Source organism: Ambystoma mexicanum, chromosome 6p (genome assembly GCF_040938575.1).
Source record: "Ambystoma mexicanum isolate Mex_15411 chromosome 6p, UKY_AmexF1_1, whole genome shotgun sequence".
Lineage (NCBI taxonomy): Eukaryota > Metazoa > Chordata > Amphibia > Caudata > Ambystomatidae > Ambystoma > Ambystoma mexicanum.
In genome coordinates, this window is record NC_090935.1 from 418472502 (window position 1) to 418544590 (window position 72089).

The window sequence follows — 72089 nt, forward strand, 5'->3', positions numbered from 1 at the left end:
ACCGGGTGAGGATGATGAGGATGGAGGAGACGGAGGTGAAGTAGCCCCCCTGCCAGTACGTGATGCACGGGATGGCCATGCAGTACACCAAGCACTGATTCACGAATACTTCTGAACCACAGGGACTATGATAGACATGTGTCACTGACACACTGGGCCCATGTGGACATGCACACTGGGATTGTTGGGAGTTGGCCACTGAACACCGTCACACATAATATGGATATACACAAAATGAACAATGTCCAGCCATGGAATTTTTTGCACACAACGGGTGTATTTGTTCTAACAGAGAAAAATGTGACCACTCTCCCCACAAACCCCAGTGAACTCCCAAACCCACCCAACAAACCCCAAAAAACCCCAGTGCACTCCCAAACCCACCCGACTAACCCCCAAAAAAACCAGTGCACTCCCAAACCCACCCAACAAACCCCAAAAGTCCCCAAATGTACTCTATGAAATGTCCCCCTTCACCCACAACCATGTGTCCCACTCCCATTGTCTGGGCACTCTACTTCCGGGACTTTTTGTTCTCCGGGTGGCATCTCTGAGTGCCGTGCACTCCTCCGGGTCGGCCGCACAGGGCTTGCGGGGACAGAGGATGCTGGTGTCGGAGACAGGTTCCACGCCCGCTCCAAGGCGTGGATGCTGCATATGGAGTAGGATGGAGGTGAGGACTTGGGTTACTGCACCCAGACAGTCCCTCATGAGCACAGCCAAGGCATACACGGTGGCTGTGTATGCTGCGATGGCCGCTGTGGTCCCCGCAATGGCAGTTGCTATATCCCTCCTTGTGTCCTCACCATCAGCAATATACTGCCGCAGGAGATCCAGCATGGCCTCCTGTCGGGCCTCCACCCTCGACAGGCGTGACTCCAGGGTGTTGGTGGGAGCTGGAGTGGTGGGAGCTGGAGTGGTGGATGGTGTATGCACGGGGCCTACATCCTGGATGCTGTCCTCCTCGAAGGGGCACCGGTCCGAATCCCTGAGGTCTGAGTCATGGAGCCAGGGATCATCACTGCTGTAGGTGGTTGAGGGCTCGATATGGGGGGGTGGGCAGGGGGCTTGGGGTGGGTGTAGAAGTCACTACTGTGACTCCCTCGGGGTCCACATTGGCATCCAAAACGTCTGCGGTGGTGGGTGGCGCAGGAAGGGACACCCCTCTGACTGTTTTGGGTGTGTGCTGCTGGTCCTGATGTGTGTCCGGCACACTGACAGCAGGTGTTGTTGGCTGGCTTTCCACCCGGTCAGGCACACTGCCTGTGGGTCTGACCTGTTTGTCTGGCTGGGGGGTGGTGGTGGCGGTGGCCCTTGTCTTATGGTGTGATGTGGCTGCCCTTGCGGTCCTCTCCTGACTGGCATCCTCCTCATCAGTGCCTGGGGGTTAGAAGAGATGCAGGTCATCAGTGATGGTGTCACATGCCAGCGGCATACAATTGTGCTGTTCAATATTCATACGTTCATTCATCCATGTCTTACAGGTGTGTGGCACTTGGTGTTCTGAGGGGGCATAATGGCAATCACTGCATGGCAGGTGGCATGCCGTTGATATGGGGTTTGTGTGATGGGTTACATGGGCACGGTCCTGGTGTGTTGCCTGTGTGTTGGTCATGGGATTGGCACTCAGCATGCATTTCTGTGTGGCAGGGTTTGGACCACAATCTGGACTTGGATATGTTGATGTGGGTGTAGGGACATGCATTGCCTTGCCTAGTCTCTCTTCCACACCACTTGTGCTACATCATGGTTTCCCCTACAGGGCTGTGCAGGGTCACTCACCTCCTTCTGGGGATGATGCTGCACACTTCTCCATCTCTCCATCTCTCCAAATCCCTCAATCCCTCAATCGACTCAGGATCGATGAATGTGCTAGCAGTCTCCTCCCAGGGCACCAGCTTTGCAGGTGAGTGGGGACCCCCGCCTGTCGCCATGGCCGCCCCCCTGTTACTTGACAGGATGTTTCTCACCCTCAAGGGGAGGTCGTCCCACCTCTTGCGGCAGTCACGCACAGTACGTGGGGTGGTCCCCACGGCCGACACCTTCCGGGCAACCTCCTGCCAGATTTCCTTTTTCCTCATCTGGGCATCACGCTTCATGTCCTTAGCTTTCATTATGTCTGCATGTGCAGCGAGAGTGTCCGCCAGCATATTTAGCTCTGCGTTGGAGAAACGCTGTTTCCGCTGCCGGGGGGTCATCTTCCGGGTGGCCTTGGACATCCTCAGGGTTTTTCAACACAGCACAACACGAATAGACTGGTGGTTTTGGAGGATTGCAATGGATTGTGTTTTTAAAGATGGCCGCCGGCCAATTTCCCGTTCCGACGCAATGACGTTATTTCCGGGTCCGGTTTTACGAGCCCGGTATTAGCATGATGGTATTACCAGGTCGGTATTTAGGGGTTCCTCCTAGGTGGTGCCAGTATCGGCGGGTCCCGTGATGCCGCTATCTAGGGCTTGGAGGGCCTTTTGCGGCATGCCGGTATGGCCATTACCGGCATGGGGGTTCGCGCGCGCTCGCGCACTCATAATCAGCCGCTATTAGTGGCATCATATGAGCATGGATCCGCTTGTTCCGCCATGCCGGTAATGACCATGGTTTTACCGCGCTACTCGTATGAGGCCCAATAAGTCTAAACATCTACCTAGACACAGTCGATGCAAGTATCAACAAAGGAAACTGTGCTCTAGCAGCTTGATGCGTCGATTCTGCTAGATGGAATTACCAATAAAGATCTCAGACCAAATAACCTGATAGACTCAGGAAATAGACTGATGCTCGCACTCACACACAAACTTGATTACACAGAAGTTATATACCCACTATGCGTCACCTATGATGTTATCCTACATGGCAAACTACAAAACCTATTGAAGGGAAGGCTTGGTTAAGGGAACATAGGCACATGTGGCATACATAGGGCTTAGTGCATCATTGGCTGGCCCTTATCTGTAGGGCATGGCTCGATCTACCTCTAAATGCTTATAATACTGATTATAGAAGAGTAAATGGCAGCGGATTGGTCTATGCAACATTGTATAACACATTGCCCAATAGACCCTCTGATTCGTTGGCATGCTCACCCAACCATGGACTTTCAGCTTACTAGTAGCACGTAACCAAAGGAAACCCAGTTGCTCGAGTCACATCAGATTACTGCCCATTTTCCCAATTAGTCCATCATCTCTCATCAGTCCAACCATAAGCCAAAGTTTCCCATCTGTAGTTGACCTTGTAGTTGCTCTCTGTTCTTGGACATTCGAGGGAGTGTAAGCACATCACTATCTTCATCCAAAGTGTAAAGAATAGCCCTTGTTTTTGACTTCTGAATCATAAGTGAAGTGAACGCAAATTTGTCAATTTCCACCTATTATTTACTGCTCTTTGATTTAATTATACAGGGTGTTCGTGCTCCTCTGGTCTTCTAGAAACGTGCTCAATTCATCTTATATAGACCTTATTCACTGTTAATTGTCCAATATTTGGCTCTTGCAAATGTTTTCTTCTTTAATCTAAGTCAAATATGTTTTACGTACATGGCTTATCCGTCTGCCTCCCTTTGTGCCTTGCAATTATTCCTTAGAAATAGCACCCTTGATCCCAGGCCAACAAAGACTTCTCTTTATTCTGCACACAGCACTGTTTATCCAATGTCTCCTGACTCTAGATTCCTGGTCTGTTTCTAAGGTAGCTGGGTTGAGTCTTAACACGAGCCGATGTCCATCTTCCTATCATGGCCGTCCTAGCCATGTTACATCCTACATAGAAAGCTTCTTTACTTCTCATCTACATTGCGTTACTGGGTATTTACACTTATTGGTCAGCAAGTTAATTTATCTTCTTTGTATATATGATTACTTTATCATTTTGTACATGTTTCTCTTGTCACTTCAGTTACATCGTCGTTCTTATGTATTTTCATATTGTTTCTGTATGTCCTTGTATATCTTTTTCATGACATCAATCTGCCCTCGTCGGATTTCACTCAGCACTACATGATGTCCAATGGTGCGTGCTGTCATCTCCCACTCTTTCAGTACGAGGGTACATTCGGTATGATTGCCTGAGTGCATATCGTCTCTCATACACTCGATGCGGTATAGGGACAACACATGGGGTTCCACACATAGCTCCAGTATGACGGTGATGAGTGGGCCGTAGCTAGGAAAAATGCATCCACCTGCTGCTCTACAAAACAATGATGGTGTATTTTCCTAGATAGCCTCTTCACGCATGAATTTACAATGAATCAATACCAATTTATACACATTTCAGAATTTTGATCTTGTACAAAAGAAAATGTACTTTTCCTTTTTGATTTTGCGAAATCGTGTGAATTGGTTTCAACAGGAAGAACATGTTGAAAATGTAACGTGTCTGATCAAGGAAAGGCTTATTTTGCCAAAATGTGTGACTGGTGAATCAATGAATGTGTGTCAGTCTAAGCTCTAAAAATGTTCCCTTGCTAAACGGTTACTGAAACGACGAACTCAGAAACCCAGATGCGATTAAGAAGTAGTCGCAAATTGCTGACAGGCTCAGCAACTACAAATGTATCAACACAGCCGTGCCCAGAGCCCAAAACAATTATGCTAATCGAGGAAACGAAACCGACCATCAAAATGCCAAACTTCGTACAATCCACAAAACTGCCAACACGCCTAAAGTCTGCCTTTCAAATGCAACAAACACCCAACATGTCAAGACAAGCACACACGTCATTATATGAACCCAGCAAATGGTGAGTAAAATTAACAAATGAACTTAATGAAACCACAAACCTTTTCCTGTATCTTCTGTTACTTCTGTCTTTTGTAAAAATCTATTTGGATTAAAATACAAATAATAAAAAAGAAAAATGATTTATTAAAAAACAGATAAATGCCAGCACTGAAGCAGGAATACATGTAAATACACCGACATGTGGAAAGAAAAAGTGGCATAATAGAACTGTGCATTCTGTATGTAGACAAAACAAAATATACATCCCCAAATATTCATTAGCATCAACATTTGTTTTCCATCAGCTTTGCTTTATAAACAAAGAAAAAATAATACATCAGATGTATGAGAAAAGTAGCAAAAAAAATGATAAAATGGCCATTTGCACATTATACGTCTAATACAATATAACTCAAGAAGCATTAGAAACCCTTTCAGTTAAAAAGAATTTAAAATCAGAACGACATTCATAGGATAGCTCAAAGTCTAGATAAAATTAAAAAATCCTTTTAAAAAGGGGTTGTAATTTCATTCAAGAATTCAGCTCCAAGCCCCTTATTGAATTCTTCCTCCCCATGCCCACCCGAGGCACTGAATATCTATCGCATTTGTAGACTGTATAAGCCAACATTTCTATTTGTCCTAAACGATATGCTATGTCAAATTAATTAAGGTAGAAAGTAGAAACAGCATACATATTGCAGCTCTAAGGTGCATCATGATAAATAGGGGGGTAGAAGAAAAGGGCGGAATGGTCGCTACAAGGAAGAGGTTCCTGTGTACTGCAGCCATTTGTAGCTCTTTAAGAGGGGAGCGGAATCGAGAACCGAAATGGAATGGACTGGCATTATTCCCGACCGAGATGGGACACCAAACCCCGACCTACCGACCCCAGACAGACCCACAGACAGAATGATGGGGCAATAAAAACAGAGTGAGAAAAGACTATACAGGAGTAGGGGAGACACAGAAATTGTGCCCAAATCGAATTGGAAACAACACTAACCAGCACATGGAGAAATGCACAAGAAAAATGAGCAGCCTGCGCAACTGGCTGCTACCATGGCAATGGAGATTGATAAGGAGGCAGAGCTAAGAGGGTTTGTTTAAAGCTTTGTACCTGTGTAACCCCGCCCCCAGGGGAAATATTATGTAGAGCCAGCACAGAGGAGATTGGACAGTGATGGGTTAAGGGCAGGAACAGGAGAGGAAGAAAACGAGACCAGAGAGAGACCAGAGAGGAGTGTGTTCCAGGTGGAGAAGAAGGTGTTGGAGGCTGTCGAAGTATAGGGAGATTAAATGTGAGGTATTGGTTGTGAGAGAGAGTGATGAGTTGTATGTATTGTAGTGTGAGGAGGGGGTGTTAAAGCTGAGTGAGAGAGAAAGAAAGATGGAGAGTATTATATTGTAGGTCTTGTCTTGTCACTGGCCAGAAGTGCTTGCTATTAGAATGTTGATGCATGAATGCATGAATGCAGCTCAGGAGAATGTTGAGTGGATCTGTGAGTGAATGTTCAGAGAGTGTCAGTTGGGGGCCTGAGTTGGGATGATAGGATGGCCGGTGGGTCTACTCCTCTGTATATTACGGTTATTACCCATCCGTATCCTATCCTGTTCCATATGTGACTGGATTACATACTGTACATACTGTATAATAAAGCCTTACCTGGACCAATCTGAGACGCCAAAGCAGATCTTTGTATGAGTGCTTGGCTGAGTGATTACAGAGAGGCTTTACAAAAATTGGCGACGAGGTTAACTGGAAATGAAGAAATATACAGGAAAAGGGCAGAGGAGAGTGGAGCTGCAGCTACAGTAAAGGACAGTAAGGAGAGCTGTGGGTGGGGAAGCAGCATTTAGAGTGACCCACCATTCCCCGTGCCCTAGAGTAAATCATCCTACCCAGCTAATGGGCTTAAACTATCAAGAAGTGCCACTGGACTCTGGGAGGAAGGCCCCCATCAACGTGTAATTCCCCAGAGATCCCCATTAATTGTATGCAAAGGGCCTGGCTGTGGGGAAAATAATGTCCATAGGTTAACATCACTGCTTATTTAAAAGGAAAAAAATGGATACTAAATGCTGGTGTGCCGCAGGAACAATGGACGATTTAAGCTGCCAGCAAGTGAAATATGACCGGCGTGCCGTTTAGCTGACCCTGGAGCAATGTGGAGAAGCTCCTTTTGGGAAGCGCTGGGCTGAAATGGCAGTTAATATGGGAGGCCCGACATGACTCTACCTCCTTGATACCTGTTAGAGGAATGATGACGTTGTAGAATGTTCAGGAGGAGTAGGCGAGGCTGAGAACGCTGTGAGTTAGGTGCTCACGGAGCGCAATCATTTTCTCTCTGTATGTGGAGACTTGAATGTTTAAAGTAAAGCACCCTGTGCGTGACCATGTTGCATCGGATTCAGAACCGAATGTGGAACTGTTCAAAACAAAATGCTCGTACTGAGCTTATTATGAGGAGAAAAAAAAATGTATCAATCGATCGAATGCTTGGTGTTGTTTCTTTAGTTTTCAGGATGCGTTTAAAGAAAACAAGAATAATAACTACGGTGAGGAAATCGGTACCTTTGCTGTTGAATAGCTAACATGTTCGTTATAAATAATGGTGGCCAGCAGCCATTAGCAAGAAGTGAAACTAAGGTAGACCGTCACCGAAGGTCCGTATGGATTATCATACAGATGATTGGTGAAGATTCATTGCAGGACCTGGTGATTGTATCAAAATGAAGCTCAGCAATGTCGAAATGGATGTTACAGCGATTATCTGCTATTTTAAAGTGTTTGCAGTGTTGAAGTTTCCAATATGGGAATTTAAAATTGGGTTAGAGAAATGCCCATTTGGGGTATTTTGGGAAATGCTAAAGCTCAGTTATGGGTCAATGGGACACACACGTGTTGAAATGTTTGTGCATATTGTAATGTACGGGTTACCCTGGAGTGTGTATGGGCCGTTGTCTTGTGGTTGTGTATATGTTGTGGCCCATAGGGTACATTATGGTGCAGTTTATATTTAATGAGTTAAAATATGTGTAGTCAAAATGGTGACTGCAAAATGTGTCAACTGTATAGTTGATGGGTTTAAGAAAGACATGGGAAATACGGTTGACTTAAGAAGTTGACTAATGCAAAAGGTAAAGTGGTGACTACCCAGCTCAGGCCCCAACTGACACTCTTAGAACATTCACTCACAGATCCACCCACCATTCTCCTGAGCTGCATTCATGCATCAACAATCTAATAGTAAGCACTCCTGGTCAGTGACAAGACAAGACCTACAATATAACATCTCCCTTTCATACTTGATCCAACCACAACATATAGCATCTCCCTTTCATACCAGATCCAACCACAACAGAGAGAGAGGGGAGACATTTCGGGGAAATCAGAGAGAGAGAGAGAGAGAGTTATAGAGAGAGAGAGAGTGTGGTAGGAGGATCTGGCGAGAGTGCAAGGCACTAGTGAAAGTAGTGGTGAGGGCAGAGTGAGGCAAGAGGAGGGAGGAAGACATAGCCAAAGAAAGTGTGATATGATTAGGGCACAGAGGCATACATAAGATATTTCTCTGTAAGATAGAGGTGAGGAGGTGGGTGAGGAAAAGAGTGTCTGGACATCAGAGGGACAGAAGGGGATAGGAAGAAGACTGGATGGTATGAAAGAATGAAAGAAGGAGGAGGAGGAGAGGGGCTAGTGAGAGTCGAGTAGAGGGTGCAGTGAAAGGAGTAATGGGGAGGAGGGCAATAAGAGCGAGAAAGGGCACAAGAGATCAGTCCAGACTGTCAGTTAAATGCACAAGAAAATTGTTGTTCCTATTGGGGAGTGTTATGTTAGGAACCCCTTAGAAGAACCCAGAGGGGAGCAAGATAAAAAAAAAAGGCTTTTTGCCTTTAGGTAGGTGTTTACCAATCACTAGGGATTAGAATACCCTGCCCACACCCTGCCCAGAATAAAAAGAGTGATTTTAACCGTGTTAAAATTAAAAACAATTAAATCATCCTTCATAGAGTTATTGAAGCCATCCATGACACTGGGTTCTTTGCGTATGGAAAAGGGAGACTGGTGTACAGCATTGCACAAACAGGCTGATGAATCCTCTCTGTCCTGAAGCAGCAACATTGATACCAAGGACACCAATGCATACGCTGGCATAAACGCCATTCCATCAACTATGGAGGAGCCAGTAAGAGCAGGAAAGAGCCAGTGAAAGCCGAGTGCTTCCTCGTCTGCATTGAGTAGCTGAGGGAACACTCCAGAGGCAGTGTTGTGTGCCCAAGCAGGTACCTTTGAATGAAATACCTCAGCCCAGTGAATTTACCAAAAGATACAAAATGACAATAAAATGTGAAGTATGTCAAGACATTCTCAACCTATTACTGATAGTATTCGATTCCAGAAGAAGCTAGCAGGAGTAACCCTAACTTACTCCAAACCTACTCATGGAAAGAGAAGAGTCAGTCAGAATGCTCTCTGTGAATGGATCCAGTACTCTCCTGCCGAGTGGACAGAAGTTGCGAGTGCAGGAACAGCTTGCGCTTCCCTCTGCAGATTGTGTTCAGGTCCGCCAGTCTTCATTCTTTTTCCTTCTTTTTTTTCTTCGATTTTATCCTTTTCTTTCGGCCTCTTTTCGAAGTTACAGTTTTGATTTTTCCAGCATTCCTGCAATTCTTTTTCAGCCACTTCTTCATATGTTTGTCTTCTGGATTTGCACACACTTTTCTGTGTTTTGTGTGGAGCCTGGTCAAAACAAATGATATTTAATCGTAACCTTGGCGTTTTAATCAAACAAGTTTGAGTAATTTGTTTTAGTGCTAAAATAACTGTAGCTCTTAGTTTAATTAGTTAATAGCTTGTTAGAATTCGTGCTATTTAAAAATGTTCAATCTATTTTACGCAAACTTTTGCACAAATTCAATCTCTCATATTATTTTAAAAGTACAATACATTAGTGTTTTCGTAGTATTTTATAACATATTCTGATCTATCATGAAAGTGAATGAGAAGGCACAGATTTCTACATACTCAACCCCGCTACTTGCAGCGTATAATTAAACAAAACTTTGGGTTGTGCTTTCTTGCCGTTAACTATTGTATGGGAAGCTGTTCAGGTCAAAATTACACTTTTGGAAATGTGACATATTGAAATGAATACAACATGCAATGAAATTAGTAAAGCATACATTGAGATTACTATAATTTCAATGTGCGTCATATTCATTTTAATGGGTGTCCTATTCATTTCAATGGGCCTCATTACACGGTAGGCGGTAGCCATGGCGCTTTTAGCGCCGTGGCTGCCTCCAAAACCTTACCGACTCCGCCCTGGTGAATGGAGCAATTACCGGTCCATTCCAAGGTCGGCGGGACCGGTAATTCCCCATTCACCAGGGCCCTTCCCCGTTTGAGCCCCCATAGGGCTCAATGGGAATGGGGAAGGCGCTAATAACGGTACTGCAAATCGCGGTACCGTTATTAGCTCTAAAGTCCCTTTGCGGGTCCTTTCCTTAACGCCTGGAAAAACCAGGCGTTAAGGAAGGACCCGCAAAGGGAACTCGTAGTAGGGCGGTAAGGGATTACCGGCACCGGTGCCCTTACCGGTGCCGGTAATCCCTTACCGCCTACCGTGTAATGAGGCCCAATGCATATCTTATTCGTTGAATTTCAATATATGTCATACTCATTTCAATACGTCATACTAATTTCATTACATGTTATAGTCATCTCAATACATGTTTCAGTCATCTCAATGCATGCCTTACTCATTTCAATGTGTGTTATTCATTTCAATATGTCACATTCATAAAGGTGTAATTTTGACCTGGAAGGCTTCCCATACTATTGATGTTCAAGGCTCCGCAACACTCATGCAAATGCTGTTGGCTGCTGCGCCACTGCAAATAATGGGCAAACTAGTTTTACGATAATATCCTTCATTCCTTAAGGCACACACTAGTGTGAAATTCTGGCGCCATGCTTTGCCCCAATGCACACACTTCATGCAGGGCGGCTGAACAGCAACACCTGTTCCTCGCAGTTCCTCCTTAGAGGAGCAGGAACATTGGTGAACATGGATTTTTTCCATTGAAGCACCCGTGCCAGCATAACAATATATGGGTCATGTTTTTCAGACAAGAGCACAGAAGAAATAATCATTTTGAACCACGTGACCACATTGGCTTGGCATGTGTCTGGATAATTAGTAGCTATAATAGCACTATAAATCAATGGTACAATGTCTTACTACAATAAACATAGCAAACGTTACTATTACCAAGACAAATAGTATTGAATGTGATAACTGCAGTGGGTGGACCACTGAGTGTGTCCAGCTATTGCTTAATTACACACGCATGGATCCAGCAGGCTAGAGGCATTGCTAGGGGAGGGGTTGAGGGGGCTATAGCCCCTGGTCTTTTGGTTTTAGCCCCAGATAGAATCTTAGGGGCTATAACCAAAAGGCTAGCTAGCCCCAAGTCCGACAGTCCCGACATTAGCCTAGCCCCGGATCTTTTCCAGACCTAGCAACACCCCTGCGGGAGGCACACTAACCTACTATGTTAGTGCACGCTTCCTCTACGTACGTCTCCTTGCCTAGCCTACAGGAATTAGCTGCTTTTCATACCAATTTTTGATATGTTGACTTTTGACTTTATTTGTGGTTTCGGGCATTGTCACAACAAATAGAGAAAATGATGAAATGTTTTGTAATAAGTAAATTGTTACTCACACGACTGCTGGGATGACGCATAAACCATCGTCTCTCTGAATCTCACACCACAGTACTCTTTTCAACATCTTCTTTGAAGGGCGACTGTTCACCTCAGTACAGCAGCTGACGGCCCTGGGGGGCAGGGCTACAATAAAAAATAAGCTGAAATATTACTAACACTGCCTGCCTATAACTGTGCCTTGGGGGGAAAAAAACAAGCCATCTTGGTGCGGGGCTCTTCCTACTCGCCCTAGGTACTTCCAGGGGTACGATGGCAACGTCTTGAACGTTAATGAATGAAAAAACTGCTATTACATTTTAAGTACAATACAATAAAAAACGTAATATTGAATAGTTTAAAATATCTAAAATAAAGCGGCATGTCATTTTACTTTTTAAACACATAGTGGTTCTCAGAAGCTATACGCCATTTACTTCTATCCTTTCAAATCTTTTTTAAAATTGTTTTTTTTTCTCAAAACAGGGAGAGGCATTTGCTTGCCCTTTAAACTCAACCACTAAGAATACTGCTCCCGATTGCCTTACCTCTACACCCACTTCACCCCACTTCTGAATGTTGATTTCATAATTTGTTTACTCTGCCTTTTAAAATTCAGAAGTTTGTGCTTTCTAGATTTTTCAATTGACTTTTTAATCATTCTATGGATTGCATTCTATATTTTGAGCTGATACCACCTCAAAATGCTGGACACACAGTTTTGGAGAAACGTTCACTTCTCAAGTAGGAAAGCAATGGACTGACAGTAAATCTTTATGATCCGATATGATGTGAAGTCAAGAACAAAGGTTCCATGCACTGAAACTAAAGTAAAATGCAAATGTCCAAAACGTTTTTTAAGAAAGTTGCGTACAATTCTATTTTTTTTTTGGTTTGTTTTAGTGTTCCGGTTGTTTCCAACCGCTACGCGGCACTGCAACATTCTACAGTGCCTTAAAATAGGAAGATTTAGAGAGTTGCAGTGAACAGACCAATCATCAGGTCCCTACTTGGTCTGTGCTGGGCCCCAGGATCTAGACCCAGTGACAAATCCAGGATATTTGTCCACTCTCCCCAAGGGGGAGGCACCCCCATTGAGGCTAGGTTGGTGAGCTGGGTCCGCAAGACCCTCCCTACGGTTTGGGCAAACAGGACCACACTGGGAGTGACTCCCCCTTTCGGGACAGGACTCCCGGATTAGGGCAAGAAACCTTATAAAATCAGTACGCCTATACTGGAACCACAAAAGTCATAAAGCTTTTGAATTTGACTTACACTACTATTGAACTCGCCTCTGACTAAACCTCTTTTTATCAGAAGCCTGCTACCTCTCATTACCGAGGTGACTATAAAAACACTGGGATCCTCACCTGGAGGAAACGACTCCCTGATGCGCAGCTAGCGGCAGGGGAGGAGACAAGCAGAGTGGACACTGCCTGTATAGCGCGGAACAGACTGCCTGGAGGCTGGACCACGCAAAGGACATGGTGAGCCCAGAGCCCTCGAAACGCCACAGAATTTAGGGACTCCGGGAGTGGAAGCTCACCACACTCTGCACCGAGACCAAAGGAGAGAGAGAGAGATAGAGAGGGAGAGCGCTGTGCATCGACCAGGCCACGGGAGAGCCACCACAACCAGAATTAACCAAACGGCAGGCAGAGAGGAACGCTGCCGATACAGGCATTACCTACTATCCCAGGCGGAAGCACTGCGAGAAACCAGGTACCGAAGCTGCCCAGGAAGGAGGGAATGGGGCAGTTGATTGGTATGAGAGGAATCCTCCAAACTCCAAACCTTTTTACTGGCTAAGGAGTCCGGAAATAGTATGAATCTGGAACGGAGAGTCCCGAGTGGTGCAAAATCAGGTAAGAGTGTAGAAAGTACAGAGAAGCAGATTGACAAATCTCAAGAGGAGTAAGGTATGTAATCCCTGGCAAAAACCGATGAGAGAAGACCAGGGGCTAGAGAGCCCATGCATTGCTTACCACAGAACCGATGGGTCCTGAGGGACACAAGAACTGATAATACTGAGAATCAAGAAAATAAGAATATTGAGTTGCATAGTGCAATGTCCTCGCTAACACAGAGTGGGAAATCTTGAGAGCGCAAAGTGGGCTTCAACATAATACATTGTTGCAGAGGGTTTAGTAGAATACCCCACTGTATAAAAGAAATCTAGCTTTCGGGAATGGAAGGATCAAATACTAAATGACTGTGTTTTTTTAATACAAGGAACAGAGAAAGATCTATCTGGACTTTCCTTGTTAGAACTGATGCAGTCCTTGGAGGAAAAGATTTTTTTTAAGGTTGCCTGGAGCAGAGGGGGTCAGTTAGCAGGTGTTGACAAAGCCCCAGCGTGCACGACTGTTTCTTTGCTTTGTTAGTTTGTAGGGCGGAGCACTGGGCAGTCATGTAGGAGAAAGACTTGTGGACTAGGAAGGGATCTACAGTATCTCCAACAGATGCCCTATGGTGACAAAATAACACAGGGAAGGTGGTGATGCTGCTAGCATTATTGCACACTGTGTGAATCTGCATTTATTTATCTATGATAGTTTAGCATGAGCTAATCAATTTATTTCATCCATGCATCCATTTAGCATAGGCCATGTTTAAGCACTATCGTTTTGTTCTTAGCTATCATGGTTCAAAATTTGCTGAGAGCCATGAAGAATTATGCACACTTGTTATTTTGTATAGCACATTGTAGTGTGTTTCGAGGTGCTAGAGGGCTGCTTTGTGTTTTGTCCATATGAATTAGGCTTTTGCTGAGCACGGAAAGAGAAGCCGTACACAGTGTAAATGTTTTGATAACAAATACAGTCTTGGCAGACTGTCAAATCCTTTAGCACAGAGATATAGCCTTGGTTGGCTGACTGCAGAGAAATGTTTTCGTTCCTGCAAGTTAGACTGTCTCGATGCGAGAGAGAATGTTAGCGATAGGCTTGCTGTTTTTGTTCTTAGAATAAAGAACATGTCATTATGTTCCAGTATATGATTATGCCGGCTGAAATGATGTATGCATGCACATAATATAGAATGCATACAGTTTGAAATGGAATGCTTTCTACGCACACAATTGCACAATGAATGCGTCATTGCACTGTATAACAGTGGCTGTTCTGTTCTGTTCACTATGTTTAGCTGGCTGAGGGTTGAGTTAGGTTAGGTTAGGTTAGGTTTAGCATAGGCCATGTTTAAGCACTGATGTATGCATGCAAATAATATAGAATGCATACAGTTTGAAATGGAATGCTTTCTACGCACACAATTGCACAATGAATGCGTCATTGCACTGTATAACAGTGGCTGTTCTGTTCTGTTCAGTATGTTCAGCTGGCTGAGGGTTGAGTTAGGTTAGGTTAGGTTAGGTTTAGCATAGGCCATGTTTAAGCACTATCGTTTTGTTCTTAGCTATCATGGTTCAAAATTTGCTGAGAGCCATGAAGAATTATGCACACTTGTTATTTTGTATAGCACATTGTAGTGTGTTTCGAGGTGCTAGAGGGCTGCTTTGTGTTTTGTCTATATGAATTAGGCTTTTGCTGAGCACGGAAAGAGAAGCCGTACACAGTGTAAATGTTTTGATAACAAATACAGTCTTGGCAGACTGTCAAATCCTTTAGCACAGAGATATAGCCTTGGTTGGCTGACTGCAGAGACATTTTTTCGTTCCTGCAAGTTAGACTGTCTCGATGCGAGAGAGAATGTTAGCGATAGGCTTGCTGTTTTTGTTCTTAGAATAAAGAACATGTCATTATGTTCCAGTATATGATTATGCCGGCTGAAATGATGTATGCATGCACATAATATAGAATGCATACAGTTTGAAATGGAATGCTTTCTACGCACACAATTGCACAATGAATGCGTCATTGCACTGTATAACAGTGGCTGTTCTGTTCTGTTCAGTATGTTCAGCTGGGTGAGGGTTGAGTTAGGTTAGGTTAGGTTCAGCGAGATAGAGGGGGCTGTCTCACAGCTGGTTGAGAGAGAAAGGAGACAGTTGGGTTGGGATTACTGAAACTCTCATTGCTAGATAGTGATTGCTTTTGCTGCATGTTAGAGATCAGTGACATTCTGTCCTGCACAAAATAAAGATTTTTTTTGTTTTTTTAAATAATCTGATTCCTGTGTCTCTGTGATTCTTTTCTTTTTTGTTTACATAGCATAGCACACTTTTTAGATTTACAACTGCATTGACACAGTTACACTATCCTACACACACAGGAAAATAGGTCATTGCTGCCCGCATTGGAGAAACATGATTCTGTCCTAACTTGGTAGAACATGTGGCTGAATTTGTAAGTAACTGTTTGACATGCAAGCAATATATAGCAGGGGATACATTGAGAGTTGTGAGAGGAGCCATAACTCGGCCAGTATGCCCATTCCAGCAGGGATGTCTTCTGTGTGAAAACTGCTGTCATTACTTGGCAGTTAGAATGTGAGAACAGAAGAAATTGTTTAGCATATTCTGGTAAAAACTGGGCATTTCTGATCGCATTTTTGAGTTACTGAATGCATTTGATAATTTATTTCTGTTCCAGTAATTGTTCCCTTAGCTTTCTGTGCTTATTTTAATCCTTGCAACAGAGGCTTGGTGTAACTAAAATAATGGAAAATCCATGACCTACAATAATTACATAATCCTAAAAACTGTTGCATCTCCTTGACTGTGGTCGGCTGTGGTGTCTGCTGTACTGCTGTTGCTTTTTCTGGTGTTACTCTCCTTCCTGCTGATATTATTTGGCCTAGGTATAATACCTTTTTCTGGCAATACTGCATTTGGGTTTTGTCTACCTTGTGCCCTTTTTCTGCAAGTAATGTTAAAAGTGTCATTGAATCTGTCCTACGCTGTTCTTCTGTGGAACTACACACTAAAAGGTAATCTACACATTGAATGATTGTGCTCGGTACCTGTATGTTACCTAGATACATGTGTAGTATTCTGTTGAAAATACTGGGGGACTCAGAGTAACCCTGAGGTAATCTTGTGTGCTGGAATCTCTGCCCTCGGTAAGTAAATGCAGCGAGAAATTGGGAATCTGGGTGGAGTAGATGGAAAAAGCATGCATACTTTAGATCAATGACAGTAAAGTGTGTCGCTTCAGTGGGTATGTTGCAAAGAATCATGATGGGATTGGGGACCACTGTGAATTCTTTCTCTACAATGTTATTCAATGGGCAGAGGTCCTGTATCAACCTCCAACTTGAACCTTTCGCTTTTTTCACAGGGTATATGACCATGTTGCATGGGCATTCTGATAGCTGTATTTCGCCTTGTTGCCATAATGCTACAATGGTGTTATAAATCCCTTCATCAGCCTCTCACAACAATGTATACTGTCATACTCTTGGTAACACTGTACTTCCAGACAGTGAATCCTGATAAAGCCTGGGTGTAGGAGCTGTTGTGAATCCTGATAAAGCCAAGGTTCAGAAGGGTCATACTGTGAATCCTGTTAGAAACCATGATAAAGTTAGCACCCTGAAGTTTGGTAACAACACCTGTTATTACGCACTTAGAAGCGGGAACAATCTGGCATGAAGCACTTTATAATATGTAATTATTGAGATTATGTAGTTAGTCATATATTTTTATGTTTTTCTTGGAAGGACACCAGATCCTCCAAGGGAACAGCATCATTACTGTCTTCCTCATCTTCAATTGCTCTGAGGTTAGAAGTGTGTTATCCAGTAAGATAGCTCACTGCATGAACATATGTCCCAAAGTGGTGTGTGTAATCAGAAGCTCAAAATGTCAAAAGGCTAGTTCATCCTTTCATTCTTCTGACAGTGATAAACCGAAGGCCAGAGAGTTGGCAACATACGTGTTATAATTTAAAGAATCATGGGATCATTTGGTTTGTGGAGAATGCTGAATACACAAATAAATCATGTCTGTTATTTGCCAGCCAGAGGGAGTTGGACAGAGAAACGTTAAGAACAACAGTTAGTTATTACAGGCTGTATCATGCCCGATATGCGAGAACCAGGAAGGATAGCTCAGTGGCAACGTGCTCGCCTTGGAAGCAAGACGACACAAAGCAACATAGGTTCCATCCCTGGGTCCGCGCTTAGAAACCTCTGGGTATTTAAGCGCATTATAAATATGCAACTAAGACAACAACAACAAAATTCTGTAGCAGCACCTCGATGCCCCCGGGCTGTGTTAGCGCTTTAAAAATAAAAAAAACAAGCATTCTACTTTTTGCAGCACATTGGTACTTGTAGTGTTCTTTTCCAATTGAGCATGGAGCACTACAATTACCATGATGCAACACTAAATTACTGTGAAGATTTGAGACTGTCACTCAATCTAGACACGTTTTTCTGCAGAAAAAGAGACATTGTTTATTACTTAGGGTGTGTATTAAGGGACTGCTGCTTCCAAGAGACAGAGAAGAATGGTAAAGAGTGGGACATGTATCATTCAAAATTCATTTTCACCATCAGTAGTGTGCAGTTCATTTCTGAAAATTGCAATTTAATTCAATCGCTTTATTTTGGAAAACAAAAAGAGTTTGTTTTAAATAGCACAATTAAAAGCCAGCTAATCACATATCATGCTGTTCATTAATACTAATGACGCAGTTCACATTAGTAAATCATCATACAGACTAGAAAATCCGAATATAAAACAATTCTCTAAAGAATTCATATCACTTTGGATCGTGACTGAAAAAAAGCCCTATCCACAGTTTTTGGTACTTTGCAGAAGTTTAATGCTTACATGATAGTTCTAACCATACGAGTTTGCAGCCCTGGGAGCATCCATCCGGGCACGCGTGTAAACTAAGGATGCTTGGAGGAATTCCCCATTACATCCATATTGCCTCATTTTACGCCGATCCACATTATTAATGCGCTGGTTTCTATTTCTACTTCATTAGCTGCAATGAATAATTTAGCATTATAGTGAAAAATGCGTAATGAATTAATTAATTACTCCTGCTGACGCCGAAGTCAACATTTCGAGGGTGAAAGCATTCCTGTATTGCGGGTGTTGAAGTCGCTATGCAGGACAACTGCTGTTTACCAACTCCAGGTCAAAGTGCCAAAATCGGGGCAAGTTTGCTAAGAGCCCCGGAAATGCAATTTACATTCTGTATTTTACACAGCAAGCTTTTCTCATATTTGAAAGTATTGCACATTTCAGGAGACTTTGAACAGGGACGTAATTTCACCAAAGTGCCTGGGGTTTCAGAAGTGACATCAGATAACCCTTGACCTCTGATGACATCACAGGAAGTGGTCGTTTGACCCCTGCCCCAAGTGACATCATGGGAAGTGATGGCACACACCCTTCAGATGTGTCCAACACCTGTGTTTCCAGGTGCGCATGTTGCAGCCATCATCTCAGCCATCTTCACTCATTCATAAACCTCTCACGCCCACTTGCACTGCATGCTCCGCACAGTAACGCACCCACCCACCAAGAACATTCAAACATACACTATAACATTTCTACTCATTCACCCACCACTAACTGACCCATACACCTTCTCTGGTATTACCCAAATTGTTCGAAAAAATGTTAATGCAGGGTAGATTTTACCGAATTTGGTCACTGCCATTCGTTCAAATTTTTTCTAACAATTTGGGTCAGAAAATACTGAACATGAAGAGCAGGGGTGGTGTCCCCCCACCCCTCATGTTCAGTATCTTTGGCCTTTGGTATTGCAGGGGTGTCTGCCGCATCCTTAACATTGGAGGGCGGGGGACAAAAATTCCTCTTGCCCCTTTTTAATGACTGGTCAAAAGAAGGGCCTGAGCAGTTCAAATGTGGGCAGTCCGCCCGCAAACAAAATGATTGCGGGCAGACAACTCATATCCCCTTCTCTCGCATCCACTTACACTGCATTCTCCACACAGACAGGTACCCATCCAGAACATTGAAACACACTATTGCATTCATACTTATTCACCCACCAGCCACTCACTCATGCACCTACTCTTACATCCATTCTCACTGCATTTTTTACACAGGCACACACCCACTCAGAACATTCAAACACACAAACAATCGCATTTCTTATCATTAACCCACCACGCAATGACCCATAGAACTATCCATCCATTCTGCTCCTTGTTCATCCATCCTCCCACCCTCCTGTCGACATATCGATCCGTCCACCCAACCACCCTCATATCTTCAACCCACCTATCTATCCATCAACCCACCCCCCTGTCCATCATCCATCCATACAGCCTCTCATTCCTCCATCAAATCTCCCATCATCCTCCCTCTGATCCATCCATCCATGCTCCTTCACATTCATCCACCCATCGAGTCTATCTACTCACTCCATCTCCACTCCTATCCATCCACCAACATTTCTCTATCCTCCCTCATGTCCATCCATCCAGTCATTTGTCCATCCATCCAACCTATTGCCTACCCTGCCATCAAAACACTCATCCATCTACCATCCTGTCCATCTGTCCTTGCATCCACCCTCCTGTCCACTGTCCCATCCGGATGTACGCTAATATAACGAAAACCAAAATCTTGAACTACGAAATAACGAACACAATAGGTTTGCATTTTGTAATTCGAAATTTTCTTTTTCTTTTTTGTTTCCCGCAACGCATGTTGTGTATGCGGGGGACACCCCCCTCGATCCCCGCAGACCAAAATACCAAATTAGGGGAACGGGGGACACCCCTGAAACCCCCTAAAGCGGTATTTTGCAATACAAGATTTTTGTAGTCCACAAATGCCAGACTTTGGGTGAGGCATGATTTTAAATACAGTATTTACGTTGAATACCGTCCCATCCACCCTCCTGTTCACCCATCAGCATTCCTGATACTCATCCACCCTCCTGTCTACCCATCCATCGAGTGTCATGTTGTGTTATGTGGATTTATAACGCACACCGATACTAGCCAAGGACAGTCTCCAGGCACGCTGGGGAAACATGAAAAGGGAATTGTAATAATGTGGATTACAATTGTAATCAGTGGCATCATTAATTCCATTCACCAATGCAAAATAAAGCAGACTGGACAATTCACAGTTAAAAAGCATTTCAAATGATGGAAGATAAAAAGAACAACAGTTTTTTTTATACATGCCGCAATCGATTTGGGGTAAGCTAAATAGGCGTGTCTGAACACTGGTTTTCAAAAGAAAATAACCAAAACATTCAGAAGATCAAATGAAGAAATAAATAAAACCTCCAAAACAGGCTCCATAGAATACCAGATTCATTTTTAGTTTGGAGTATTAGGTGCCACAACACCTATAAGCCGATACTATTGCATTCAAGTACAGATATGGAGAATTGGCATAGGAGGAGGCGTACAAAGCTTGAAGGTGTTGTTTGGTTATTAGCCCACCCACTGCCCATAGCCATGCTAATCCTCACGGCCATTACCACCCAGATCCAGTCCCTATTTGCCCAACACACTTCCTTGTGGATACTCTTTGAGATCGCTTTAATCAAACCGTACTATCACTGGTGTAATAAAAATGTCTTAACCAGGTCTGCCTTCAGCTCGATTTATAAGCACTATGTGTCCTTCACTGAAGTCCTGTTAAAAACGACCAGTGGCAAAGCCAACCATTTTGGCTTGTGTTATCGGTATTAGACATTTGCAAGACAGTGCTATTAAATGCCCAGGTACTCATACCATTTTGCACCTTTTACCTTCAATGGGCAGTCACTACCACTACGAATTTGCCTGGCACGTGCCTTTCCCACGCCTAGACAAAAGCCCAAACTATTGGTATTGCCAATGCTTGTTTTACTCATTCGTAAATATTAAGTTGGTAACAGTATAGATTGTTCATATTAAAGTGTCATCACTTAATGTGGCGTTGGCCCTTTAAGGGCACGCACACGACGGGGTGACGTTCACTCCGTCACGTGCGCAGATAAATAAACTGGGCGTGCCCGGTGACATCACAAACACCGGGAAGCCCACACTAGCAAGATCGCTGTCTCCGTGTCTCTGTGTCACGGGGGTGGGAGGCTCACGGACGGCGGAATCCGGACACCGCCAACAGTGGCGACGAGTGCGGGATCACTTCCTGGGACAGGCGGAGACATTCGCTTGTAGCGTAGATGATCCTACGTGAGCGCTTCAGCGAATTCTGACCGCGGAGAGGGGAAAGACGCACGCGGCCGGCGGCCATTTTGATGAATAGGCCTCGGATACTCACGGCTTCATAACGAAGCTCCGGTGAGCCATCCGGACATAATTTTTGGACATTCCAGCGGCGGACAGCCACTGGATACAGCACGTGTCGATTTCAAAATGAATCATTGACATTTTCACTGTTTTTCACCGAGTAGATGGGTGAGACTCCATTGGAAGCCTGCTGAATGCACTCGGGGTCTTTCCCCCCCCTGCTCAATTTTTGGACGCTTCATTGTCCTCCATGCTGGCAGCTGGCTGGAGCGGTACATCCACGAGGGGCGCATCTGGAGAGAGGCAGAACTTAGACCGTATCAGGAAGTTGCTTGCTGGTGGTGAGTTGCGGCCCCATTTATCATATCATCTGGGGTGCCTGTGCGCTATCCACCATGAGTCAAGCTGCTGCTGCTGCTGCTGCTGCTGCTGCTGCTCCTGTTGCTCAGCCTCCGCCCGCCCTCCTGCTGAAACCACCTGGGTCCCTACAGCCAATGCCTGAGTTTGATACCTCGGGCGCTCCATCTAGCCTGGGTCAGAGGTGGAAGATGTGGATGGATAGACTCGATGGAGACGAGCGACGACAGCAAGCTGGCCACTCTCCTGTACTCTGCTGGCCCGACAGTGCATGAGATCTTTCTGTCCCTGCAGCCAGCGGATGGGTCGTTTGCGGCGGCCAAGGATGCACTCCATAATCATTTTCTGCCAATGGCCAATGCAGATTATGAACGCTTTCTCATGGGGACGGCTCGACAGAAGGATGACGAGACTCTAGATGTATTCTACGGGCGGCTGCGGAGGCTGGCGGCGCCGTGTGCGTGGAATGACCCTGAAGTAATGATTCGCAATCAACTCATTCAGGGGTGCGCCTCTGGGAAACTGCGGCGCCAGATATTGCGCGAGTCGGGTATCACCCTTCCCCGCATCTTAGAACTGGGAAGATGCCACGAAGTGTCTGAACTGCGGGCGACCAGAATGGAAGCTAGTGCCCGCCCAGGCAAGGTGGAGGAGGTCTGCGCGGTCGGAAGATGCTGTGGAGCGAGGCGCCCCATGAACACCCAGGGCCCGTCCCCGCCTGGGACTACCTCCTCGTGCCCAAAGTGTGGGTACGATCTCCCGCACCTGGCGGAATGCCCTGCGACTGGGTTGAAGTGCGGTAGGTGCGGAGGCGCGGACCATTTCGCCAGGATGTGCCGATCTGAAGCTCCCAAGGTAGTGCCTAGGGGGCCTGTTCGAGCCGGTTTCTTCCGACCCCAAAGGGCGTCCAACGTTGCTCAAGTGGACCAGGGTGACGAAGGGGCCCCTCAGGAGGGGGAGGAGGAGGAGGAAGAGGATGATGAAAACATTTTCTTTGTGTCCAGTGTGAGCATGCTGAAGTCCCGCTCTAAGAGACAGCCTAGGTGCAATGTCCTGGTCAATGGAGACTCTATACTAATGCTAGTGGACACCGGTGCGTCCGTGAATGTGATGGCCAGACAGCACTATGATACCATGCAGGACCCACCCATGCTGACCGCGCCGAGAGCACGCATTTTCGCTTTCGGCAGCGATCAGCCCCTTCCTTTGGACGGCGTGTTCGTGGCTGACGTCCAATATGGCGACTCGCATGTCCGGGCCAGGTTCTATGTCACGCCGGTGAGCGACAACACACTGCTGTGCTGTGCTGCGGCCGAAGCTCTGGGAATTGTAACATTCGCATATTCAGTATACCTGGACGACATTCAGGTGCTCCTGGCCAAACACAGCTCCCTGTTCGAAGGCATTGGACAGTTGGTGGGTGAGCCGGTCCGGCTCCACATCGATGAGTCGATCCAACCAGTGGCACTGAAGCATCGGCGAGTTCCTTTTCATCTCAGTGATCTGGTGGATCGAGAGCTGGACAATCTGGTAGGGCTGGACATTATTGAAATGGTTGAGGGCCCCACCCCATGGGTGTCTCCCATTGTCATCGCGCGCAAGCCCAAACAGCCCGACGCGGTGAGGATCTGCGTGGACATGCGACTCCCCAATAAGGCCATAAAGAGGGAACGGCACTTGACCCCTACCATCGATGATATTATAGCGGAATTGCAAGGGGCGAGGTTCTTTTCCAAACTGGATCTGAGAGCAGGCTATCACCAGGTGGTCCTGCACCCCGAGTCCAGCTACATCACAACATTTACCAATCATCGAGGTCTTTACCGATATAAGAGGTTGAGTTTTGGGGTGTCTTCCGTGGCGGAGGTGTTCCAAAACATCATAAGAGGAGCACTGGCTGATCTGGATGGAGTCCTTAACATCAGCAACGACATCCTGGTGTATGCCAGGTCGGAGACGGAGCATCTGGCACGCCTGACCAAGACCTTTGAGCGCCTTCGCTCGCTGGGACTCACCCTGCACAAGGACAAGTGCGAATTCCTGAAAACAACGATCGAGTTTTTTGAATTCGTATTTAGGGCGGATGGGGTGTCGCCGGATCCCCGCAAAGTGAGGGACATAAAGGAGGCGCGTCCGCCAGAGAATATTGCGGAGGTGAGGAGCTTTTTGGTCATGGTCACTTACTGTGGCCGGTTCATCAGGAATCTGGCGTCCCGCTCAGAGCCGCTGAGATCTCTCACAAAGAAGGATACCGTCTGGCAGTGGGGCCCCCTTGAGCAGGCGGCGTTCGATGATATCAGAAGTGCTTTGGCAGCAGATGACACCATGGCGTTCTTCGATCCGAGCCTGCAGACAGAGATCGTAGTGGATGCCAGCCCCTATGGCCTGGGGGCAGTGCTTACACAAGTGGGGAGTGACCAGGAGATTCGACCGATAGCATACGCCAGCAAGGCGCTCTCCGACACCGAGCAGAGATACTCCCAGATTGAGAGGGAAGCCCTGGCGGTGCTGTGGGGTTGCAGACATTTTCGCCTCTACATTCTGGGGCACCCCGTGACTGTGGTCACGGATCACAAACCGCTGTTGCCAATCATGGCGGGCTCATCATCCCGTCCACCAGTGAGAATAGAGCGCTGGATGCTCGCCCTGCTCGAGTATGGAGTGTCGTTAACATATCGTCCAGGGGCTAGCAACGCGGCGGACTATCTCTCTCGACACCCAAGGGGGGACTTGCAGGAGTCTACGTCGGCGGAAGAGGCCGACGAACATGTCCGCCTGGTCGTGGAAACGGCCACCCCAAACTCCATGCAGGCGGAGGAACTGGAGCTCGCGTCAAAGAGCGACGAGTGTTTCGCCATCCTGAGGGAAGCAATGCAGCGGGGCGCCTGGAAGACGGTGCTGGAGGCAGTGGAACGCAGGACATGTGAAGCCAGAGTGGCTCCCAAGCAGTTATGGAGAGTGAGAGAAGAATTGACATTCTCGGAGTCGGAGCTGCTACTAAAGGGTGAGAGGATCGTGGTGCCCCAGGCCAAAGTTGCACAGATCATCGCTTTGGCGCACCAGGGCCACCAAGGGGCGCCCAAAACAAAAGCTTGCCTCCGCCAGAAGGTGTGGTTCCCGGAGCTCGAGCGGAAGGTGGAAGCATTTGTGGCGTCTTGCGTATGGTGCCAGGCTGCGGCACCGGCCCAGCGGGAACCGTCCATTGAAACAATGCCAAGAGGGACCAGGCCATGGGAAGTAGTGCACGCAGACTCCGGGTCCACGTCGAGAGGCACTCAATTCCTAGTGGTGGTGGACGAGTGGTCTTGATATCCGGAGGTCGAGTTCATAGAGTCCGTCGCATTTGAGAACGTGGTGGTGGCGCTGGAGAAGATCTTCGCCACCCATGGCCTGCCCTCCGTGCTGTGCTCCGATAATGGGGCACCATTCCAAGGCGAAAGTTTTGCTGAGCTCATGAGGGAGTATGGCATTCAACACCGGCGGGTAACCCCACTGTGGCCCCGGGCTAACGGTGAAGCTGAGCGCATGATGCGCACCCTTAACAAAGTCTTCAGGATTGCCCACGGAAAAGGCGAGTGCTTGCAGAGGGCCCTGTATGTATTCCTGCGGGGATATCGAACCACACCTCACTCCTCAACGGGTGTAGCACCGGCGGAAGCTCTCTTCCAAAGATGCCGAGAGACGTCATACCGGAGGTGGGGGACAGGGACCCCGCCGTCATTGACAATGAACAGGTCGAGGAGGACAGACGAACAAGGACGCAGATGGAAAACATCAGGAGAGGCCTGAGACCCCCACACATCGCGCTGGGAGATGAGGTGCTGGTGAGGAATCGCCACCCACAAGGCAAGTTATCCCTCACGTATGAAACCGCCCCCCTGGATGTCGTGGCGGTGAAGGGCTCTATGGTGACAGCCTCTGATGGGACGTCGTCCGTGACTAGGAATGCCTCCTTCTTCGGGAGAATCGGCGACCCGAGAGTGGACAACCCGGACAACCGAGAGGGTGAGGATGCCCTGGATGAAGGTGGGGGTGAAAGCCCCGCCGTGGACTCTCCTGCTCGAGGCAGACTAGGTCAAGAGACACCGGCCAGAGACGTTGGCAGGAGGTACCCCCTGAGAACAGGGCGTGGGAAACCTGCCCGTCTCACAGACTATGTAACGGACTGAGCTGGGGAGGCTGGCCTGGGGACAATGGTCAGGCCGTGACAGGCACCCTCGGGGGATCCAGGGTGGCTGTTAATAAATGGGGGTTTTTGGTATGTACATAGTTGCGTGCTTTATAAATGTGTGATAGTTAGTCCCTCCTGTTTCCAATTTGTTGTTATGGAAAAGGAGGAGTGTGGCGTTGGCCCTTTAAGGGCACGCACGCGACAGGGTGACGTTCACTCCGTCGCGTGCGCAGATAAATAAACGGGGCGTGCCCGGTGACATCACAATCACCGGGGAGCCCACACTAGCAAGATCGCTGTCTCCGTGTCTCTGTGTCACGGGGGGTGGGAGGCTCACGGACGGCGGAATCCGGACACCGCCAACACTTAATATTTTCAAATATAGATAAACATGTTCTCTTGTCTCCCCCGCGCGTTCTGTTCCTCATACTTTCAAATGATCGGAAACGTGAACTTTTCACTAACGCCCATTGCAACAACAGATGCCTGAACCTGAAAGCATCGCGATAAGTTATCACTCGACTTACCCTCCTCTGAGACCTGGAAACAGCACGTCATTAACACTCCGCCGAGGATTGCCAGCACGTTTGCGTCCATCGCGCGCCGTACTTCCCGGTGTCACAACAAGGCAGATATCCCCTGTGGGCGCGAAGCTCGAGAACCCCGCCTGCAGTGCCTGAGATTGAGATGGCTCTCCGCCCAGGAATCTGCTGACACCTGGTCGCGGCCCGCGCTAGGCCTCACCTCACGTGGGAGGATAATTACTTGCATATCCACTTTTTCCAGTGCCATCAGATAATGTTCTATTTTTAAAAGAACAATTGTTGCTACATATACACGCAAGCTGTGAGATTTTCAGCATGCTTAGGGTTCTTTTTAACTTCATATCGAGATCAACGCCTCTTCTGGTGCACATAATCACTTTTGGCGCCTGAAGCCCTATGTCTCTCCATCCACACTTCTCTAAACTGCTGGAAAAGGTTGGGTTGAACCGTCACACTGCCAAGACCCCATGCAAGAAGGTTTTCCGCTTCTGTCCCTCAACGGAAGCTGCTCTTAGGAATATTTCCATCTTCCTCACCTCTACTAAGCACCGCAATCTAGCCTCCATCCTCATTCTCCTTGACCTGTTTGCGGCTTTTGACACTGTTGACCCCTCTGGCCTCTTTAATACTCACTCTCTCCTTGGGATTCACATCAATCCTACCTGGCACAGCACCAATTCTGTTTTCAGAAAGATCTAGTGCATATAATCCAATATCCAAAACACCATATGTTGCAACTGTACATATATATGAAATTGTTTACCAATGGCCAATGGAATATGGTTTTTGAAGTGAATGTCGAAGATATAACTATGATGAAAGGATGTTTTGACGAGCATGCAGCTGATGATGAAAGGCTGTTTTAGGGAGCATGCAGCTGTTTGCTGAGCACTGTGGGTAGCAATGCGTCGTTCAACGCAGCTCGCACATCTTTGATTTCCTGAGATGCTTATTTTGCAGCGTGTTGATAGGGTTCTTCGGATGCAGGGATTCTCTGTGGATAGAAATGTAGACAAATCGCTTAAAAAACGTGAGAATAAAATATGTTCCAGCAATGCACTCAACGGGGCTGCATCTTATTCTTTTTCCTGTCCCATGAGCAATGTCATTTTACACTTGCTCTTGCGGCTCTGGACAGACTTTGCCACCCTCCTCAAATCCTTTCTCCAAGCACACTTCTTTAGACACCCAATTCTTACCACTGGGGCATTGAGCCAGCTGGTTCTGCAAGCTTTCCCTTCCATTTCTGTAGGAATGCTCTCTTATAAACCATAGGTTGAAAGCCCCTAGGCTACAAGGGCCCGCTTGAGCACATCTCAAACCCATCATGCAACCACACACTTCTTACTTCTAAGACTATGCACCGCCAGGCCGAGATACTGCTATGCAACTTATTACTAGGTAGTCACTACGCATTCATTTATCTGGCCCTCATGCCGTTTCTGTAAACAAGCACAGATTAAGGGCACGGTGTCTGGTCAAATGTTCGAATCAAAAGGATCGAATGACCTTTTGATCGACAGTAAAAAGGACCGAAAAAAGGATCGATTTTTTTTAAATGTATTTTTTTATATATTTTTTAGTTTAGCATGTATAAAAAACTTTTTTATAAAAGGAAAATGAAGGACTGGAGGGGGAACCCCCCATAAAAAAAATCAATCCTTTTTGTTCGGTCCTTTTACTGTCGAAAAAAAGGCATTCAAGCCTTTTGTTTTCGAACATTTAATCTATAACCTAAGGACACTCATCCATACTGACACATTCTCCCTTACCATACTTCCCACTATACTTGTTTGTGTCATTTAACTAATCCACTCTCTTCTAGTTCTGTTACTTTTATTTCTATCACTTATTTTAATACCTTTAGCCCCCCTTATCTATTTCTTCTGGCCAACACTAGAGTCACCCAGGCAGTGTCACAACATGTCCCTAGTGAGACAAGGAAAATTGTCGTAAAACCACTACCATGGTGAAGGACTCAGTAGAAGTACACATTACCATAACATAGATTGCAAGGTGCCTTTTCTTGGTCTGTCAGGGTGAGCTTTGCTCACAGCCAGAGACAGCTTATGAAGATACATTCAAGAAAGGGGCTCTGATGTCAGTCATCTGCGCAGACCTGCTTATCCAGAGCATCCTGCTCAAAGCTCTACAGCAGCAGCCATTTTGCAAGGGACAGTGGAGCTTTTTAAACTGGTAAGAGTTGTGTTGAATGTTGCTTCAAACGGCTTCTTTTGTTTCCCTGGTCTGCTTGGGAAAATGATGTTTCTCCCATCTTTGTTCTGCAATACATGGCGTTTATTCTTTTTTGTTGCCTTCATTACAATCTCAGTGTGTGTGTTTTCTCAAATAGAACAGTGCTCTTAGACATAGTAAACAGACTTCAACTCTGGTGGATGGAAATCGGTTTATTATGTTGATTAGTATTGTTCTTTGTTTACAAACATGAGCTTGCCATAAGCCGGTCAAGTGGCACATCGAGTAGAGCGCTCGCTTTGACATCCGTGCAGAGCCTGCTAACCGGCGGGGCCAAACTCAGCCTTTCATCCTTCCGAGGTCGATAAATGAGCACCACACACCGTCGGTAATAATAAGCAGCGCTCAGCTACCCGAGGGTTTGTAGCACTATATAAATGCCAAATTATTATTATTATTGCATACATTACTGTAGCAGTACAAGTAATGACCAAATATGCATGGCACGTATAGGGAATTATGGTGACCTCACAACAACCTTTGCAATGTTAATAACTGCTTCAGATCCTGCAGCAGGAAGTGGCCATGAAAGGGCTTCATTTGATTAGACTTGGCCCAGCCCATCACCTAGAGACGGTCCTCCTCCCTTCTTCCCTTTGCAAGGGCATCTGTGAAATGCACTGCTATTATAGTAAATCGACGAGAAGCCCGAATACACATGAGCGGGGTGATAAAAGGACTCTGGCCAGGCAGAAGCCAAGGAGACCTGCTCTGGCCCTCAGTCTTCTCTCCTCCACCCCTCTATGCTAAAAAGAAGCATAAGCTATTCCAAGAGTGCCTTTAAAGCCTTTAAAGTATGTGCATGCAAGTTCTATTTGAGAATTTATAGTAAATGGACACTAACCTTGTACATGAGACTGCCTTTTCGTTCAACAATTGTTAGCAAGTTGGGTTATAGTTCTCATATGTCACACAGCCATTATCTATAGGTGATTAGTGAATTAATTAATAATTTGTGATGGCTTTGCATTAAGCATTGCGGCATGTTATCTTGTGTTGTGTCCCGGCCCAGGAATGTATGCCACATTTTGTTCAATGCAACTGGACCACTGGATGGATGCCAGATCACCAAATGTACTATCCAGGATCATTGTACAACATATTAATGATCGCTGTGCCCACAATATATGTCAGCATTGTCTCTGTAAAACACTATCATGACGGGCCACTTATCCCCTGCGAAACGTGTTCGCATAATGGTTGTGCCCACATACATGTCCGTATTGCCATTGTAAAACACTTGTATGATGGTGCTCAAAATACGTCAACATGACCCTGTAAAACACTTGTTCATTCTGCCTGAATGGCAGTGTTTTCACTGTAAAACACTTTAATGATGGTGCTCACAATGCAGTATATGCTAGCATTCCAGTGCAAACAACTTTTGCATGGTGAGTTTTACCAAATACATCCCTTTATTGCCACCATAAAACACTTTCTTTATTGTGCCTCAAGGATTCAAATACTTGACTGAATGAACACATTATTGAATCAGTGCAGAGCAGGATTTCCTAATGGCCAGTTATGAAATGGTTCTGGCATACCACAACAAGCACATAGTTACTATTGCTGCCCACTTGCCATCTTCTGGGCACTTGAAAGCACAGCACCAGATGAGTCTCTGCTTTAGGCAGACCAAGGGAGGTAGCATTTCTGGTTCATCTTTGAAAGCTTCCCTGTGGGACTGCTGTCCCAATTGAAGGAAACTATATCTCACCCTAGGGCACTGGTCTTTAAACCTGAGGGGCCTGGTCTGATGCCGAGAGAGGGGGTGCATCCTCATAGCCTGGAATTAATAGAAAATGCCCAGAGAGGCGTTGCGTAGCCCCACAGCCTGAAATTAATAGGAAAAAAGATGGTGCAGAATGGGATGCACTATTGTGCATATCCCATCCCAACATGGCCCCCACTGCACATGCTCAGTGTGAAGGGGGCCAGGCCTAGGGTCAGTGGGCATGGCTGATCCAGGAAATAGACACCCTGGAAGCGCACTCTGTCTCATTCCAGAGAACACGCTTCCAGGTGTGTCTGTTTCGAATCGAGTCAGAGCGCCGGAGCGGGCCAGGCATCTGGACTGACTGTGGTATGAGGTAATGAGGTAAGGGGGGAGGGGGGGCTTTCTCCTGTGCAAGAGTGGGGTGGGGGGACCCAATTATGTGTGGGTTTGGGGTAGCATAGGGAATGTTGTTGGAGTGGCACGATAGCCCTGCAACTGTGCAGGGAGGTGCCCTGTGACTGTACATGGAATGGGCCAGCGGGGCCTGAAGTCACTGGCAGTGGGTTTGTGCAGGGAGCAGGCTTGAGAGTTATCCCTGGGACTGTGTGGGGAAGAGGGGCAGGTAGAGCTCTAGAACTGCACAAGGAGAAGGGTGGGGGGGGAGCCAGAGCTCCCTAACCTTTGGCAAATGTAAAGAAGTTCTGGCCATGGTATGCGGAACGAGGGAGGCTTAAATGGAAAGCTGTGTAATCACATGGACATCTATCAGAAAGCAGTTATGCTCTTTTGGGTAAGTCAAGGCGTGTATAGGGGTTTATATTTTGTCAAGCTGATTTATTATGGCGTGTGTGCTTGTCATATAATCTCTTTAAAACAGAGGATTCTTGATATTCACCTCATGTGCACATTTCGACCAACTAAACGTGAGAAAATATGGGGTCAAGTTGCAGACTAGTGTTAAATCCCTCTTAAGTGTGTGATGCTGGACAAATCGGTTTATCCTTCTGTGCGTTATTCACAGGAGTTCTAACGTAACTACATACGCCCTGTTTGTGCAGGGAACAGGTTTGGGGGTGAGCCCTGGGACTGTGTGTGGAAAAGGGGCAGGTAGAGCTCTAGAACTGCACGGGGAGCAGGGTGGGTGGAGCCAGCGCTCCCTAACCTTTGGGAAATGTACAGAAGTTCTGGCCATGGTGCGGAACGAGGGAGGCTTAAGTGGAAAGCTGAGTAATCATATGGACATCCATTATCAGAATGCACTTATGCTCTTTTTGGGTAAATCGAAACACGTGTCGGCTGACAACATCAATAATAATTATATTAAAACATAACTAACCAATGCAAATCGCAATATCAAGCCTCATTACTGGTCAAAAGCGCAAGTTAACCGGACCAAAACACAGTCAGACTATACTACGAGGTGTGGCCAACACCTCAACTACCGGCCCACTCGCAGCTCAACTAAACCCTCAGCACCCAAGTAAATCTCAAGTGCAGCGCAGGTCGAGTCAAAGACTAGTGCCTAATCCACCCCTACTCGAAAAAATAGATACAATCTCTTAAAAAGGCTCCAGAAAATAGCAGAATCATTTTTAGTTTGGGCTATTATTTGTTGTACCACCTATAAACCGAAACTATTGAATTTAAGTACAGATAGCGAAAAATTGCATATGAGGAGGGACACACAGCTTGAAGGTGTTGTATGGTTATTTTCTTGCCCGTAGCCATGCTATTCCCTATATACTGGTATAATACAAATGTCTTAACCAGGTCTGCCTTCAGCTCGATTTATAAGCACTATGTGTGTCCTTCACTGAAGTCCTATTAAAAACAAGCATTGGCAAACGCAAACCGTTTGGCTTGTGTTATAGGTATTAGAGTCTGCATCATGAATAGGAATCAGGAAGCAAGAGTGTCCTGGTTCCTGCATATGGGTGCTGAAACACCCCCCTCCAGCCTGCTCTGTCTGTATGTGCGAGGAGGCGCAGGAACACCCCCTCGCACATACAGACATGCAGTTCCACAGCCAGCAATTCCAATGTGCTATGCAAAGGTGGCAAAGCAAAAGCTGCCAGCCGTGCATAGCTCATTGAGCATGTGCGGCTGGGGAACTGAAGTGTCAAAGGGAAACACTGTTTCCCTTTGACAATTCAGCCAGCCCAGGACCGCTCCCTCACCTGGAAAAAGCAGCTGAGGAAGCGCTCAGTGTTTCACTGGGGTGGCTCCTCAGCTGCTCCATAATGGGTGAAGGGCCCACTTGGTTGACACCCCCTCGCCACTCCCCAAGGCTCCCCCTGCACCGTTTGTTCTTTGCTCCATTTAAAAAAAAATGTTTACAAAAAAATATAGATATTTGTTTTTTTACAATTCAGGATGGGGTCTAGCCCATTCCCCACCCCCTGCGCACTCCACAGTTTGAATACCTCTACACATTTGCAAGGCAGTGCTATTAGATGAAGAACATGAACAGTAGGGAACCTAAACAAGAGTGCGCTTACACTTATGTTATTGGGTTGACATTGGAAAGAGAGATAAGTGCATTAGGATTGATATGCTGCAGTAGCAGGGGAATTGGTGATTTCCCTAAAACACCTTTTGGAACAATATAACTGAAAGAGGTAGTTTCCTCTGCTTGCTGTGCTCTCCAACTGAGGTTTGTTCTGAGCTGAAAAAAGGGGGACGATACAGATATAGATTTGCTGCCTGCGTGGCTCTGTTTATTGTATGATGGACTTGGAACAGATATATTTCCAGGCTTGCTGGATGAACCATAAATGTAACCAGATTAATTGGACGAGCAGAAACCTATTTTCGAAGGGATTGTGTCCTCCGACGTATTCCTTATCTTAGATATCTTAGATATAAATCCTTCAGCTTTGCTGGCCTCGGAAAATTTTTTCGCCAGAGGGCGCTGCGCGTCGATGATCGCCGAGTCGATGACCCTCGACGGCCTCCGTGCCGACGTCGACGTCATCCTGCCTATAAAGGCCGCGCGCAGCGTCCGTTGCTCAGTTCCGTTTTTCCGCGCTTCGTTGTGCCTCGGAACACCGTTGCTCAGTTCTCGTCAAGATAACGTATATAATAACTACTATTTACCTCGATATCGATGGCATCCTCCTCCGACCCGACGACCCCTCGGTCCGGTTTCAAAAAGTGCCGAGACTGCGGGAAGAAAATGTCGTTGACGGACCCTCACAGGGTCTGTTTGTGGTGTCTGGGAATCACGCACCAGAGTTCGGAGTGTGAGGAATGCCTTTCCATGACGGCGAAAGCCTTGAAGGAGCGTAGGGGGAAGCTCGAGAGAGGTAGGTCAACTTTAACTTCCTCGAAAGCTTCTTCGGTAGAGTCGAGACGTTCGTCTCCTCACCATAAAAAACACTCTCGATCTAGATCACGAAGTGGCTCCCACCACTCGTCGACATCGAGACACTCGAAGAAGAGACGTAGGAGATCCCCTTCGTCATCTTCGTCGAGTTCTCCTGAGAGAGTTCATTGCCCCACAAAACGCAGCTCGCAAGCTGAGTGGGAGGAATTCAGGAAAAAGATGCTAAGCGTCTTCGAGAAAGCGGCCTCGTCCCCCTCGAAGACAGCTGAGGGTGATACCCCGGGTAAAAAACCCAAAAAATCTAAACGCCGCGAGTCGCAGTACCCGGCGGAAAAGTCAACCCGAAAGCGCCTCGAGCCATCGGGAGATAAAGCATCATCGACGCCATCGTCGAAAACTCCTTCGAAACAGAGGTCGGCGCCATCGACGCCGTTGTCGAAGGATCCATCGGCGCATCAGTCGATCGAGTCGACGCCGACGTCGACGCCGATATCGACGCCGGTGAAGGAAAGAACCACGGCTACTCCACAGCCAACGGTTAGACAAAAGACCTCCGACTCGACGCCGAGAACGTCGACGTCGTTCTCGAGCAGGACTCCGATCCTTTCGAGTTCTTCGAGGCCTAGTACACATTTCTCGACGCTTTTCACGGCGCCTTCGAGTACTTTCACGTCGGTGTCGACGACATCGACGTTTTCAAGGCCTGTGATGATGGCTCCTTCTGCATTGGAAATGGGGTTTATACCATTCCAAAAACCAATGTATCCCCCTTTAACCTCGATTTTTGAGGAAAGGGAGGATTCAGACCAAGATATTGATTTACAGAGGACCACATCACCAGAGCCAGAGACTTTCGCCTCTGAGGAAGGAAGATTAAAAAATCTTCAGGATGCACTTCAGGAAGCTAGTGGCTTGGACACTTCTCCTGAAGCAGAATTTATCAAACCAGACCCAGGAGAACATGCGGAGACTCCATATAGAGCTCTGATGTCTAGAATCATAGAATTTATGGGTTGGTCTGCACCTTCTCCTGCCTTTCAGCAGGATGACCTCACTGACATACTGGACAAGGGCCCACAGGAGGATCCTGTGGTTCCATTTCACTCTGCTCTACAGAGAAGGATTTTGACAAACTGGGAAACGCCAGAAATTATCCCGGCAGTAAATAAAAAACTGTCAACAAAATACAGGGTGGCTAGTTCTGACCCTGAATATTTGTCAAAACACCCTACTCCTGAGAGCTTGGTTGTACAGGCTGCAACCTCATCAGGCAGCACATCTGCATACCCCACTGCTCCGCAGGATAGGGATGACAAAAAGTATGATGCCATGGCTAAGAAGGTTTTTTCTGCCTGTAGCATGGCGTTAAAGTCTATTAACGCGACCTGTACGCTCGCTAGGTTCAGCCACACCCTTTGGGAGTGCGCTTCATCAGCGGCTGACTGCCTCCAAGAAGGAGAGGAAAGGGACGCATTTTTAAACATCATCAGGGATGGTAAAGATGCGATGTGCGAGACCCTACAAACTGGCCTAGATTCTGCTGACAGTATCAGCAGGGCCATGGCGGCAAGTACCACAATCCGCAGGCATGCGTGGTTGAGGAAGTCTGGTTTTGCCTCTGACGTGCAGACCAGGCTTTTGAATATGCCCTTTGACGGTTCTACCCTCTTTGGAAAGAAGGCGGATGACAGTTTGGAGAAACTGCAAACGTCCAAGGCAGCAGCCAAGTCATTGGGAGCTGCTATCCGTCAGAATACCTTTCGTCCTTCGGGATCATCGTGGAGAGGACGGTCCTTTCGTTACTATTCCTCATATGGAAGGGGCAGGGGACGACCGGCTCAAAGAGGCCAAGGAAGATTTACCCGTGGTGGACGGGGTAGGGGAAAGAAAGCCGCACCCGCAGGAGCAGGAGCCACTTTACCTTCGGCAACTGCATCAGCCGCTTCAAAACCACTCTGAGGTCTCCCCTCACAGAACACCAGTAGGGGGCAGGTTAACTCACCATCTGACGGAATGGCAGGCTATTACGTCAGATGCTTGGGCTCTGGAGACAGTGGCCCAAGGTTACTGCCTGCCCTTCCTACATATCCCTCAGAGTCATCCACCGGGGAACAACCCTTTGAAGCTTCCAGATCCGCTCCTCTTGCAGGAGGTTTTAGACCTGCTAGAGAAAGGTGCCATAGAACTGGTACCTGTAGCGGAAAGGAACAAGGGTTGGTACTCCCCCTACTTCATAATACCGAAGAAGGACGGAGGACTGAGACCCATCTTAGACTTACGGGAATTGAACAAATTCCTCCGAAAGGACAAGTTCAAGATGGTGACTCTCTCTCAGATCCTTCAGGCCCTCCAGCTTCAGGACTGGTTGGTATCTCTAGACCTCCAGGACGCTTATTTCCATGTGCCGATCCATCCCAGGCACAGGAGATACCTGAGGTTCGCAATTGGCAGCTCTCATTATCAATTTCGAGTTCTGCCATTTGGGCTAACCTCCGCCCCGAGGGTCTTTACCAAGCTAATGTCGGTTGTGGCTGCAAGTCTAAGGAGGGAAGGGATTCATGTCTACCCTTACCTAGACGATTGGTTGATCAGAGCTGTATCTTCGGAACAGGCTCAGAGACAACTGGATTATGTTTGCCACTTCCTTCAAAAGCTGGGCTTCTCCCTCAATTTAAAGAAGTCACAGATGATACCATCACAGAGACTCCAATTCATTGGAGCAGTCCTGGACACTTCCCTGGGAAAAGCCTTGCCACCAGAGGTGAGGGCTCGAGATATTCTGCAGATGGTCATCAGATTTCAGAATGCCCAATATCTCCCAGCCTACGACTTTCTGAGGTTGCTAGGCCTCATGGCATCCTGCATATTCCTCGTGCCGGAGGCTCGCCTGAGAATGAGATCCCTCCAGTGGGCACTGAGAACTCAGTGGTCACAGTTCTCAGGAAGGATGACAGATCTCCTTCGGATCCCGGTCAAAGTAGCCCGAGACCTTCAGTGGTGGGCCTGTCGGGAGAACATCCTGAAAGGAGAAATGTTTTGGCAACCATGGCCGGAGATAACAGTAGTCACGGATGCCTCACTCACGGGGTGGGGAGCTCACGCCAACGACTTGACCATCAGCGGTCGTTGGTCTCCATCGGAGTCCAGACTACATATCAACCTGTTGGAGCTGAGAGCCATCAGACTAGCGCTGAAGGCTTTTCTGCCGTCTGTACGGGGAAGAAACGTCCTAATAATGACGGACAATACAGTGGCCATGCACTACCTCATCAAAAGAGGAGGCGTAGGCTCACTACCACTGTGCAGAGAGGCGATGCAGCTCTGGTTTTGGGCAATTCAGGAAGGAATCTCTCTATCGGCAATTCACCTAGCCGGAGAGAAGAACTTGACAGCGGACGCTCTGAGCAGGCAGAGCACAGTCTCTCACGAGTGGGAGATAGCTCAGGAAGTCCTTCAAGAGATCTTCGCCCTTTGGGGAACCCCTCAAGTGGATCTGTTCGCCACCAGTATCAACAGGAAGTGCGACAGATTTTGCTCAAGGGAATTTCCCCCGAGAGGAGCTCTAGGAGATGCGTTCGTAGTGGACTGGGAGTTCCCACTTCTGTACGCGTTCCCTCCGGTCCCTGTCATTCCTCAAATGATCAGGAGGTTGAGAAGGTTTCGGAAGACCATGATCCTAATTGCCCCGGATTGGGCCAGGAGAACGTGGTACCCGGACCTTCTAGACATGTCCATCTGCCCTCCAATTCGACTGCCATACAGAGAGGATCTTCTCTCGCAGAAGGAAGGTCAGGTTCTCCATCCAGCCATCAAGACCCTCAACCTTCACGCTTGGTGTCTGAAAGGTTGAGGTACAAGGATTGGGACCTTCCGGATGATGTTATGGAGGTGTTGCTTTCGGCCAGAAGGCCGGCAACTAAAACTCTATACCGCTGCCGTTGGAACAAATTTTGCAGCTGGTGCAGAGAAAAGAATATTGAACCCTTTTCTTGTGGTACACCTATGGTGTTGTCATTCTTACTTTACCTGGCTAATTCAGGCCTACAGGTTGGCACAATTAAGGGCTATCTCGCAGCGCTATCAATCTTTAAGCGCACTGCAGAGGAGCCTTCATACTTCAAAATTCCATTGGTAATACAATACCTAAAAGGATTAACTAATGTTTATCCCCCGAAACCTTTTCAAGTTCCCTTATGGGATTTAAACCTAATTTTAAACTTCCTAAAGGGTGCCCCTTTTGAACCACTACACTCTTGTTCATTGAAGCTTCTCACCCTCAAAACTGTTTTGCTAATAGCATTGACATCTGCTAGAAGGGTTAGCGAGTTGCAAGCCTTATCGTGTAAACCTCCACATACAATCTTTTACAAGGACAAAGTTGTTCTTCAGGTGAAGCCTAACTTCCTCCCGAAGGTAGTCTCGGAGTTTCACATCACTCAGAAGATTATATTACCTTCTTTCTACCCTCCTCCTCATCCGGGGAAGGAGGAAGAGAGACTGCACAGGCTGGACCCTAAGCGAGCCTTGAGCTTCTATATCAGCAGATTGGCTAAGATCAGACAAGCAGACCAACTCTTTGTAGGTTATGCAGGACATAAGTTGGGCCTTCCAATAACAAAACAAACCATCTCCAGATGGATTATTTTAGCCATTCTGGAGTGCTACAAATTGGCAGGAAAGGAGCCTCCTCAAAATCTAAGGGCTCATTCTACCAGGGGTATCGCAACATCCTCAGCCCTTCAAAGAGGGGTGCCAATTCGAGATATATGTGCGGCTGCCACATGGTCGTCCGCACATACATTTACCAAATTCTATAGCCTGGATTCCTCCTCTAGTCAAGAAACTAGATTCGGCAAGGCTGTGTTACACTCTGTCCATTCTGGAAGGGTAACATAACTTTTATTACTCCCGCCTCCAGTCACAATACCACTGCTATGGGAGTCTATCTAAGATAAGGAATACGTCGGAGGACACAATCCCTTCGAAGAACTAGTTACTCTTACCTTGTAACGTTCTTTCGATGGGATGTTCCTCCGACGTATTCCTTATCGACCCTCCCATCCATCCCCGCAGTATGACTTCCTGTGGGTTTGCAGCCTATGCTCCTTCAAGGTGATTAGTCTAATCCAAAAACATTACTGGGGACTACAAAACGGAACTGAGCAACGGACGCTGCGCGCGGCCTTTATAGGCAGGATGACGTCGACGTCGGCACGGAGGCCGTCGAGGGTCATCGACTCGGCGATCATCGACGCGCAGCGCCCTCTGGCGAAAAAATTTTCCGAGGCCAGCAAAGCTGAAGGATTTATATCTAAGATATCTAAGATAAGGAATACGTCGGAGGAACATCCCATCGAAAGAACGTTACAAGGTAAGAGTAACTAGTTCTTTGTTGATACAATTAAACTCAAACAAAATGCCCAGATACTCGTACCATTTTGTACCGGTTACCATCAATGGCCAGTTAATACAACTATGACTGTGTCTTGCAAGTGTGTTTTCTATGCCTACCACAAAAGCCCAATCTTTTGGCATTGCCAATGTTTGTTTTACTTTTTGTGAAGATTAAGGACTCGATTCACAGCGCTTTTTCCAATGTGGTTTTGCCATTATAAAACGCGTCTGTGAATTAAGCCCTAATATGTAATCGTATTGATTGTTTAGAATAGATAGGGCATGTTCTCTTGTCTTCCCCGTGCGTTCTGTTCCTCATACTTTCAAATGATCGGAAACGTGAACTTTTCGCTAACGCCCATTGCAACAACAGATGCCTGAATCTCAAGGCATCGCGATAAGTTATCACTCGACTTACCCTCCTCCGAGACCTGGAAACAGCACGTCATTAACACTCCACCGAGGATTGCCAGCACGTTTGCGTCCATCGCGCGCCGTACTTCCCGGTGTCACAACAAGGCAGATATCCCCTGCAGAGCCTGAGATTCAGGCGGTTCTCCGCCCAGGAATCTGCTGACACCTGGTCGCGGCCCGCGCTAGGCCTCACCTGACGTGGGAGGATAATTACTTGCATATCCACTTTTTCCAGTGCCATCAGATAATTTTCTATTTTTAAAAGAACAATGTTATCTAAATATAGACGCAATCTGTGGGATTTTCAGCATTCTTATGGTTATTTTTAACTTCATATCTGAATTGTGCCCCACATAATCACGTTTAGTGCCTGAAGCTTCTAAAATGTTATTTTAGTAAAATTGTGTTTCCGTTTGCGAATGTGTGTTTTTGAGAATGGAGTGCGGGGAGCCGGAGCTTTCCACACCTGAATGGATTTATTGCAATCTTAGACTTAAGTGCAATTCCCCAACTCATTACACCCGCAAATGTACTCAGACTCGGGTGCATTGCTGCAATGTAGCTAAGCCACACGCCCTATATATGGAGCAAAACTTGATTTGAAAACAAAATAAAGAGCCTCCCAAAGTAAGTTACAAAGTTCATATGTTTAAAGAAAGATCCAAGGTCTGTTAAATAATGATTTCTTGAGCCTTTCTTACTGAGTGAGAAAGAGTTACTCCTGGTAACTTTTTGTGACTCGAATAGAGACTATTGGCTGGGAAATAAGTCGAGGTAATCAGAGTTTCAACCGAACGTCTTTAGAATAAGCCACAATAAATTTGCATTACTATTTTCACACCACCGCCCGACATAGATGTCACGCTGATGTTGCCTTGGGAGCGTTGGGGAAAGGGGAACTGACGTGGGGACGTCAAGTGATGGGGAGGGGGCGGGATGAAAGGGTTAGAACGAAGTTGATGTGAATAAAGAAACACGTATTCTGTGAATCCTGCGTCCGTTTTTCTTTGCTGTGACGCCCGCGCTCCTGGGCCCACCCGCGCTCTCACACTGGCGACGAGGAGGGCGGCCTGGAACGAGCGACCGCTCTCGAGGAAAGAGAGCGAGAGCTCGCAGAACACGCTGGCGGGGAGTGGATAACCCCGAAGACGTGGAGTCAGTCGGTGGGGGCGGTAAGCCAGCCCACAACATCCAGCCTGGGCTGCGACAGTGATTACAGCAAGGCGGGGAGGAGACACAGAGCGCAACGTGAAAGCATTGAGGAGGCTGAAACTGCGCCCGGCCTGCGGCAATGATCCGGGAAAACAACACGTTTTTCCTACGGAACAGGGAGCTCCATAACAACACATGTTTTCCTACGGAGCGGGGAGCTCCATCTCACAGTAAGTGCTGTGCAAGCCCCGCCCAACCTCCCAAGCGACTCAGCTGATGGTGCTCGTGCCACTCCTGGTGGCCATCAGACCTCAGCAACAACAGGCTCAGCCAGGGCCTGAGGAATTGTGGACATTGAGTCAGAGGGCATCACCCCAGGGACTACCCCCAACTGAAGGTGCGCGTGCCATATTGGCGGCCATCAAAGAGTGAGGGAGTATTGGCAGGAACCCAGGAAGGGACTTAAGGAGCACCCTGGGCCAAAAGCCACCCCCACATAGAGGAAATGTTGGGACAAGATGACAATCAAGGGACACAAGCTCAAGGAAATGTGCCCCCAGCTCCAGGCCCAAAGGCACCAGATCCATTGCCATACCATCTGCCAGATATGCTGGCTGCTCAGAAGCCAGGTGCGTTTGACGTCACCGACACCAGCAACATGGGTCTCAGATGGACCAAGTGGATTAGAGACTTTGACCTTTACATGGGAGCCACTGGGCCGATCGCACACGCCAGGCAAGTATGCCTGTTGAAGCTAGCGTTTGGGTCCGCCACACGCAACATCATTGATGAAATGCCCCCTGACTCCATAGACTCCATCCAAGACCTCAAAGCAGGCCTGGATTGGCCTGGCGGGAAACCAGGAGTTTTCCCGGTAGGCCTCTGCACCCTGGGCCTCTTATGTGCTTCAGTAGCAGTGGAGTGCCTGACTTTGCGTCTATTTTTTAACAAACACTTTTTTAAAAATGTTTCATTGCTGAATTGAAGTTATGTATTCTGGGCTGAGCTGTCTTCGTGAGAGTGTCACTGTCAGGAAAGCCGGAGCAATTTGTCGTGCAGCTTCAGCTCTGTGTAACTGACACACACAGAGTCCTGGAGAGTTTGTAAAGGGACTAGAAACTAGCAGAGCTTGTGTTGCTAGGCAACTGAGCTAGAATGTATCCTTTCTGCCTCCCCAGCCTGCACGTTCAAGTTTCCCATGGGCTGGTTGAGCTCGGGTTGTTGCAGACAAAGCATGATCCCTTGCTGGCTGCTCCATCTGACACTGTGAACCTGGCTCCTCTCGGTTGTCCTGTGCGAAGGACTGGCAACCAACGGATCTCAGGTGAGAGTGTGCTGAGAATAAACAGTAAAATATAGTCAGATTTCGAGGAACACTATGCAATACATAATTTCTAAAGTTAACAGTTTCATAGGTGCGCAAAAGTGCTCACTATGGGCCATGATTATCACCTCATTAGGGCATAATATTGCACCACTTTTTTCAGTGACACATTAAAGTAGGGGTAAGAGGAGCTAGCATATTGGTTGGACATGTATGTTTTAATTGAAAAGAACCACCCCAAGTACTAAGACATAAGAGTGAACCAGAACATGAGCATTCAGTACGGGGCAACAGAGCGGGGGGGTACCAGTGACACGAATCTGTAGAATGTCTGGAAGAGTGGTTTCAGTGCAGAATAAAACTGAATGGAGGGAAAAAAAAGAAGGGTGCATGCATGGGGAATGGTACCTGTAGAAAAGAGTGGGATACAAGTGAAAGAAGTAAATTTCTGCAGAAGCAAAAGGGTTTAGGGGTAGAATAAGTGCCAAGGAGAAGACGAGTGCATCAGCGAGTGGGGCAGAGGGGATTTTAGTTCAGAGGAATGAGGCGCACAGCAGTTTAAAAGAAAGGGGTACAGGCAACAAAGGATTAGTATGCAGAAAAGAGTTGAGTCTTGGAGAGGGGCACATGGGAGACTGGGGAGCATAACTGAGTGCAGATAAGGTAGGGTAGTGTACGCAGTGACATCTTTATGGGAGGACAAAAGGGTCTGCTACAATGGGGTACCACCCTGGGGATAATTGGCTATTTGAAAGCTATTCATCATTGCACATGTTTTACAAAACATAAATTACACATGTCATGATACATAGTGCGCTGAGGCCATGAGCCTTCTCCATGGCCACTGTTGGGAGCTAACTTCCGATTTTATCATTTGAACCTATAAAGTGTTGACTGTACATGGGTCTGCAACTGTCGCTCTCCAACTCCTATCTGGCATAGAGTGAATTTTCAGACATCCGCAGATATAGTTTGTTAATTTGCTATATCACAACTTGAGTAGTGTTTTCTCCTTTCTTGGAGGACTGCATTGATAACATGCAATAACCAAAGTTAACATGCATGTTGGTAAATTTGCGTGACACAATGGATTACAAGGTAGTTGAGAGCAAGGGTAAAAATGATAAATTGGAAGCTACTAGCCAGGGATAAAAAGTCACTTGCCCCCTCAATTGTCCACATACACCAACACATAATTTCTTACTTTCCATGCTTCATTTATCACTAGAGAATGACTAGTTGCAAGTGCTCATTTTGGGTCCTGGTTCAGTGTCATAATCACTTGTTGCAGAGATCTAAATTCACATGCCAGATTAAAGTACCAAAAGCCAGCAATGGGGCTCTCTTTCGGAGGTTGATAGCTTGTGTAAATAAACTTTAGTGCTATTAACATCTACTGTGCCAAAAAAACACTTATCTGCACCAGAAAGCGCTTATAAAAAACTAACACAGCATCCGAAAGGAGCAGGTCTAGTGCTTGGTTCCTCTAAACAAGCATTGATAAAACTGGCTAGCCACCCCAATGAAGTGCATAAAGCTTTGGTTGGGACTGAGAGAGGTGGAATTGTGTAGAACCTGTTTTGTGGCTTTGCTACCTGACACTACTGTGATCTTCCACAAACCATTTCACTGTGTACTCTGTTGGTTTCTGTTTGCCTTTTCACATTCTTATGGCACTGTTTAGCGAGTTACCTTCCATTTCCTATTATGCTGGCCATTTTAGTGAAAGGCATGCTACACACGAGAGCTGACCAAATGTCAGAGGCCTTTCAGATCAAGTTTTTGAACACAAAAATCTGTTTGTTTTCTACAATTTCACGTTGTTCTTCACATTTTTTAATAACAATCTGCAAGACTGACAAACAATGACTAAAAGCATGTGGCCTTATCACACATGACCTGAGAGAGCCGTACCTGGAATCAAACGTGCGTCCTGTCGGGTGAACCTACAGAACCCACCCTCTCCCCAGCACCAAAGCCTGGCTCTGCCACTGTGAGTAAACTTAATAAGGGTCAGCAGCTTTGCAGAAAGCTCTGTCTTCTTACTGCAACCAATGGTGCAGCATTCCTGACTCCAGACTGTACTCCAGTGGGAAAGCTCAAAGCAATAAAAAAGTATTCTCATGATTCCTGGGTCAAGTTTGTTTTGCTTGCATGGTGCGTTTTCTTCTTTCAGCTTCCGCCCTAGCTTCCTATCTCTCCTATTGCTCTTTTCAGTGGATTTACTACAGGTTTCCACTTGAAAAAGGGAGGATGTGCCATAGATTGTATTCACAAGAGCCACTGCCTTGGAGGCAATTGGATGGCATTGGGGCCACATTCCTCCCCCTAGCACCGTCGCTGTTCCAAATTTGAAGAAAACAGATACTCTCTGGGAACAAACTACATTTTACAGCCTGCAATATACAGTGTAAGCCTACTGGTCACCAAAGGTGGTGCGAAGGCTGCAAATAGCCAGTGAGTTACTACCCAACATCTGTTGTCATAGCTTTTTCCTTGAATCTGGGGCAATAACTGCACACTTGGGTTGTGGAAATACACTACTAGTTGCTTTACGCTGCACTGCTTCTTTTTACTACACACCCTCCAAAAATCACTGGTGACTTAAATTCAAGAACAAGCAAAATTTCCTGAATCCCCCATAGGCATAGACAAACACTTGGTATGGCACGAAATGAGAGACTCTCATCTAAAGGCTGCCATTGTTTTTAAGGGAGGATTCAAGGGTCCAACCCTCTGCTGTGCCAGATAAACTACAGGTGTACACAATTAAATGTTCTACAAAGTGCTGGAAAGTGCTGCAAATGTGCACCGGTCCTGTATGAAAAGTGCCGCTCTCTGGTTTCCTGCCACCACCTGGTTATAACAAGGTACTAAGAGCAACTCTGCTACTGAATTTCCATAAACATGCATTTCCTTTTAATGTTTCATTACCATGGACCACTTTGGTGGGTATGCAGATTATCAATTTACACTTTCATCCCCACTATCAAATGTTACAAATGCTTCTGTGTGCTCCTGGTTACCAGGCATCTATTCAATTTTGTTCATGTGTTATTCACATGTAAGTTATATACCCCAATTCATTGTGCTTTAAAATGCGCATTTTCAATACATTGCTATGCTTGGGTGCTCATGTTAATTTGGGGGAGATGATAATGTCCCTCCAATGAAATTATTAACCAGCCACCACCAACTTTGAATCATTTAAAATGTCATTACACCTCCAGGAACCTCCAGGAACCACCTCGTCCACCAACACCAAAAGTTGCCTCTGCCTCTAGCTGAGACCTCTGAGGCACTTCTAAACAACATTCAGCCTCTGGTTGCCCCAGGAGCAACTAGGCTGAGAGGATGAGAGGAAGGGCAGTAAGTACCTCAGAGATGCCAGCCACCAATCTTGGCCACATGCATGAGCTCCAATTCTGGACTGCAGAGGGTAAGGGATATGGGTAGGGTGGCCTTCAAGGACTGAGAGAGGTGTTCCAGGGAGTCTCTCTTTCTATATGCCTCGTGCAAACATTGGGAATCAGGGACATATTTGTTAGCCAGAGCTGTGAAGATATTTGGTCAACTTTCTGAAGTGCAGAAGGGGCTTAAATCGTAGCTCCACCCCATCAGTTTGTGTGATCCTGGGAAATTATTTGATCTCCCTGTGCCATATCTGTAAACATTGGCACATATCTGATTTATGTTGGGGCTGGGAGGCAGGATACCTGTCATGGAATCATTTGCTTTAAAGTGCACTCTTTTGAACCATTATATTCATTTTGTGCTGGTAGTATGAGTTGGGTTAACTTGCTATTCTTGCTCGGTGGAAAATGAGGGCCACTTTGAAAAGAATTTCCAGGGCCACTTTTGGTTCCCAGTCCACCCCTGCCTCAAAGACGCGCTGGCAGCGTATTTCACTCCACACACCAACTTGGGTTATGAAAGACATTTATTTCACAGCACCAAACAAATTAAAGGCGAAACGATGGACACATATGTAATGCGGCTGCGCACCATGCGAAAACACTGTGACTTTGCCAACTATTCAAATACAGAGGCCCTGAGATCCCAGATCATATTAGGATGCGAGTCGCAGGCGTTCCGAAGGAAACTACTTCAAAAACTCCCTCACGCTGAAGGAGATATTGGCGCTCGCGAGAGTCGAGAGGGCCATAGACTCCCAGGTAGAGAGTTTTGGAAGTGCAAATCCAGGCGAGAACGTGCATAGGCTCCAGGCTAGAGAGGAAGACAGAAGAGCTCCTCTGCTACAAGTGCGGGTTTGAATACCCCCACAATGGGACGTGCCCAGCCATTGGACAACGCTGTGCATCCTGTGGCGAGGAAGGGCATTTCAAGGCAGTATGAGGACTGTTCAGGGACAAGGGGAGGGACTGCCCCAGAGACAACCCATCCAGGTCCAAGGTGCGAAGCATGGGGCCATCAAACCCCATCCTGACTGCAAGCACCCAAAACCTGCCCACCCAACCAAGCCCTGATACACAAGAGAGAGACTTGGGGAAGGACAAGCAAAGAAGAGAGAGAAGAGAAAGAAAAAGGTGCGTCATGCATGCGAGGCCAGAGCGCAGATCAAGATGCCACTTGCGCTACCTAGTAGAGCAATCCCCCACAGACTCAGACCCCAGCTCATCGGGGAGTGACCAGAAGAAGAGGGCATACATGTACGCCCTAGGCAACCCCACCGCCATGACGCATAGCCCCACCCTCATCATCAAACTCAACGAGCAACCGACTGAATTTCTCATTGACACGGGAGCCACGGTGAACGTGGTCAGCGGAAATATATACAACAAACTACCTAAGAAGCCAAAGTTACACCCCGCAACAGTGGACATCTACTTCTATGGTGCCAAAGCACCTCTCAAGTGTCTGGGACAATTCAACGGTCTCTGTCGTTACAAAGGACACGAGACGAAAATGCCCATACATGTTCTGGCCACTGAGACAGACAGCGGCTGTGTTCTGAGCTTCAAAGCCGCTGCCGACATGGGACTCATTCACATCTTGTATAATATAATGGTTCACAAATACATTGACCCAGTCGAAATTGTCAACAACTTGTATCCCCGGATATTCAAAGGCATTGGCAAGCTAAAAAACAGACTAATTAAACTCCACGTGGATGATTCAATACTCCCGCTAGCCCAACCCTACCGAGGAATCCCAGTCAACATCCAAAAGAAAGTAGAGGATGAGCTCCACAAACTGCTGGAACATGACATCATTGAGCATGCCACAGGCTCTACCACCTTGGTGTCCCCAATAGTGCCCATGCCCAAAAAAGGATCAGAGGCCATACGACTGTGCGTAGACATGAGGCGTCCAATCAAGCCATCAGGCGGGAGAGACATGCAGCGCCACGCATCATGGATATGATCCACCTACTGAACGGAGCCAAGGTATTCTCCAAGCTTGACCTACAGAAAGGATACCACCAACTGGTATTGACCCCCCGAAAGTAGAAACATCACTACATTTGTCACCCACGTAGGCCTCTTCAGATATAAGAGGTGAGCTTTGGGGTGTCCTCGGCCGCCGACATTTTTCAGGTCGAGGTACACAATGGGCCTCATTACGACCCTGGCGGTAAGGGGTTAGCGCCAGCGTTAGCTGCGCCGACCCCTTACCGCCAATTACGGGGTCCCTTAGCGCCATGGCGCTTTTAACACCTGCTTTTAGCGGGTGTTAAAATCCATGGCGCTAAGGGACCATGGAGTTAATTACGCCACCGTAATTTACGGTGGCGTAATTAACGCCTTCCCCACTCCCATTATGCCCTATGGGGCAAAAATGGGAATGGGGAAGGGTAAATGGGGATTGGGGACTTACCGCCCCGCCGACCTCGGAATGGGGCGGTAAGTCCGCCAACCACCATGGCGTAAACGTAGTTTACGCCATGGTGGTAAAGTCACGGCCCAGGCGGTAACTTACCGCCTGGGTCGTAATGAGGCCCAATGTCATTAAACACATCCCAAAACTGTGTCAACTGTAGTGACGACATACTAGTCTTCGGCACTAATGTAAACAAGCACAACGAGACATTGATGAACGTGTGCAAAGCCCTGAATGACGCAAACCTCACCTTGAACTGAGACAAATGTGAGTTTCGTAAAAGCACACTGAAATTCTTCGGACGCGTATTCTCAGTGATGGGCATGACACAGGACCCAGAGAAGGTGGCAGCGCTAAACGACCCCAGCAAACGTTTTGGAACTGTGCTCTTTCCTCGGCCTGGCCAGTTACTGCAACCGTTATATCAAAGACTTTGCGTCCGTCAGCGAGCCGCTGAGACAACTGACGCATCAAGATGTGGCATTTCAATAGACCGATGACTGTCAGAGGGCATTTGAGATCATCAAGGAAAGAGTAGCGAAAGCAGAAAACTAGGCCTACTACGACCCAAGCCGGAAAACTGAACTGACCGTGGATGCAAGTACTGTAGGTTTGGGAGCCATACTAGCCCAAGTGAAACCGAGAGACCCCTCCCAAACGCACATCGTTGTGTATGCCAGCAGGAGTCTCTCCACCACTGAGCAGGCGTACTCTCAAGCAGAGAAGGAAGGTCTCGCAGTTGTATGGGCGTGCAAGCATTTTCATCTGTTTAAATACGGGAAACCGTTCCGAGCCATCACTGATCACCAAGCCCTGCTGTTCCTGTACGGAAATCCACCGGCAAAGATGCCACCATGCACTGCTCGATGTGGGCTGAGACAACAAGACTATGCATTCGAGATAGTCCACTGGCCAGGGAAAGGTGAAAACCCAGCAGACTTTCTGTCCAGAAGGCCCCGGGAGGGGTGTGCGCCGGAACCCTCTGTGGCAGACAGGTACCTCAAATACCTCATACACTAGACCACCCGAGAGGGAGTCAATACAGAGACACTAGCGAGGGAAACAGAAAATGACCTAGCCTGCCGAATCATATGCGAGGGACTCGAGTCTGGACTGCGGCGAAGGGCAAAAGAAAGAGGGAGAGCGGCAGGGGACGGGATACAAGCGGAGGTGGAGCTCCTGATACAAGCGAAGGACGAGCTAGCACTATCCGAGGACCACCTCTTGCTGAAAGACTGCAAACTAGTAATCCTGTCAGCCCTGAGAACAAAGATCATCGAGTTGGCCCATGAAAATCAATGAGGCATGGTATCCACCAAGCGCATGCTCCACCAGAAAATTTGGTTCCCCAACATGGACTCCATGGTGAAGACTGCGTTAAAAGCTTGTCCCATGTGCAGCCTTGTCACTCCTAATTGACACCCGGAACCACTGATCATGTCTGACCTCCCACAGGGAATATGGGACGCCATAGCTGCTGACTTCTTTGGGCCCATTGAAGGAGGGAAATATAAGTTTTAGCGGTGATGGATGAATATTCAAGATATCCGGAAATTCAGTTGATATCATCAACTGCAGCTCATCACGTCATCCCTGCCCTGGACCACATCTTCTCGGCATACAGAGTTCCCAAGGTGCTCAAGACAGACAATGGGCCCCCATTCAGCAGGCATCAGTTTGCGCAGTTCACAGAATATCTGGGGTTTCACCATCGGAAGATAACTCCCCCCTGGCCCCAAGCAAATGGCATGATAGAACGCCTCATGGCCAATCTAAAAAGAGTGCTTCAGATTGCCAAGTTGACCGGCCAGCTGTACGAACAAGTGCTGAATCAGCTCATGAGAGACTACCGGGGAACACCACATAGCACCACGGGGAGGACCCCTGCGGAGCTGATGTTTGGACGAAACACCCAAATGAGAATTCCGCAAGCCAGCCAGATCAGCCACCCACCCGAGCTAGACCAGGATGTGTGGGAGCGGGATGAGGCCGCGAAGGCTCGCATGAAAGCATACGCAGACACCCGCCATAGGGCACAAATACTGCAGATCGAAGTAGGAGATGTGGTCGCAGTAAAACAACCTCTAATGCACAAACACACATCTCCATTTCGAGAGGAACCTCTACTCGTCACACAAAAGAAAGGTTCCATGGTAACGGGCCAAGGTCCGGCGGGGTCTGTCACACGAAATTCCTCCCACTTCAAGGGAATCCCAGCTCTGGGATCGAGGCGCCTGAGTGGGCGGGTGGAAGTGGCCCCTGGACTATGAATCGGACGACCCATATCAAGGTGACCAATGGGACACTGAGGACTCTGACCAAGAACATCAGAAGGAGAGTGAGGGTGATGTGCAGTCTCCGGTGACTTTCAGTGCACGCCCGCAGAGATCACGGACCAAGCCTCGCCGATGGATCGAGGAAATGAACTAGTGCAGTCCACCAGACTGGCCCCCGTTGTGAAGAGTCTGGTAACTGTTTAAAATGGGGGGGTGTCACTTGATGTTGCCTTGGGAGCGGAGGCAGGCGTTGGGGAAAGGGCAACTGACGTGGGGACGGGAAGTGACGGGGAAGGGGCGGGATGAAAGTGTTAGAACGAAGTTCATGTGAATAAAGATACACGTATTCTGTGAATCCTGCGTCCGTGTTTCTTTGCTGCGACGCCCGCGCTCCTGGTCCCACCCACGCTCTCACAATAACATTGTTTAATATTACATTAAAGTTTGAGCCCTTTGTTACCCAACATCAACTTCCGCTTTTGACAGATGACACTGCAATGCTTTAGCCGCAACAGCCCAAAGTAGGCCCCTAGTCCTTCATTCTCAGTCCTTGCTCATCTCAACATCGCTTTTTGGCCCCACCTGCCCTCTGTAATAATGGCACCCGGATTTGGATTGTGGAAAAGGCTGCAGCTGCTTTATTAGGCAGAAGGTAACTTACAGATGTTCAGTTTTTGTCAGTGTAGCATCAGGATTCTGCTCTGAGCTGGTTCCCTTACACATTTGTACTTTCCCCAGAAAGGGGCAGACTGAGCTATCGGATGTTCGGCCATAAGGCCCTGGGGCCGGGTTCATAAGCCACTCCTGGGCCGGTTTTCAGGTTTACACATTTTTTTTGGTGGAGAGTAACTTACGTTACTTTACTCTAAGTAATACTTTGCTTGTCTATGGGCTGCAGCCCTCCAGCAGCCAGCTCACACAGCAGATGCATTCATCAAAGAAAGTTAACCTTTGCTTTAATTAATGCATCACAATAGCTAGGCCGTGCCGTGCTGGTAGTGCCCGGCCCCCAGCCATCCGCCGGCATCAGCGACAACATGGCGCCTGTCAGGAGGCCGAGGCAGCTGCTCCTATAGTATTGTTGTGATTTATAACACATTGCATTTGCAACAACAAATTGTTCTGGGCTTGGAGGTTGGGCACTGGGCCAGACGCGTGTGAGCTGACAGAGAGAGAGCCGGATAGCGGCTGAAGTCGTGCCGCTCTCTCTCGGCTTGTGTTGTGTTCAGATAGTAGTATCAAGTTTGTTTTGGGGGAAGGTGTGGGGATGTCTGTGGCTGGGCAGGCCGGGGCTGCGCGAGCCCTCCTCCAGTCCTGACCCTCAGGGGGCAACAGTGGGCCTGGGGTTGCTGCCTTGTACCTGTAGTTAGGCCAGTCAGCAGGCAGCTGCAGCAGCAGCCAATCATGTGTGTGTGTGTGTGGCCGTGACACAGCATCACGTGTCCTGTGACTGCCATGCACATCGAGTGTGGTGGGTGAGCTGCCTGGGTCTGGGTGCGGCCACTAATCACACCCCAGCACGAGGAAGGTGTCACTTGTAATAATAAATTAATAATAAAATAATAATAAAAAACAAGGGCCAGGGTCATCTCAGGGCGCACTTTCGTCTCATAGTGGTGTGTGGTTGAGGGTCTAAGCCTCTAGAGAGTCCAGCTTACAGTCAGAGCGCAGTCCGAGTCCCCTGACTCCACTCCGCACTGGAGGAGCTGGAGCTGTTCAGCCTCTCCCAGGCTGCAGTGCAGGTGGCTCTGTGTGCTTCTCCACAGGGACTCCATTGCAGTCGGTGCCTGCGGGAAGATCCTCTCCTGGCCTTCGGCATCTCCTCGTCTGTGGCCGAGAGGACCTGGCCTCTCTCCTTCTCCACCTCCTGCCTCCTGGAATCAGATCTCCTTGCAGGATACGGGCAGCGCCAGCAGGGCAGCCCGACAGCCAGGTCCAGAACCTGCACGACCTAGACCTCCTCTGCCTGCGTCCAGGGAGACGGCACAGTGACAGTTCATATTGGGCCTTGTGAAGTCGTGTCAGATGGTGCAGGGCCCGGCCAGGGAAGATGGTGCAGGGCCCAGCCAGGGAACCGTGTGTCCACTCCTACTCCCAGGGGTGGGAAGTGGAAACAAGTAACTAGTGGTGTGGTGCTACTCTGGCTTGTGTCTGTGGCCCCCTGTAGCTGCTTCTGTGCTTCCTCCCCCGCCCCCCCCCCCAGCGCAATGCTCTGGAGGATGGACTGTCTGTAAAAAGGCAGCAGAATGTAAGGTTGCAAACGGAAATGTCTCAAATAGTGCTTAAATTTACCACTAGCCAAATCCGTGGAAACTAGACAGTTAAAAGGCAATGGCAGGGACCACTCCTGTGATCTTTAGTTTCTGCATAAAGGTGTCTGCACTCAAACCAGTGCCCAATTCGGGAGATGCTTGTCAATTCCTGCTTTTAACTTTGCATTCTGGAACTTGTTGTCCCGAATACCTCCATTATAAACCCAGAACTGCAAATCTCAGAATGCAAAGCCAGAATTTAGACTTATTGGCAACTAATGTTTTAGATACATATTTCATCACATACAAAATTAGAAATAAAATGTAAATTTTGCCAAAAATATGTATATTGTTTGGTATGTATTACGAATGTATCGCCTGTCTAATCAACAGCCCGTCATTTTAAACAAAAAATGTGTGTAAGCAATAAGGAAAAGCGAATGTTTGCAATAAAAATGATCCGATTAGTGCCTAGAAAGTGTTGCCGGTCACAGCACCTTTAAGAGGGAGGACTAAGGGGCAGGACTGGTGACAGGGTTTGGGGGAAGTTGCGAGAAGGCGCCAGTTACTGTTTAATAAAATAAAGAAAGGTTGACTCCGTTTCCCTCCTGCTATGCGTCCTTTATTCAAGGCCTGATCCCGGGTAACACTGGTGACGAGGATGTTCCCCTCGCCAGGCAGAGTCCTCCTTATCAGCGGTCCGCTGCACATCCAAGCCCCGGCAACCATGCAGGGCCTCCTCCTCCTGCCAGCCGGCGATCCCGCCGCGCTCCTATGCCTGCTCCCTAGCAGCCTGCCAGCCCTCCTCATCCTCCTGATATGGCCGGCGATCCAGCCGCGCCCACAACACCGCCCCTGGCAACCCGCCAGGCCTCCTCCTCCGGACTCAGCTGAGGTCCCTCAGCGTGATGGTGCTCCGCTCCTTCCTGACCACAACACCCTACACCATCCACGTGGCTGTGCATGCGCCACCCACAAGAGGAATGGCCTAAACACCAGGACACACGAGAGCCGAAGCCTACACCTGTCAAGAGGAACAAGGGCGTGAACAACGGTGAGCGGCCACTTTCCTCCCCCTGCACACCACGCCCCAACCCAGCCACCAAGAAACATCTGCCTCCCCATAATAACACATGGCCCTGCAGCCAAGGCCCAGCACAGCGAAACACTTGGTTTGGACACATCTACCCACGTGCTCCTACCCACCAGCACACAGTGTGCACCTGAACACCCATCTGGCCACGCCACCCTCCGCCTCTACACAAACGAGAGGAAGGGGCAAGGATAACCCCGGTGGCACCCATCTTCATTCTGCCAGCTGCCAGCACTATAGAAGGTGCATCATCTCATCAAGGTGAGCAACCCCTCTTCACCCCAGCCAGTCCGTGCGGCCTAATCCATCCAGCTGAGGATGCCACCACCTTTTGCCACGATGCCACAAGCCACAAAAGATCCAAGGTGGACTGAGTGGATGGAAGACTTCCATCTTTTTGTAAGAGGATCAGGAGACGGCGATTCTCCACACATCAGAGACATTTTTCTTAACCTAGTGGGTGAGAGATAAAGACCATCGTGAAAAACATTCCAGCAGCAGAACAAAATGACTTTGCAGCCCTAATTAAAGCCCTGGACAAACTAGTCATAATCGAACCCAATCGCGACTATGAAAGATAACTCTTTAACCAGTGCTCCCAGAAACCACAAGTGGACGAATTCATAACCCGCTTAAGTGTGAAAGGCGCCCACTGTCAATTCGACGTATTCTTGCTAGATGAAGCAATACGCTTAAGAATCATCGAAGGCTGCATTTCACCGGCACTGAAGAAGCAACTGTTAAAAAGGCCCCTCACCATCCCCGAAGTCAGCGAACTTGCCCGCATTTTCGGGAGAGTTGACGCCCAGGCCGCGTCCATGACTGGCACCAGCACCTCAAAACAAGATACCACAGACCTCATTGCAGCAATTCAACCACCCCGCCAGAGCGACAAAGGACCATACCCATACAGGCCACAAACATTACAAATACCACGTCAACAGAGACAATGCTACCGCTGCGGCATGGCATTCCCACACTCAGGGTCCTGCCCAGCACTATCACAAAGATGCACGAACTGCGGAAGGGAAGGACACTTCCAATCAGTATGTAGAGAAGGAAAACCGTTCCCCACACTACGTCCCCAAGCACCTGTCAGGATGCCGTTCCACCCGCCACCCCCCCAATATGGACCACAAAGGTACCATCAACCAAACCAACGGCGATATGTGGGAGCTGTCAATGAATAACAGAGTTATGATTACCCCCAGACTGCAGACTACGCAGAACCTCGTCAATAGCTCACAGATGAATACAACAACCCACCGGAGGGCTACGGGGAGGACAAATACTACCATGACCACACACCAACCGCAACCACAGTGTACTATGACCCGCACAACCAAGACGAGTACGTCAATCTCGTTCTCGACAGCGAAGAAGCCAGAGAAGCCCCAATAATACCAACCAAAATGGGAAACACCCTCTTTCACTTCATGGTGGACTTGAGCGCCACCGTGAATATCATGGGCGAACAAGAATTCTTGAAAATCACAAACCCACCGACACTTGAACCATCCCGGTCCAGAATCTTCCAGTGGGGGGCAGCCACACCCTTACAGTTCATTGGACACTTTACACGCCGCCTCCTCTTAAACGGACGACAAGTAGACACCACCATCCATGTGATACGATCCCTCACCAAAGGGAGGTGCCTCCTCAGCTACTACACCACCTCACGCTTAGGATTGATCGAGATCCACGTAAGAGCAGGACAAGCCCACGGACAAGCCTAAACCCTCATCACCAAAGTGGAAATTGTGCAAAGATTCCCCAAACTGTGTACGGGCCAGGGAAAACTTAAAGGTCCCGCAATCAAATTACACATAGATCCTACAGTGAGACCCGTACCACAACACCCTAGGAGGGTCGGATTCCACCTACAGGAGACAGTCACCAAGGAACTTGAACAACTACTATCTGCCGGCATTATCGAGCCCGCAACAAGACCAACACCTTGGGTCTCCCCTCTAGTCATCGTACCCAAGGACAGGGGCAGACTACGCCTATGCATCGTCACGAGAATGGCCAACACCGCCATCCAACGCAAAAGACACCCAGGCCCATGCATCGAGGACATGATAGTACAACTAAACAATGCCCTCATGTTCTCGAAACTTGATCTAGTCCAAGGACACCACCAACTGGAACAACACCTCGACTCTGGAGGAATAACAACCTTTGCAACACATGACGGGCTGTTCAGATACCGGAGACTAAATTTTGGCATCTCATCTGCCGCAGAAATCTTTCAGGAGGCAGTACGAAAGATCATCAGACCCATCCGGGGAGCTTTGAACTACAGCGACGACATTTGCGTTTTTGGGTCGTCAAAGGAAGCCCATGATGCCGCCCTCCTCGCCACGTGCAAAGCGATACAAACTGCTGGCCTCACACTGAACATTGAAAAATGCTGGTTCAGCAAGTCAAAGCTCAAATTCTTTGGCCACATCTTCTCGAGCGAAGGGATGATGCCTGACCCGGAGAAGGTAGACACTATCACTAAGCTGAAAGAACCACAACAGGCAGCGGATGTCTGCTCCTTCCTTGGAATGGCGTGATACTGTGCCAGTTACATACCACATTATGCCTCGCTCACAGAACCATTCCGGAGACTTTCGATGCCATCAAACAAGCTCTCATGGAAGCTCACCGTCTAGCCTACTTCAACCCAGCCTGGCACACGGAAGTAATAGTGGACGCCAGCCCAGTCGGCCCGGGAGCCATTCTAGCACAGGCGAGTGGTGAGGACGTCAAGCCTAGGCACGTCGTTGCATACGCAAGCAGAGCCTTGTCCACCCCAGAAGCGGCCTACTCGCAAGCCGAAAAAGAGGGCCTGGCCGCAGTCTGGGCCTGTGAACATTTTCACAACTTCCTAATAGGGAAAAAGTTCACTTTGATCATGGACCACCAGGCACTACTTTCTCTATTTGGCAATCCACACACCAAGATGCCCCCGAGAATCGAACACCGGGGCATTCGTCTTCAAGAATATGATTGGTGACCTAAATCCCGCCGACTACCTGTCACGACACCCTGTAAGGCACCCACTGACCCGGAGAGGCGACGTCGCTTACGTCAACTACGTCATAGCAAACTCACTACCACCCGCATTATCAATGGAAATGGTCGCAGCGGCCTCAGCAGCGGATCCCACGACCTCACTCGCCATCAGCCTCACGTCAACCAATAAGTGGAAAGAATACTGACGAGCAATGTTAGCTCACCCGGGGGTCTGTAAAGAAGAGATCGAAAGACTAGCCAGAGTACACAACAAACTGGCCGTCAAAGACCACAACATACTACTCAGAGGTTGCCGCATCGTCATCCCAGCTGCCCTGAGGGTAGATGTAGTCTGCACCATACATGAAGGACACCGGGGGGCAGAAAACACAAAAAAACAACTGCAACGCCACATCTGGTTCCCATTCCTGGACGTGGCGGTAGACGAATGGATAAAGAACTGTCATGCCTGCCAGTGCACGTCGCCAGCTGAACATCCCTCTCCCCTGCAACACATGCAAATACCAGACCCACCCTGTGAAAGGGTGGCTGTGGATTTTTACGGACCCATGGAATCAGGTGACTATCTCCTCCTCCTGATTGACGAATACTCACATTTCCCCATCGCCAAGAAAGTAGCTTCCACAGCTTTTCCCCAAGTAGCCGCAGTACTATATGACGTGCTCAGCGGATGGGGCATTCCCAGAGTCATCAAATCAGATAACCGTCCACTCTACTGCGGATATGAATTTGCAGCACTGGCAAGACATCTAGGTTTCAGGCACATGAAAATCACACCTCAACACCCACAGGCAAACGGAATGGCAGAACGATTCATGGCATCAATAAAGAAGACAATCCAGAGATCCCGCATTGAGGCAATCAACCCACACCAAGCACTATGCCGGCTCCTCAGAGACTACCGAAATACACCTCACGAAGCCACGAACAAGACTCCAGCAGAACTCATGGTTCGATACGAAGGGCATACCCGCATATTATGAAATCTATCAACTACAGTGGACACAGACGCTGAGATAACATAACGTGATGCTGAAGCGAAAGAGAAGGCGAAGCAGGACACTGACACAAGGCGCAAGGCACCGCCAAAGGACTTCCAGATTGGACATGAAGTTCTGGTGCAGCAGCCCATGATCAGGAAAACCGACCCACGGTTTGCCCCGAGCCCGATGAGAGTCACAGCGGTAAAAGGGACAATGGTAACCGCCCAAGACCACGACAAGGCAATCACAATGAACTGGCAACAATTCAAACACTACCTCAAGAAAGAGGAAAGGGATTCCCCACCGAGAGCCTGCAGCACAATCCCACGAGAAGAGCAAGATGATGCGTGGGTCCCCCTGGGGGAACTGGCAGCAGATCAGAACCCAGCACAGACGCCCCAAGTGGAGGGGAAGCAGAAGCCCGACACGAGAGACCACAAGGGACGATTAAGAAGCCAACACGACTAGTCAAAGAATGTTGACCCAACGGTTGGACATTTGTCCGGGGTGGTGTTGCCGGTCACAGCACCTTTAAGAGGGAGCCCCGCCCACTAAGGGGCGGGACTGGTGACAGGGTTTGGGGGTAGTTGCGAGAAGGTGCGAAGGCGCCAGTTACTGTTTAATAAAATAAAGAAAGGTTGACTCTGTTTCCCTACGGCTCTGCGTTCTTTATTCAAGGCCCAATCACGGGTAACAGAAAGCAAAAATATTAGTGATATCAAGAATCGTTATCCGTGGAAAAGAAATTTCTGATTTCCAGTTGGAGACTAGCAAATTGGCATGAACTTGATTGAAAATGATATTTGTGGACAAAACAATGTCCCCAGGTATCAAGTGGCACTGCCACAGGTGTGGCCGCCACCAGGGGCTGCCGCAGTGAGTGACCCATCAAGAGAACAAGCTAAAATGCATGCCAAGTCCACAGGGGTCCCCGATGTTCCATTGGCACTCGGCAGCAGAATCTAGGGCAGAGATGTCTGGGCTTCTCTGAACAAAGAGCGGAAAAACATGCAGACCAGTTTTTCTGTCCTTGTTCCTTCACCCACCAGGCAGAGAATTTGTTCCTGACAGTGGCTGCATGCATGCATCCAAAAAGGTGGGAGTCGAGTGGGACTCGCTGCTCGCCTTGGACAGATGGCGGGGAGGGCAGGCCATTGAGAAAGATATTACAACAACAACAAAAAAAAACGCCAGTGGCCTCCTGTTTATAAAGTGTTTTTCAATGGGACTCACCCTCTATAAAACTCTTTGCGAATCAGGCCAGGGTGTGTAGTGCCTTCATAAGGCAAAAGATGGGACTGATTCAATAAAGGTGAACAAACGAGATATCAGGTGACAGAATTAGTCAAATCAGGACACACGCCAAAGAGCAAGAACAGTGTAGACACCCTCAAACAGCCAGCAATTTAGCTGACAGCTTTAGTGATGCCCGCCGCATAAATAAAATGCATTGAAAACCACTGAGAGATGCTAATCACAGCCAGCCAAGACAGCTGTCAGACAGTGGGTGACCACAGGGCATTTGAAAAGGATTATTTTCAAGTCATTTATGGGGTTGCTGTTGGTACTCTTGTTCAGAAGGGAATTGCCATAGCATTTCGGTGCTGGACTGCCCATGTGGGCGGGACAAAGACTGATATGCAAATTGATATTTCCAATCCGTGAAAGTTACATTGAGCAAAAAGCAATGGCTGCGAACTCTCAAAGTGGGAACAAACCACAGAACAGGTTATCATGCCATGTTCTTTCTGGAGAGGGGCGCCTGCTACCTTTTTTGACAAATCACAATAGTAGTTGCATTTGGCCAAAACGAGGATTGTGAATCCTTTCATGGGAACACTCGGCCTAGTATTGCCCAATTTACATAAGGAGAGCTCTAGATAATGGGGGAATTGAATGTTGTATTAAATCCAGAATTGGATTTGGCTGGAAGTCGATATATGTAAAGCATATGCCCAAATATGTTGACAAAGAGAATGGAGGACTAAGAGTTACACAATGTGTTTATCAACTATTCACCGATTTGAAATAGACTCTTAACTTTTGATATAAAAAAGTGGGTATTGTTTCTGTACACAGTAAGGGATGTCTCTCCAAATTGAAGAGGGGATTGGGATCCTGCCACCACCTCCCCTCTTACTAAATACATGACCAAAAACTTTGGGACACAAACACACACTCGAATACACGAAGGACACGAGCGTACAGTTCTGTAGTTAGAAGACAGATACATATACATACTGTCATTACTTTTATTATTTTTGCCATTAGCCAAATGCAGCAACACAGAAACCGCAAAGGGCAAGAGATCCTGAGCAAAACTCGCAGGCGCACCTATGGGACCTGACAGAGCCAAGTGTGACTAACCTATGGAAAATGTAGTATAGCATGGGCACTGTAGAAACCGCAATATAAGGTTTAGGAAAATTACAGCAGGCCTCAGGCCTCTGAGCAAGAGACGAGCTGAGCTGATTGAGGCTGGACAGAGAGAAAGGCAGGTGAGACAGGACCCTCAGCTAAGGTGAAGAGATACGAATGACATTCCAATCCCCAGATGACAAAGGGAACAACTGCACAAAATACTAATAAATCCTCATAATTCAGAGCTGCATAGCTCAAATTCGTGGTCTCTGAACATGTGACGTGGCCGAAGCAGACAATGAGCAGTGATCAGCGTGGTGAACAAGAGCGGGTCTCAGACAGCCAGTAACAGTTTGCAACACGTATGCAACAGTATGCAACAAGCAGTGCGCCGGACAGGAGAATATGCTCATATGGCAAAGGTGGTACACACAAGTTACAATAGAGACACATAATCGTTCTCATCACCTTGAAGAGGTACACAGTGAGCTGAGAATCATTGCGGATCCCAGGCCTGGTGACATCAGCTCTAGACAATCACAGTTAGTACCCTGGGGTGGGTAGCAATGGGCAATAACCAATGGTAAATCCACAATAATGCAACAATGTTATAGTTAGTGAACTGGGGATGGAACAGGCCAGCCACCTGAATTGCGAGGGCCAGTAAAATACCATCTATAGTGTCCAGAATAGGTTATAGTGTGCTCAGTACCCAATCACCTGGGCCGATAGGGGCCCCGTTTGTGATGAGGTGCTGACGCCATTGGAGGGTAAAACCGGCCTGCGAGCCGAGGAAGAACAAGATGTGCATGAATAATCTCTGTTCCTGTGCTGATCCCTTTTGGTTTTGTCTGTAATAAGCTGCAGTTTGAACTTACCGTTGACTGAGTCCTCCGTGTTTCCTGGGGGAGGGTGTTGGGCCCTCCAAGTCAGTGAACCTCCAGTGTCCCTCTGGCATAATGTTCGGATGTGTGTTGTTTGTAGTACATGACAACATGCCCATGAAATCTAGTAATCCATCCGGTAGAGTGTTTTTCTCATAAAAACAAGAAATAAAAACACACTCATAACAATATATAGTCTTAAAACAGAATCCTGAATGAATAAATGCCTGAAAGGACTGCTTATGTCATACTCTCCCTAACATAGAAAGGGCACAAAACTGTAGGCCTCTGTACTCATCACTCAGTCAGGCAAGTGTGAATGGGTGATGGAAGGAAGGGGAGCAAGGGAATGGCGGCTTCAGCTGGACAGCACCATTCAACAAGCTAGAGCTGATAGAAGAGGATTCCTCGAGAAATGAATCAAGCAAGCTCAGGGTGCATGTCTTGTGAATAGTATATACTCCGCCATAGAGATATAGATATAGACAGTAAGTATCTCGTAAAACACAGGAGGGGTTAAATTACAAAACCTTAGAAACAATGGATAATAATTATTGCACACAATTATTTTTGCTGCTTATGTCCCAAACCCCAAAAACACATGCAAAACAACAGAGGATAATTCGGAACAATAAATAATTAAGAAGTACATGCCTCAGATCTTAAATATACTGTTTACTGCATGCATTCAAAATAACAAAGAAGGAGTTGATCAAAACCTGGGATCTGACTGATTTAGGGTTCACCCAGTTGACTAGGCATTGACCCAGTCAATAAGGTGCATACCAGGTTGAAACCATTGCCCTCAAGCTTTCATGGGTGCACCAAATAGGTGTTCAATTCTTCATACACAACTGTTACAGAGACCGAGTAGTGTGTGAAGGCCTGTGTGCTTGGAAAGACACCTACGTCACACACTCCTCCTTCTACTAGCTCACTTGTGGCCAGGGGTAGCTCATGAAGGTGCAGGTGCTTCCACCGCCATTGATCAGTGCAGGTCCTAAATATGATATGATAAACAGACTAGTGCAGAGATGAATCGATGAGGCGGCCGTTTTTGCTAATTAAAAGAAGCGATATGTACAAATTTCCCTCTCAAGTTCCTTAGTGGTGCACAGAGGATGAGTAGCTCAAACATATGGGAAAGAGAACTACATTTGCAGGATAGAATTCACTCTGGGATGAAGTCACATACCTACAAGCACACACATGGACGACACAAAGAAATGATTTGCAGGCATTAAATGCCATTAAAAGGAGAAAGTAGTTAAGATGAGATCCAAATATGGCATATGCATTAACAGCTACTTTAATTTAATGTGTTAATTTGACAGTGGTGTCAGTAATTCTGTCAGCAACATTGTGGGCCAAATTCCTGACAGCCACTGTCAAATTAATCGGGGGAGTCCAAACAGCACAGAATGAAACATTAAGTGATCCTCTGTCCCCTCACTTGAAATGTGGCGTGAACATGTGGCATGTTTGACATAATGAAGTGAAAAAACATTTCAAAGGGGTGGGTGGATCAATGAATGGTGGAACAAGTGATCTAGTGGCATTAAAAGTATGATCTTTGCATTTAGCATTTGGGATAGTGAGAAGGTAAAGCATATTTACAAGTTCATGACAATATAATTGCCAGAATATAAACGTGTTTGGATTTTGATCATACCCTCCTTGCCAGAACTTATCTTCCACCCCAGAGGCCATCAGCATCACTACTATGGCTGTGGCAGGTTATGCAGCAGAGATTAGCTCTAAACGCAACACAAGGCTCCAGAGATATTTGGATCTCTCTGCTTTATGGCAAGATAAACCTCTATCATTATTAGTATGAAAAACCAACATGTGCCTGCTCCAGAACATCTAGAAAGAAACTTTTATTATCCTTGTGTGTGTAAATGATTAATATCAGATGTCAGTAATTTTCCCTACAGTTTTACTACTAAAATAACAAGCATTTAGGCTTGCTGTACAGTGTGTCTTTATACTCATAAACAGAAAACTCACACACTATTATTTAACATCTTTGTATATTTATTCGCTTGTACAGATAGTAGATGAGTATTCTTTTTTATTTTATTTATTTAAGCAATTCGGTTTTCATTAAAAACCATCTGCTATTCTCTGTCAAGTATCTTAAAAATAGTATTGTTGAAGGATAAGCAATCCGTAATATTAACAATAGTGAACCTGTTAACAGCCATAGCATCCTATCTCTCATGTTCTCTTCTATGACTCTAACCTACATAAACTCAAGAATGTGTGTAGTCATCTAAAATATGACACAGTATATCTAAAGACATACTTACTGCATTGCTGTCAGGTTAAGGAAGCCATCGCCATGTGATGCTATTTCACCACTGTTAACCAATTAAATGGAAGAGGCTGAAAACCCTATCAAAAACCAGTAGCCCTTTGGGGAAGGACCTAAAAGCAATTGAAAGCCATAGATAAACATACAGAACACACAGTAGCAATCCACCTGATGGATTTCTCACTTCTAAGTGAACCAGGAGGATAGCTCAGGGGCGACACTCTTGTCTTGAAAGAAAGACAACGTTGAGCACCACGGGTTTGGATCCCGGTCCTGTGCTTAGAGGCTGGACTTCGGCATAAAGCGAGATATAAGCACCCATATCTACAAATAAATGTTTGGGTTCACTTATCCTGGCCAGAAGAACTGCAAGGAGGAGCAAAGGGGTTGATATGCGCTATGCACATGCACCATGCTTTGGCTCAGTGGTTTCCCAAAAACCTTAGACCTTATCTATATCACATGATAATTTACAGAATAACCTGGATTTCTCTTTTTTGGTATAATGTTAAACATGTTGTATTTACTTTAAGTCAAGTTGACAAGTATGAACATTGGGTGTTTTCATTTGATCAAGGAGGTAAGTAAAGACATTGTACATTCACATTTAGTGAAGGGTGTATGTATACACAATGAGAGGATCCTAAGCGAACAGTAGCAGTCCTACCATTTCCATGGTCCAGTGGCAGGTTATAAATTAAAATACGAACTTTTGCTCATTGCTGACATGTTTGCTTTATAATGCATGGGAAAGAATTAAGTACTGTATCCATGGAGTACGTTTTCAGTTGTAAACTGAACAATTTTGTCTTTTGATGGCTATGTATTAAAAATACTTCTTGTTAGCAGTATGTTCTCGGCATGAAGGTGTCAAATGCACTCTTTATAATGATTTAACAATATAAAAACTGGATGTTGTTGCTTGTTGGGCCACATATTACATTTAATACATTTAGAGATGGGCTTGATGCTCAAAGAAAATAAATGTTTTCAAAGCAGGCCACATTCAAAGCAGTGTTTCAAGCAATGTGTTTTTGTAACATGTGTATCTTTGTCTGCAAACGATTTTATGTTGCATGGCATTGATGTAGCTTGTATACTGTGTGATGAGTCAGAGGGTCTCGTCCCTCCTGTCAGGAAAGGAAATTCTGCTCCCATACCCAAACCAAAGCATTACTTCAACATCCCCACATCTAACCCTAATATAAACCCTAAAATACCATATGGCTCCATGGACCTATGCAACAAGACACCAATAACCTGGAAAAATAGCACTGAGATGTGGAGGCCCCATGGGGATGGAGAGAGAATATATTGGAAGCACAACCAACGTTCTAGTTCTCACTTAGCAACAAAAAAAAAATATGAGTCTAAAAAGGGAAGAAGGGCTGGACCCAGGTTGCAATGCGACGCAGAGGAGTCATAGAAGCAGTTGGGATGAGAGAAACCCTTGTTCGAAGATTAGGGCGCAGAAGGGACTCACAGTGTATGAAGCAGAAGGGAAAAACCAGGTCCCCGGCAAACAAGAAGAGCACTCTGTGTCCGACACAACCTGGCCAAGAAGAAAAGCATCCGGGAGCACGATAGTATGAGATAACGTGAACCCAACTCAGAGAGGGACAACGAGTAAGCTTGAAACCACAGAGCCCGAGTCGGCGTGGAATAGTGGAGCCACGAGACTGGAGGCAGAGGCACCAAGGGCGAGAAGTTGAGAGCCATCCAGGAGATCAAAAGAGGAAAGCACGTTTGATGCACCATAGGCAGAACGTGGATATTTGCCGACCAGAAAGAGGCATGCCATGCTCGCTGGTGGAAGCAAGTGAAACAGCTGGCAGCTACAGAAACGTCCCAGTTGGGACAGACAGCACGACAAATACAGAGTAAAGAAGAGAGACTGTGAAGACTGGTCGGAGCCTTAGAGGGAGCTCTAAAAAGTCTCAGCTTACCGGGGCTGGCTGGGAAGGAAAGGACGAAGTCAGCAATAGCAAAGGCAGCTCTTGGCAGGTGAGCAAATCAAGGCTGTGAATCAACCTAAAGTTGGGCACAGAGGAAACACATTACCTAGAACCATAGTGACTATAAAAAGGGAAGGGGCGAATCCCCTTTGAACTGCATGGAATTCTAATTTTGGAGCACATTGTTTGCTGTAGGAACATTTCATTTTGAAAACCACAAACTAAGGCTGCAGGAGACAAGCCAAGAGACATTGTCCCCCCTTTTCCATATTTTGGTGAATTTAAAGTGTGAGGGTTAGGCAGGGAAATTCCTCTTAGGATTGGGGAAATTTAGGAATTTTCCCCAATATCCCCTTTCTTTTACTTTCAATAAAAGTGTACCAAGTATGTCAACACTCCTGTATCTGTCTCCTACTTCCGCACTCTTACATATGGTGTCAGAAGTGGGATGCAACCTAGTTGACTCAAACTAGGGAACCCTTAGAATTGTAGTTGGTCCTATGTATCAATCTCCTCTATGATCCTAATGATCAAACAGTTGCAGGGGGAAGAATTTCAAGCAGAGGTCTCGCCGGGAGAGCTTATCCTAAATCTCAAGCATCTCATCTTACAAAAATATAAAATTCCAATTGGTCTTCAGAGACTGTTCTTTAAGGGACGTCCGCTAACCGATACAGCCAGGTTGTCTGACTATGCCATATGACCAAATAGTAAGCTAAATCTTGTCATAAAGTCCAGTGGGGATCTCCCAGCAATAGGTTCATCGGGAATCAAAACAAGGCTAAAAAAAACTCCAAAATAATAACTGGAAAGATTGACCCTGTGTGGCCTTTGGTTGAGGAAAGGGAGGTTTTCGAAGATCTCTTGGAGAGACCCCTTGAAATTAGCGAGTTGACAAGAAAATTCAAAGAACTCTGTTTGGCCCAAACCCTAACCCAGAGCCTGTAGAACAGAAACCAGAAGACATGGCTACCTTGAAGGCTTTAATACAAAGTCGTGTGGACCATCAGATTCAAACAAAGATTCCAAGAGGGCTTAGAGAGAGTTTTGGCTGTCCGACAACGACCGATCCTACCCCATGGAATTCTACAACTATATGAGGATGGAGAAGATTTAGGAAATGTGTTTCTAAACTTCGAATGCCTGGCCCAACAATTCCATTCGGGTGAGGAGGTGAAAACATGTTACCTAGCCCCCTTATTGAAGTGAGAGTTATAAACTGCCTATCAAAGTCTAAATCTCTTGGGAACAACCACCTGCAATGAGATTAAGCAGGGCGTGTTGCAGTGAGTAGGTCAAACAGAACATTTCTATCAGAATAAATTCTGAGACCTCAAACTAACACCAGGAGAAACACCAGTAGAGTCGGGAGCCCAAGTGCAGAACACCTTATCCCTTTGGTTAGGTAAGAAAACCCTTCCAGAAGTCCTAGAGACCCTGGCCCTGTAACAATTTGTACATAGTCTACCACCATATCTGCAAAAAACAGTTATATAGCTAAATAAACTGACATTAATCATTACTATAGAAACAGCGCAGAGTTTTTCAAAGGCTAACAAACAGTTAAGGGTTTTATAAAAGACAGATGAGGTCTGAAGGGAAGTAAAACCTGGCTCGCGCCCGACACGGCTCAGCGAATGTCACCAAATCAAAACAGTTTCTGAAACGAGATGTATTCCCCGATGACAAAAGCACGTGCCATATAATACTGGGTTAAATGTACTCGCCACATAATTTGATTAAAAGCTTAACCACCCGTGCCGAGTTAACATTGATACTGGCCACAGTTGTCCGAATACTGGAATAATTCAAGCTCATCTTCAAGATTCTTTGAATTTGGTGGATTGTCCCTGAGCCACATTTTGTGGTCCTTGATCCTTTGGAGCATATGACATTGGGAGCCAGTGGTAATATTATCAATTATTTCTCCTGATGAAGACGTTATTTCAATCACTTCATAAAACGTGGAAACCGGTAGAGACAAACATCCGGGGTTGGAATTTATCATTTATTGTTAAACATACCCACTCCGTGGAATAGAGCACATTCTATGGTTAATGATTGTGCTGCTACACATTACATGTGGATAACATGAAATATTAAAGACTCTGTGGGGCTAATTTATGAAATGCTACCACCTATGAATTGTACTAAATGTTTTAGTTCAAAAGTTTTTACTGTGAGTTAATGAGGCTGATTGATTTGTGTTGCAAATGATGGTGATGTTAGGATTTTATTATCTGGTTTTTATGCTCTCCTGCAATGGTAATGTAATTTCATATGTGTGCATTAATTAATGATTAATTCTTTTTTGTAAATGATGTATCTTAATAAATACATGTTTGATACCTTTAAAACTAAGAAACAACCTCTGGATAAATTTGTTCAGTATACTGTGTCGCGCCCGACACCACCATCAGAAGGAAAGCTGGGAATTAAGGGCTGCACCCCAGAAATAATCCCTAGAAGCTCTAAATCAAGGCCCAAACAAACAGAAGAGAATAAGTACCTTCCCCCTAGAGAACCGGGAATGGGAAAAGACAAAGAATAGAACATGATAAGACCCCCACTAATCTTATGCTTTTCCTATGGTGAAAATGGACATTTGGCAAGACATTTTCAAGCAAACCGTAAGGAAGAGCCTATGGAAATAGGATGGATGATGGGAGAGCCTTGGCATGAACAACAGGAAGAGGATGAGGAGGAGACCAATAACATTGCTAATTATATCTTCTTACCTGTAACTGTGAAGACCCATGAAAAGGCCATAGTGAATGGCATACCAGTAATTGCAATGATCAATTTGGGTAGTAACAGACTGCTGTAAGACCTTACTTTGTTTAACTCGAGGATCTAATAGGAAGGGACCCTATTCAAATCAACTGTGTACATGGGGACCAAGAAATATACAATTGAACCCCAATAGTAATTAAAATCCAGCACCAGGAAGAAAGGGCCAATACTGCAGTAATGCACAGTCTTACTGAAGAAACAATTATAGGATAGGATTTCCCAAACTTGAATAACATCTTTAGTGAGCTTAATAGTACCCACTCCACCTATTGCCCAATTGATATTTGGAAAAGGGAAGATTTGGGGGAGGATACACATGTTTGGTCCTGGGAAAAAACATCTGCAAGCCCTGCCAGAGAGGGTCCATCAATGGGCTTAGATGGGGGAACTTCTGTCTTATGGGGAAAGCTATGTGAGATGAGTCAGAGGGTCTTGTCCCTCCTGTCATGAAAGTAAATTCCGTTCTCACACCCAAACCAAGGCATTACTTAAAAAACCCACATCTAACCTTAATCTAAACCCTCAAATACCATATGGGTCCATGTACTCGTACAACATGACACCAATAACCTGGAAAAATTGCACTGAAATGGGGAAGCCCCATGGGGATGTAGGGAGAATATATAGGACCCACAAGCAATGTTCTAGTTCTTGCTTGGCAACAAAACTAATACGAGAATAAAAAGGGAAGAAGGACTGCGCCCAGGCAGCAGTTTAAAGCAGAGGAGTCATATTAGCACTCGGAATGAGAGAAAACCTTGTTGGCAGATCGGAGCGCAGGTGGGGATCACACTGCATGAAGCAGAAGGGGGAAACCAGATCCCTAACAAACAAGAGCAATGTCTATCTGACGCAACCAGACCAAGAGGTTGGGGAGAAAAGCAGTCTGCAGCATAACAGTATCAGATCACACAAACCTAAATCTGAGAGGGACAACGAGCGAGCTCTGAAACCGCAGAGCCCAAGTCAGCGTGGAAGAGTGGAGCCATGAGACTGGAGGCAGAAGCACCAAGGGTGAGAAGTCGCAAGCCTTCCAGGAGATCAAAGGAGGAGAGCCCCTTCTATGTACCGTAGGCAGAATGTGGATGTTTGCCGAACAGAAAGCGGCATGCCACGCTCGCTGGTGGAAGCAAGTGAAAACAGCTGGCAGCTACAGAAACGCTGCTGCTGGGACAGACGGCACAATGAACACGGAGTAAAGAAGAGAGACTCTAAAGACCGCCCAGAGCTCTAAAAGGTAAGAGTTTACCAGGACCGGCTGGAAAGGAAGTCACAAAGCCTTCAAGGTAGCTCTTGGCAGGTGAGTTAACCAAGGCTGCTGTACACTGGAAAGGGAACAAAAAGGAAAGAACCATACCCCTTTGAATAGTGGAAGAGAAACCAGAAGGGACTCAGGTAAAGGGAATTACCCCTTAAGATTGGTGGAACTTTGTTTATGTTTGAGAAGAAAAAAGACTCATAGAACTTGGCAGGAGAGTACGCCAAGGCTGTTTGTCAATGTGAAGCCCAGCAAAGAGACCAGGCTATCAAAAGAACATATGCACGCAATAGGCTCACACAGATCTTGGCAGCAGAGTAAACTAAGGTTGTGAATCAAACTAAAGGTGGATAAAGAGGAAACAGATTACCTAGAAACACAGGGACTGAAAAGTTAAGGGCAACATCCCCTTTGAACTGCATGGAAGTTGGAGCACATTGTTTGCTGTTTGGAAACTACAAACTAAGGCTACAGGAGGCCATCCAAGAGACATTTTACCCTTTTTTCACGTTCTGTTGGGTTTAGAGTGGGGGGGTCAGATTAGATTTTGGACACAGGACTGAGAATTTTATTTTGGACATTCTGACACCGACATTAGTTAGTTTTGTTGAGGCAGAGAAGCCCTTTCTAGGATTAGGGAAAATAAGAAATTTCCATCAATGCCGCCTTTATTTTACTGTCAATAAAAGTATGCCAAGTATACCAACACTCCTGTGTCTGTCTCCTATGTCCGCACCCATACATTTGTTAAGACAGAGTTGTATATGAGCTGTTGGTTTATACCATGAATAAACATCTAGGGCAGGGGTCTGCAACCTGCAGCTCTCCAGATGTTTTGGATTACTGTATTCCAAAACATCTGTCGTGCCAAAGGTTGCAGACCTTGATCTAGGGATTTATAGATCATTTCACTCACCACTCATACATTTGTCTGCATCAGTTACATTATCGTTCTTTAACTCCCATGTAGATCTGTATACCGATATGCCAGTCATGGAGGAGTCCAATGATTTTCACCAAGAACCATCAGCTGATGCTGACTAAACAAGATCAGTGACATCCTAAACTCCAACCTCAGACACCAATGCCCAACAGCCAACACTTACCCCACTTGTACGAATGTGATGACAATTGCCCCTCCCCCACTGAACAGTGAACAAAGCAAAGCCAATGTATCTAGCAGCATGCCCAACAGGAGCAGGACTACGAGGAGGAGATGAGGGTGCACCACTTCACAGTAAGGAGACAATTGCACAACAGTGGTTCAACCTTGTGAATATGACTACAGGGTGCAGGGAGGGATAAAGCACACAATTACTGCCTTAAAACACTTCACTACCCACCAAATGCACATTCAGATGGTGCATCAAAGCCAAACCACAGTTGTTGGGAACTGTCTGGGCATCACAATCAAGCCATGGATGTTTCAAATTAGATGAGAGTGATGTATCCTGTGTCAGGTAAAGGACAAGGAGCAGGAACCAGACTGACCCAGCTAAATTGCAAACTAACATGAATGCTTTATTCTACTTAGTTACAGGTTACAGCATAGAGGTGGGAGAGAAGGTACATTGCATCTACTCTGGTCCCTTTCATAACTCCAAGTCCTCAACTGACATCCTTCTAACCCCCAGGCCTCCAGCACTCCACATTCACACAGCATTCGCAGAGGCCTTGGCCTGCACACAGTCAGACTCATCCATTCAAGATACAACAAATAGTTATCAAGGTGTCACTTCACCTGCATCAGAAAAATCAATGCAGCCATCTTCTGGCAATTACTTTTTGGCCCATCCAAACCCACCTACAAGGGAATTGGGCATGTGCAGATGCCTATGATTGATCTCGACCAATGATACTGTCAGGATTGTGTCAGCATGGTGTAGTATTTACGTATTTACCACTCTGACAGAAGCTGCCTGATCTGTATGGGACATGCCTGATCATTGTATGGTGGGTAGCATTGGAACACTTGGAACTCAGGTGTTTATAGAGTTCTAGAAGGAAGACTGTGATTGAATTATAACTGTCCAGCTCCCTATGCTACTGGTTGTCTCCCTCCTCCTTTCCTTATATATATTATTATACTTATATTATCATACCAGATCATTCAATAAATATACTTGAATTATAACTGCCTCCTGTATACATAATATATACCGCGGCTACTTCAAGTGGCGACGAGGATGGGATCAAGTGAATTGATGCGGCATCGAGATGCACGGAGCTGCTCCGCTCATGCCCGAGCGTAGAAGCGGCCCCGTCTCATGTTCCTGAAGGTAACGCTTCGCAGCTCCAGTGCGGCACATGAAGAATATGACGTTCGGTGATACGATCACTGAGCCGCTGCAGCATTGATTGTAACTTTCTCCGTTTATATTGACTGTGGAGTTCGCGCATGCGCCCAACGCGCTTAGGCAGGAAAACTTCCTTAAAGGCGCAGTACGCCGTGTTTGTTTTCCAACGTAATGCTGCAATTTATGCACTTTGACAGTGCTGAATAGGTATTGTCATAGGAAGCAGATAGTCCTGCTGCCTTGCAGTACAATTTCAGATGGTATCAGTTAATATATGAGTGAACACTCTTCTGCTGACTAACAATATACTCATCTATCCAATGTCAGAAGGTGCAACGGAAACAATTTTCAATTGAAAATAATATGTGCATACTGACAAGGATTGTACACTCAAGCACTATCTGTATTGGTGCAAAATTGAATTCTAAGGAGCTGCACTATATATACAATTTAGTGGTCTACATAACATAAACTGTCATGGCATTCAGCAGTGTGCCTCCACCTGTTTTTTTTATGCCCAGCAC

General features: G+C 46.8%; 1 long non-coding RNA gene across 2 annotated transcripts; it reads right to left on the reverse strand.

Annotated features, from left to right (window-relative positions):
* Window positions 1–4846: 4846 nt before the first annotated feature.
* On the reverse strand, window positions 4847–39853 carry LOC138511500 (uncharacterized). 2 transcript variants are annotated; one of them, XR_011280624.1, is made up of 3 exons: window positions 39760–39853; window positions 11454–11580; window positions 4847–9463 (listed from the first exon to the last, which is right to left on the reverse strand). It is a non-coding gene; the product is annotated as an uncharacterized lncRNA (long non-coding RNA). The 2 variants fall into 2 exon arrangements; XR_011280623.1 differs by lacking the exon at window positions 39760–39853 and adding an exon at window positions 26632–26765.
* Between the last annotated feature and the right edge of the window lie 32236 nt (window positions 39854–72089).